This window comes from Quercus robur, chromosome 4 (assembly GCF_932294415.1).
Source record: "Quercus robur chromosome 4, dhQueRobu3.1, whole genome shotgun sequence".
Classification (NCBI taxonomy): Eukaryota; Viridiplantae; Streptophyta; class Magnoliopsida; order Fagales; family Fagaceae; genus Quercus; species Quercus robur.
In genome coordinates, this window is record NC_065537.1 from 1,430,160 (window position 1) to 1,502,248 (window position 72,089).

General features: G+C 35.9%; 6 protein-coding genes and 2 pseudogenes across 8 annotated transcripts; 2 read left to right on the forward strand and 6 right to left on the reverse strand.

The window, feature by feature from the left end:
• Positions 1-850: 850 nt before the first annotated feature.
• LOC126724584 (B3 domain-containing transcription factor VRN1-like) lies at positions 851-2,855 on the reverse strand. The gene is made up of 4 exons (XM_050429065.1): positions 2,754-2,855; positions 1,512-1,863; positions 1,287-1,414; positions 851-1,051 (listed from the first exon to the last, which is right to left on the reverse strand). The coding sequence occupies exons 1-4, from the start codon at positions 2,853-2,855 to the stop codon at positions 851-853; spliced, it is 783 nt and encodes a 260-aa protein (XP_050285022.1).
• Positions 2,856-4,892: 2,037 nt separating this feature from the next.
• LOC126724585 (uncharacterized) lies at positions 4,893-7,520 on the reverse strand. The gene has a single exon (XM_050429066.1). It carries the CDS (start codon positions 7,518-7,520, stop codon positions 4,893-4,895), a length of 2,628 nt encoding a protein of 875 aa, XP_050285023.1.
• Positions 7,521-12,271: 4,751 nt separating this feature from the next.
• Positions 12,272-19,588, reverse strand: LOC126724586 (serine/threonine-protein phosphatase 7 long form homolog). Its single transcript, XM_050429068.1, has 5 exons — positions 19,038-19,588; positions 18,778-18,865; positions 14,658-15,056; positions 12,826-13,510; positions 12,272-12,725 (listed from the first exon to the last, which is right to left on the reverse strand). The coding sequence occupies exons 1-5, from the start codon at positions 19,586-19,588 to the stop codon at positions 12,676-12,678; spliced, it is 1,773 nt and encodes a 590-aa protein (XP_050285025.1). The 3' UTR covers positions 12,272-12,675.
• Positions 17,551-17,661, reverse strand: LOC126724623 (U6 spliceosomal RNA; annotated as a pseudogene).
• Positions 19,589-26,960: 7,372 nt separating the features above from the next.
• Positions 26,961-50,815, reverse strand: LOC126720295 (phenylalanine--tRNA ligase, chloroplastic/mitochondrial). Of its 3 annotated transcripts, XR_007653333.1 has the most exons (12): positions 50,566-50,814; positions 49,603-49,793; positions 48,659-48,865; positions 48,442-48,559; positions 48,004-48,080; positions 47,661-47,840; positions 47,433-47,477; positions 46,717-46,821; positions 43,665-43,778; positions 43,478-43,560; positions 43,162-43,384; positions 26,961-27,175 (listed from the first exon to the last, which is right to left on the reverse strand). XR_007653333.1 is itself a non-coding variant. In XM_050422629.1 (11 exons), exons 1-10 carry the CDS (start codon positions 50,777-50,779, stop codon positions 43,510-43,512), a joined length of 1,302 nt encoding a protein of 433 aa, XP_050278586.1. In that variant the 5' UTR covers positions 50,780-50,814; the 3' UTR covers positions 42,841-43,384; positions 43,478-43,509. The 3 variants fall into 3 exon arrangements, 2 of the variants coding, with proteins under 2 accessions (XP_050278586.1, XP_050278587.1); XM_050422629.1 differs by lacking the exon at positions 26,961-27,175 and having other exon boundaries at positions 42,841-43,384; XM_050422630.1 differs by lacking the exons at positions 26,961-27,175; positions 43,162-43,384; positions 43,478-43,560 and having other exon boundaries at positions 43,698-46,612; positions 50,566-50,815.
• LOC126720298 (proline-rich protein 4-like) lies at positions 32,233-33,000 on the forward strand. Its single transcript, XM_050422633.1, has 2 exons — positions 32,233-32,346; positions 32,674-33,000. Exons 1-2 carry the CDS (start codon positions 32,265-32,267, stop codon positions 32,889-32,891), a joined length of 300 nt encoding a protein of 99 aa, XP_050278590.1. The 5' UTR covers positions 32,233-32,264; the 3' UTR covers positions 32,892-33,000.
• Positions 34,579-35,796, reverse strand: LOC126724587 (protein FAR-RED IMPAIRED RESPONSE 1-like). The gene has a single exon (XM_050429069.1). It carries the CDS (start codon positions 35,794-35,796, stop codon positions 34,579-34,581), a length of 1,218 nt encoding a protein of 405 aa, XP_050285026.1.
• A 7,471-nt stretch (positions 50,816-58,286) lies between the features above and the next one.
• On the forward strand, positions 58,287-64,726 carry LOC126724588 (mitogen-activated protein kinase kinase kinase 5-like; annotated as a pseudogene).
• Positions 64,727-72,089: the final 7,363 nt, after the last annotated feature.

Below are 72,089 nucleotides of genomic sequence, written 5' to 3' on the forward strand. Positions count from 1 at the left end.
GGCAAAGGAGCCGTGGAAAATTTGGCTGCAAATAGCGTATTGGTACATATTTCACCAGTATTTTGTGTTATTCATTTGTAAGATACAAAGATTTTTCAGGAAACAATGATATTTTTCTTTGAGCAACGATTCATCAAGTTCATTGAATAAAACAGTACATATTTTAGTCCTTGCAGTTTACAAGAAGTTCCAACTTCATCTATAACATTTGAAAAATTGCTACCAAGTGAAATTTTGAAAATTTAGCTATCAAGCTTTTCAATTTGCCACATTATATTGATTGACACAATTGATGGATTAACTTCTCACTTATTTTTTAAACATCTAAATTTGCAAACATCAAAAATAATGACTAAAAATTATTGCACATGGTGTTATTGTATTAAAGTGTTACAATATATACAAAACATACAACAATGTCATCTGAAAAGAACAAAATCCTATAGCAATAACAATGTTGACCCCCCTAAAATAAAATCCAAGAGTCGCCATTCAATGTAATATAATTGAATGACATGCAAAAAAGGCCAAAATCCAAACAAAAGCACAGAAAAAAAATACAGCATCACATTCATTTTAAAATACATATGAAAGTTCATCATAGTAATTAAAAATTTCCCAAGAGTGAAACTCTAAACATCACAAAAGTACCCAATCAATAAAGTTGCAAACTGGGATGAACAAAATAGGGATGAATAGTAAAGTTGCAAAGTAAACACACTCTAAACATCACATAATATTATCATCACTTTGCATCCACCCTAACCACTTAGTCTTGGCACTTGAAAATGTGGACGTTTAACACAACACCGTCCCTCATAATCAGCTCAAATACGCAAACATCTCCTACTTACAAACTATTTTCCCTCACAAACGCAGACCAACCAGCTGATACGACACATGATGAACCCCCACTTCGTTCATAAAGGTATAGCTTCACAGGCCATAATCGGTCCATAATCTGGAGCTTGACAGGGAGTATAAGTGCTTTGGTGTAGTCCTTGGTAAACCCGTCTCTTGGTAAGTAGTTGATAATGTGTTGGGGTAAACTCTATACAAGGAACAATAATAGATATTTAACAAATATATTCCAGCAACAAGTATCTAATTGATCTACATCTTTTCACCTAAAAACACAAATAAGAAAAAATCATTGCGAACAAAATGTCCAGCCACAAGTATCTAGTGTGACAATCTTTCTAATTGATCTATGAAAAATGATAGTTAATGGGAGTTGCATTTCTAAATTACAAAAATATTCCATTTTAGTGAAGCTAAAAGCTTACCGCACGATCCTTGCCATTAACGTAGGATGGACGCATGATAACAGTGAAAAGGGGATTTTCTGATTTAAAAGCATTGGCTATAACAAGATTTTTAGCTACACCACCGCCTTTCTTAGGATGGGCTGATCCTGAAAGAAGTTGAAAATACGAAGTCATGCACATAAAATTAATAGAGCAGAAGCTAAACAAATCAACCAGTTGCTTACAAAAGTGTAACATTCAAACCCGAACCCTCTCCCCTATAAAAGTGTTTGATGATTTCAACAGAGCTGTCATCACTCTCATCATCTTCGATCCTATGAACTTGGAGTTCGTCGTCTAAAGTATAGTCTATTTCTGTTGCAGTGGCATCAAATATGAGTACATGAAACTGTGAATTTCCTTCATATTTGAAAACCAGCAAGTGCCCCACGGCTACACCATGAGAGCTTGCAAATTCGGACCAACCATTTTGAAACCAAACCCCCCCAGCATTTTGTGTCAACTTGACTTTCCATTTTCTACCATTTGGAATAGTGAGAAAGGCCATATCTGACAGGTCCACTCCAAATTTCTGCACGAACTTATCTGGAATCCGCTGTAAAAAGAATCTCCATAACATAAATGCAGGCTAGGGAAATAAACACATGCAATCAATCCTTATACACAATGCTAGAAAATAAAAGTTTGAATGATGGTAGAATACTTCTTAGTTACAGCCCCCCACCCCCACACAAAAAAGAAAAGAAAATCAAACAAAATAAAATGTAATCCTGCAACATTGACGTTATATTTAATAGCTATGACAGTAACAAATCTTATGAATTTTGAAACCAAATTATACAACCTAATCTTATAACCAAAATAACCATCAACAGCTGTCAACATTTTACATTTCTCTGTTGTTGTTGAAATGTAAAAAATTTTGGGGAAATGTTGTATTTTGATAATGTGTCTGTGATTTGGTTTTGGGGTGTTGGGGAAACATTGAAGATGACCCACTTTTGTTTATGGGCAGGATTTGGATTTAGACGTAGTAATTTTTGCCACTTAGCCACTTCATAAGTTTGTGAACTCTAAAAAACAAATGATAAAAAGAGTGAACGATTTCTGTATCCTAGTTTGATCCCAGGACACAGTTTCACAGTTTAAATTGAGTTATACATCTGTGGTGACCCTATAAGCCCTATCACATTTTCAAAAAAATGCCATCTGCTCTTGCTCTATATTTATTTTTCCTCAATCTCTACCATGCGCCCCTGTTTCATTTTTTGTTCATATAAAAGTGTACGATGCAAAAGTACTCTGTTATGTGACTGTGTTCTTCTTAAAGTGTAACCTACGTATTGCAAAATGAAAGTTTTTCTAACTACATGTAACAAATGTACATTTTTTCAAGAATCACAAATAAAGAAGATGAAGTGTTCGAAGTGTATATTAGCATATGATTTTCAGAGGAATCTAGTTTATAAATTTGAGCATACTTACAAGCTTTCCTTCCTGAACAGCATTCGGCAGAATAATCTTGAAAAAGTGTGGGGACCGATCAGCAGGACCATCGTCGTTGTCTCTCCGCCATTGAGAAGCCATTGTTCTGGTTCTCCAAACTTTCGCTGAGAAGAAGTTGAACAGTTGTTGCTTTGTACGTTTGAGAACTAAATAGTGGGTTGGTCATACACATAACCCGATTATTACGAAATCGAGTTATGTGTACTGGGACTAAAAGGAGTCCATGCTGTGCGCAGTGTATCTCAGAGGAATCCATGTTGTGTGTGGTGGTTTGGAAGTCCATTTGAAGTAACTCGATATCCTGAACATCAGGTTAAAGTAGAATTACTCGATACTCAAGAAATCGAGTTACATGCGAATAACTCGCTTATAGAGAAATCGAGTTAAGATAATTGGACTGGGCCCGAGGCAGTCCAAGAGGAATCTAAGTGTAGACAATGGTGATCAACGTATCTCGATTCTATAGATATCGAGTTCCTTTCAACATAACTTGGTAACAACTAAATCGAGTTAAGTTGACTGGGCTTCCTGACCCAGCCCAGATAATTGGACTGGTCCAGAGGCAGTCCAAGAGGAATCTAAGTGTAGACAATGGTGATCAACGTATCTCGATTCTATAGCAATCGAGTTCCTTTCAACATAACTCGGTAACCACTAAATCGAGTTAAGTTTACTGGGCTTCCTGACCCAGCCCAGATAATTGGACTGGTCCAGAGGCAGTCCAAGAGGAATCTAAGTGTAGACAATGGTGATCAACGTATCTCGATTCTATAGAAATCGAGTTCCTTTCAACATAACTCGGTAACCACTAAATCGAGTTAAGTTTACTGGGCTTCCTGACCCAGCCCAGATAATTGGACTGGTCCAGAGGCAGTCCAAGAGGAATCTAAGTGTAGACAATGGTCTTCAACGTATCTCGATGCTAAAGATATCGAGTTTTTTCCAACATAACTCGGTAATAACTTAATCGAGTTAAGTTGACTGGCTTCCCGACCCAGCCCAGATATTTGGACTGGTCCAGAGGCAGTCCAAGAGGAATCTAAGTGTGCACAATGGTCTTCAACGTATCTCGATGCTAAAGATATCGAGTTTTTTCCAACATAACTCGGTAATAACTTAATCGAGTTAAGTTGACTGGCTTCCCGACCTAGCCCAGCTATTTGGAGTGGTCCAGATACAGTCCAAGAGGAATCTAGCTGTGTAGAGTGCTCTCCAACGTAACTCGGTACCCTATAAATCGAGATATGTTGAACGTAACTCGGATATAGAGAAATCGAGTAACCCAGATACTTGACAATTGAGAATGGATACAGTCGAAGGGGATTGAAAATGGACTGCAACGTAACTCGTTAGCTGGAAAATCGAGTTTCATTTAGTATAACCTTTCTACTTGTAGTTTTGCTTGCGACTTGCACTGTTCACACCCATTCAGTATGGTGCTTATTCATAGTAAAAGTGGACCTGCTGACAACCATGCTGTGAACAACAAGTCATCCATACAAATCATAACCAACCACATCCATCAGTAACATTCCCCCATTTGCATTACGCGAATAAAAAAATCATCCATATATACAAGCTTATTTGTAAGTAAAGAGCCTCTATGCATTTAAATCAGTTGATGTACAAAAATAAAAAGTTCCATTTATGCATTTTAAACATTCTTCACAATTGTAAGTTGAAACTTGGACAGCATCCGCCAACAATGGTTTTAGGCAAACATGGAGTCATAGCATTTGAGTGACACCTTCTATTTGTTCTTTTCAGAAGTTGCCTCCTTTCTGAGGAGTAGCCAACACAGAAATTAGTATACAACCCATGGTAATTAATAAATTGAATTGACAAATATAGAAGAGCATTCAAGCTTGCCTACTTAAATGAGGAGCATCTACAGTTACACCTTGGCAACAATTACAAATCTGCAGCAAAACATATACAGTTAGGGAAATAGAGACCTCATGAATACTAGAATATGTACACCACAAACAATAAGATTGAAAGAATACTACAAATTACTGCCCACATCTTAATTATAACTCATATAATGTAATATCTAAACATGTAAAGAAGAATAACTTATGATACCCCCTTGTTACTATGATTTGTAATTGTTACCTGCTACATAGCACCATGGCTTGTTGAAGCCACATTTCGAGTTGGACATGTACGACGGTTATGACCCTCTTGGCGACACAACCCACACTTCAACTTTGGTCCATTCTCAATCCACAATGAGGTTGGCAACTCCCTATCCTCGTCATCCATCTCATTGCGGATTCTCGTGGACTTGGGCCGACCTTTTTCACGGATCAACCGCTGGTTTGGCATCACGGTTCTCCTTTCTGCTGGCTCCGGCCATTCTAACCTATCTTTTAGTGGTTGGAATATAGGCTCATAGCTGTGATACTGTTCTTCAAGGCGGTAGAAATGATCCATATACTCAGTGGCATCATGGTTGTGTTTGGCACAAACTGCTATCAAGTGGGAACAAGGGATCTTGTTTGCTTCCCATTTGCCGCACGTGCATGTCATGTCTATGAGGGAAACCCTATGGGTGTGATCTCCCCCATCAGTGTTCAACAATGAAGACTGTGTCTCCACTGTATATAACCGTTGTTGCGCACTCATCCTTCTAACAATATGGAGCTTCGCCTTCTCTTGATTTTCCTCGAACTTGTCATAGGCATATTTGCACCACACTTGCCCCTCTTCCAACTTCTCTAGGGTTTTGTTTCGACGTTCGTCAAAGTATGAGTTCACCTTGTAAAATGTAAACTTCACCATTGCAGTTATGGGCAAGCTACGTGCGCCCTTAAGTACCCCATTGAAGCACTCTGACAGGTTGGTTGTCATTGCCCCATATCGGTGCCCATGGTCATGTACAAGTGTCCACTTTTCTTGATTTACCTCCTTAAGATAGTCGTACGCAGCCGGGTTGACATTCTTGATGCAATCCATGGTGTTCTCAAACTTCCTAACTTGATTCGCAGTTGCTGCGTTCCATACCAAGTTCTTCAACGGCACACTATTGAAGTTAGTGTTAACATTGCTTACTAAATGGCGGAGGCAATACCGGTGATGGGTTAAGGGCGGTTGCAAGTAGCCCCTAGTGGTGTCATCGAAGCATGATTGTATCCCACGATGCCTGTCGGATATTATACACAAATTGGTGCGGTCTGTAACATAGGTCAACAGGCATGCCAAGAACCATCCCCATGTCTCCGTGCTCTCGCTTTCGACAACGGCAAATGCGAGTGGATAAACCTCGTTGTTACCATCTGTTGCCATTGCTATCAACAGCTTTCCTTTGTACTTGCCATAAAGGTGCGTTGCATCTATGCTTATCACCGGCCTGCAATGCCTAAACCCTCTAATACACGGACCGAAAGCCCAAAACGCGGAGTTGAATATACAAGTCCCCGGGACATTGGGGTCACACTTTAATGTGGTCACAGTATCCGGATCTGCATCAGACAATGCAGCTAGAAATCGTGGCAATTCTGCGTACGACTCGTCAAAATCCCAGTAAATACGTGCAACTGCCTTCTGTTTGGCTTTCCAAACCTTGTACATAGTTACATCATGCCCATGCCTTGCATGCAACATACTACGCAAGTCCCTTACCTTTTGGGTTAGGTCTTCCCGTACATACTTCTCAAGTGCAATGGAGATGAACTTTGAATCCATCATCCGCCCATCAGTTGGTAGCTGGAGGGATGAGCAACTATGGGGACCCTTACATGTACTGATAACCCACATCCCGTGCTTCTTGCTGCAATTGGCCCGAATTGACCACAGACATGCCTCATTCTTACATCGCACTACCAGCCTATTGGTGTCAGACTTGATGACCTTGTATTGCTTATTATGCTCCACAGAGTAGAGGGTCAACACATATTGAACAGAGGCTTTATTCTTGAATAGCATCCCCCTTGCTGGGTGGTCATCTTTATGCCAACTTGTAAGATGTCCTGTACCCAATGCAGGTGATGGGTCATTAATATTGTCCCATGTGTTTGATGTGAACCATTCTGGGATAGGAACTGTTGTAAGGCAATCCTCCTCGTTATTTTCGATCAGTGGTACATTTAAGACCTCCGCGTCGTCCACTGGTCCATCAGTATCAATGAACTCTTCATACACATCTCGGCTGGCATCAATATCAATTCCCCCGTCCATATCAGCTTGGACATGCTCATATGTGTGAGTAGACCCTCCCACATCATGTGTATTGGTGGCGCCCACCACTTCGGTGTTGTCCAAATGATCAACCGCACTACATGGTTGAGTATTGTAGGGGAAAGGCGTGGCATAGGCAAAGGGAGGATGCACGTCAACCGACAATGAGTGTGGCTCTTCCACCCCACTGGCATGCTGTGAACTTGCACTACCATGGAACCCAACAGCCTCAACAGTTACATACAAGTCGGACGCTATGAACTGGGGGGTCCGCTTAATCACTGCCCACATCATGTCCACGTCAGCATCGCAACCCAACGGATTTGAGTTGTAGACAACCTGAGTACTCACAAGTATCTGGGGGGCACGGTACACAATGGATATCTTATGTGACTCCTTGTCCAACCGTAGAGCTTCCATTATCTTCCGGTGCATTTTTCTCAAGTGTGTTCCCCATTTCAACTCAATGAACTTCTGCTTCACTGACTCGCCTTTATAGGACAGCCCATGCAAGTCATGGAAATACTGTTCCCCATCATAGTAAACGTAGAAGCAGTGACGACCCATGCCAGACCTGGATAAGGACAATTAATTGTGGTTATCATGCAGAAGATAGGGGGTTATGTTAATGCAACAGTAATTAATCTTTTACAGATGCACTATGATGCTATCCTAATTATAGGTGTACACACTTGATTCGTTTGGACACAAACATTGGCCTTTTAGGGGAGACGTGCCACAACAAAGAATCAGGGTGTTTGTAATATCGCTTGGTAAGGATGCAATATGGAGTAGGAAAATGCAAACATGGTCAGCAAAACTTGTTCACCTCGTAGGCTTTCTTTTTCAGAACCCACACAGTAAAGACTTTCAGAACTGAAAGAGCCATACAATTTAAACCTCAGTATACAGTACACATCATTGTTAATATGTATGAATGATTGCATATGTCATCATATGAATTCACCGTACAATGTTTGTTTATATATATGTTTATTTAGAATGATTATATACATATTTCCCAAAAGAATTCTCAAAAATAATTATTATATACATTACTATATAAAACTCGAGATATTTAGGAACAATATGTATACAGTGTCACTATCACACACACACACACACACACATATAAGATTATTCTCACATAAGTCATAAGAGCACACAATAATTAATCGTTTCTTGGACAATTTTTTCCAGGATTTTCAATGCACTAACAGTTTTTGCAATTCCTAACAAAAATGTTTCAAAAAATTGGTGCCCTAAGCACATACATTATATGTAAACATACCTATACATGTGTGTGTGTATATATATATATATATATATACATGTGATCATATATGGGTAGGTAGCTTTGTTTATATTTACATATATTTGCATATACATACATACATACATGTATATATATATATATATATGTGTGTGTGTGTGTGTGTGTGTATGTGTGTGTATATATATATACATATATTTGGGAATGCCACATATACATCTTATGATATGGGTAAGTACGTTTGTCTATATATACATATATCTATACATACATACATTTATGTATATATATACACACACATAATGTCAGAATAAGACAGTTGTGTAAGTCAATCTATTTATAAGTAGTTATGTAAGTGAATATATACCTGTCAGGGAAGATGTGCCAGAACAAAGAAGAAGGGGACCACAGCAACAGCACGCCTGGTGAGGATGCAATAATGACAAGGAAAATGGCAGAAGAGTTAGCAAACTTTGTTCACCTCATAGGCTTTCTTTTTCAAAGACCAGACAGTGAAGGTTTTCAACACAGATAGAGCCAGACACGTGCATGGATTCTGAAATGTGGGGAGGGGGACAACATGACTCGATATTAAAGAAATCGATTTCATATAAAACTCGATACCACATAAATCGAGTTACTGTTGACAAGACGTATTGAAATGACGGCATTTCAGAAACTCGGTTAATTAGAAGTCGAGTTACATGTTACTCCGCATGCTATAACTCAATTTCTATAGATTCGAGTTTTAGCCCCATTTCCTCTACAAAAGCCCATTTCACACGTTAGAAGGTGCAACCACATTCTAGTGCAAAGAGTTCCCACCATTGCGTTTTTGTAGAGCAGGATGGGACGAACCTATGTTGTGTTTAACGGTCGTGTTCCAGGCATATACGACAGTTGGCTAGATGCGAGTAGACAAGTTCATAAATTCCCAAACGCCAATCACAAATCATATAAAGATCGAAGGGAAGCCGAAGCTGCATACATGGAGTATTTGCATGGTAATGGTATGGGCGTGCATGGTGGTGTGTCTACATCGTGGGAAACTCCAAACATATCAACCTCAACTCCACCTAGCACTTCTCAAAGCGAAGGAACCAACTATGGCAGTGGAGACATTAGGCACACTTTGTTAAGGTATCAGTTGGAAGTTGCCATTGAGGAGCGTGACCACACATGTTGAATGAAGTGGTGGCTCATGTTGTGGGGGATGATGAAGTTGATGCACCCACGAGACAACGTACGGATGCATGAATGCAAAAGTACGACTTCTTGTTGTGGTATTTAGTAAGATATGTATACTTCCAAGTACCATCTGTTGTCATGTGTGCTTTAAGTAGAAGTGTCATCGTTTTCCAATTGTTTCACTGGCAGATATGTATATATGGAAAAATAACCTTATTATTTTTGTTTTTGGACTACTTTGGTCTTATTCGGTCCATTATATCTACTTTGGTCTTATTCGGTCCACTGTGGTTTCTAGGAAAATCGGTGTACTACATTCTATTTACTCTATTTGATCCTATTCAGTCAGCTTTGGTCGTACCCCGTCTATTTGATTCACTACAGTCCATTATTGTGTAGTTACAAAATACTACATCAGCCTATACACAATGAGCCACGATTAACGAATGTACATGACGTAAAAAACAACAATGAATTGCATAACCTCTACATGAACGATTTGGAAATCCTCCTCGTTGGAGGATTCACTGCAATCCATACCAATCAAAGAAAATTCAAAGTTTAAAAAAGATAGGATTGGAATTATTCATACATGATAAATCGTCCAACATTAGAAAATTATCTAAATTCTTCAAGTCAATTCTGAAAATTTTAATAGCCACAATATAGAAAGTCCAGAACAAAATGACCATGAATAAAAATTGACACCAACCAACTAAAAAAACAAATAACACAGCTATATAAAGGTTCTTGAATCCCAAACACAGTAAATAAAACCCTAAAATTATGATGTACCTTGTAATATTATTCTGAATTAGAAAAAAAATGAACACTTAAAATTTAAAAGTTACGTAAAAAGTGAACATTACATGGAATACTACAGGTTTCAACAGATACATTACTATATCTTCCCTCTAGCTAGCTCCACTGGACAAAACAGGTTCATCTCTATGAGAGTGGTCTTGCCACTGCCAATTCTGCCAACAATACGTATTTTGTGCCCTTCCTCAAATGTGCAACTCGTAACTCTCAGAACAAGTGCATCAGCCTATATTTGATCTGTTTTATCAATGATATATAAAGCCATATTATAAAGCCAAGTTTGAAGCAAATAACACAACTCTCAATCATGTGAAGATAAATACAAAACCAGTCAGATTGGTAATGAATGCCAAAGCATTAGTCCGCTTAGATAAAGTCCGGAAGAGCAACTTCAAATCAAGAATCAATCTCACTTCCGTCAAAAGTGCAAGCATTCCTTTCCCACTAAATACTCCACAGGAGACAAAGAGGTATCATCATGTCTAAATTTTTTAGCAATCAAACCATGTAAAGCACTAAACATATGAGGATTACCCATGTCAACAGTTTGGTCAATTAATGCCAACTTATAGATCAGAAGTTTTATTAAATGCTTCTTCCACTTCTAACTTATAGGAAGCTCAAAGAAAATATGTTTGATGATCACCAAACAAACATGTAAGAAGAAAATTTTACAGCATCGTTAGTTTGCAAAATCTACAATTATTTTCATTCCCACATGATTTCAACACATTGCAGATAAGGATATATATATATATATATATATATAAAGCACAATGAAGGCAAATAAATGGAAAAAATACCTGTATGCCCAACAAAAGTATGTGTACATTTGCTTCCTCTCCAAAGTTTTAAAGTTGTATCACTTGAACCTAAAATCGTGGTAGCATAAAAATGAACCCCATAAGTTCATAGTGAAAGACATAGTTGGATCTATGCATTCCAATCTGATGTAACCAGTTCCAACTACCAACAAAATCTAAAACAATATCTAGCAGAACAGTCATCTACTGAATCATATTATACCGGTAACAAGCTCGCCTGAAGGCAGCTTTATGAGTGCTTGGATTGCTGCCTTATGAGCCTCCCAGGATTCTGAAGGTTGGCCACTTCTCCAACGTCTTAATGTGCTGTGGTGAAGGAGACATTAGATACTAACCGAAAATTATTGAGAAAAATGCATATACCTTTGTAAGCATAGATAATAATTCAAACCCAAAAAACGGCAATACACAAACAATAAAAGTAACATTCAAACAGTATGCAAAGTTTTCATTAATGCCTCCATCATTTCATTAAAGCAAATGATGGACAAGATTTGATTCATTGGCCAATGACACACACAACATATATATATATATATATATATATATATACTGAAAATCATAAAATAAGAAGGCTAATTGATGAAAAAATCAATAATCAATTAAATGTTTCTCATTGGGTTCCCAATTTGCTACCAAAATGAAAAGGTAATATATACAATGATAAATAACAATTACAAACCCCAAGAAGCGAAAGGAACAAAACATGCACACATAACTAAGATTTTTGCCGTTTTCAGCTTTGGGTAAGTTATATTGTGAGCTGCTCTAAAACAATGCTAGAAAAAAATATAAATTCTATTCTCCAAAGTTCCTACTAACGAACTTGTAATCAAATGTACACAGATCTAATCATTCTAGAGAGGAGGGGATTTAAAGGAGATTAAAAATAATAAAATGGGAAGGAGGATGTACCAATCTAGGAATTGTAGGGAAGGCGAATCAGAAAATTAGGAGAGAGACACATACCTAGCCAAGCATTGTAGAGACTCGGATAAATGATTTGCTACAAAGGAGTTGGTTCTGCCATTGATCTGCATAAACTTCGTCATCAAACTCTTTTACAGAAAGTATCAAATTACTTCTTCTTGCTTATCAACAATACCACACATTTGTTTCTCACAAAAATAACAAAAATAAAAAAACAAATTACTCTCTTACAACCCACTTTACTGTAGCTAACAACATACAAAAACACAAGAAAGTTTGGCTTCAAATGAATACCAATCCAGACATTTGTCAAATTGCAATCAAAACTCCAAGTGCAGAAAAACTTCCTAATACATCAATAAATACAATACGCCTTATGGGTTTTCTCCAAAATATCAATTTCTTGACAACAAACACATTGACAGCGAGTATTCTCCCCAAGCAATGATCCAGAAATAGATGCACAGCCACCAAGATTCTCCCCAATTAGTAGAACATTTTGCATGCTTATTCCAGTCACCTATACACATGAAGAATAAGCACACAAGGACAATCCAGCTCAATGGCCTTTTCGTGTCCACCATTGCAGTTAGGTCTAAAAAAAAAAAATACGACTTTAGAAGAAAAGTGAAACGTAACTATGCAGTCACCTATAGGCAGGAGGTATAAGCATACACTAAGGCATTTAATGATCTTTTCTTTTCCGCCCATATGCCCTGACAGGTCTAATCTTACCTGTTTCATCAGACACAACAGCATAATTAAATTAACATAATCAATCAAATGCACAGTACAAGTAGCTCAAGAAGATGGGAAGTGTAGACGAAGTACATACCATCACCGGTCCCGCAATCGGGAGCATGCGCACGCGGGCGTCGCGATCTCCGCAAAGCCTCCACCGGCTCAATGTCCTCAGCCGGTATCTGCTCAATCTGTACAGCCTCTCCGTGGGCGGTTTGAGATGGAGCTGACATGGTGGGGTCCACATGCACTAGAGGTGGGGTGGGCATGCCTGGTGTGGGGACAAATATGCATCCACCATCATGGGCAGATCCACTGAAAACTGGGGGCGACATACGAGGAGGGCCCTCAAAGTCCGTGCTAGCACCATGGGATGTAGTGTGGGCTGGAACAGTGCCCTGATGATCGACGCTATGGGATGGCCCAGCACCATCGCCAGGCGTGCATCGCGGTGTCTTGCCGTCGTCATCAGACAGTACCCAATCAGTGCCAAGCCATGCCTCTTCTACACCCTCCTCATTCCCTTCCTCGTAGATGGGAGCCGACTCGGTCGTACAGCTGCGACCAGCTTGACCACTTCCACGATGTCCACCCCTACGAGACCCACCACGTTGCCCGCCACGAACTGGGGCCTGTGTATCAATGTCAACTGCTTCTGCAAGCGCATTCGCCAATTTAAGTCGGCCTAGCTCCTCCACAAGCTCTAGTGTAAATGTAAGGTCAATGTGCATGTCAGAACCTTCATCGCACCTCGGTATAGACCTAATCATCATCCGAACCTACAAAACAAGGGCGTCATAAAAGCAAGAACGCAAGTATGATGCAAAACTTGGATAAATCTGTTCCAAAATCAAAAGAAAAAGTAGCAAACATAGCTAATGAAATCCTTATATTACTTATAATTATGAAGCATCTTTAAAAAGACAGTGTATAAAAATAGGGGTTGGCCCCCCCTGTGCAAAAATTTATAGTTCCAACCCAACACTCAGGAATTTTCAGTTTCCTGTTATGTTTATCGCTATGCAATCTAAACATTGCGATAATACTTCTAAAAAACACGTATAGTTGGTTGTACATAAGTTCAATCTTAGCATAAGTGAAAATATCAGAATTTCACTTCTGTATCTAGGCTTCACGAGATTTACAACTCCATTAATATCACATTGCAATCAGGACACATATTTTGAAGTTATTATTTCCTAACGTACACGCCCAAATCAAATGAATTGAAAATATCAAACGCAAGCTTCAAGTTTCAATTAAGGGAAGTACCAAAAACTTAGAACATATATCATACTTGAATCTAGTATAAATGCACATCTCCTTGCTGCATACTTGCAAGATTTTAAATGACCTTTAAGCTGTTGGGAATTGCATTCTACCAACAGTTTAGTAAGGGACTTCCCAATCCTAGAGGTAATATCTATCAAGGAATATGTAATACATTAATCAGTCCTGGAGGAAAGGCTATCTAAACTATCATGAAATGTGAATTTATCACTACTACACAGAGTTGCACCGTCCATTTTAAAGTACAAGCCAACCAAAAACAAAAAAAAAAATAAACAAAAAATAAAATAAAATACAATAAAACCCAACCCAACCTACCCTTTTTAAAAGTTGAATGTAATTATATGAACAAAGGTGTGGTCATCATTAGTCATTGCCCATTAACCATTCCTCATGCAAACAAATTGGATCAAGACAAATTCAGTTTGTTATGAACAACTTAAATCATGCAGTATTTTGACTTTAAAACATAATGACATGTCATGCAGTATTTTTTGACTTTAAAACAAAATGACAGAGAAACTTATAGAGATGTAACAACGATAATTATTGTGGACTTTTGCATGCATGATAAAGCTGCTGAGGATATTTAATCCAACAATGGTTTCATCCATAAAATAGGAATTGTTGCCTCACCATGAGTTCCCAATACGCAGACTCTGGTGTTATGTACCGCCTTGTGTGGCGATTGTACCACATCATGTACTCAACGAGATACGTATCATCATCGTCTAGGAGATCGGACCCGCGAACTACATTCACTCGGTTGGCCCATTGCCGAATAAAGGGATCATGTTCTACCTCCCAGTTCTTCTCCCATTTACCCTGAAGGGATATCTTGTGAAGGGTAGTCGACGTATCCACGACACTTGGAACTGGTTGCTTCATCCCAAACTGACGGAGGACTCGCTCAGGATGATGCCACTCCACTATCCAAAAGAATATCAACGGCACCTCGGCCCTCCAAATATGCTGCCCAGCAGTGCAATACGCAGGTAGGGAGCCTAGCGTATGCGTGTACGGCTCCCATACAATCTGCATAAGTAGATTATGTTTGTGATAGTGAGACATCATACTAATTTAACATTATGTTTGTGATATGTAATATGCAAAGCATGGAATTTCTAGCTTCTAGTCGTACACAAAATCTTCAGGGATTATTGGGCAGAAACTAAAAGAACAACAAAATTGACCTGCAAAAAATATTAAAAGATCTAGGTTGTTCATGTCCACCATTTTCAGCCCCATGTTCATATGCTGGACAGGGTTCAAAGCTAACTGACACCATCAAATACTAGGGTTTTCAATCTGAACCAAACTTAGAAGAGGGTACTAGAGCATCCTTATGGCTGTAAGATGAATCCAAGTTGATGATTTCGCAAAATCTTTTTATCGTAATAGAAATATTGTGCTACATTAATTGCATTAGTCATTAACAATGTTTCAATGAATGAGAACAAAATGACTATTATAAGGTCTACTGAAGACATTGCATTTCAAGTACCACTTTATATTGCAAGAAATGGAAGCTATGTAAATTATTACATGGTATAATCCTCATCAAATACTGTTATTATATTTCTATGTAAATATATATTTCTTATAAATTTTAGTGTTGGAAATTACGTAAGCCTTTTAGTTATCTCAAACTAATCATGTCAATGTCTAAAATTACATTCCTCTTGAAGAATATGGTGAGCAGCATATTTTGCACGCTTCTAAAATTATATGAATAAAGTACTCGTTAATAATCCATAGCTTTTAATAATTTTAGGACTATTAAGGCAGCTAAAGTGGGGACAACTTAAGGAGTTGCATGCTGCAATTAAATTGTGCTCTCCAACTTTGGTGCAAGGAGCACGAACTAACTTTTCATTTAGGTCAACAACAAGAGGTAATGTGTCAAGCGTCTTTATGTTTTCTCATATATCACTGATTAACAATTATTTGTTTCTTTAAACTTAGGCCATTGTTTTCCAAGAAGACAATCGAGGCTGTGCATATTCAAAATATACCACTTGAATACGTAAATCGAAGTCAAACAGTATTCTACTAGACTGTAAAAATATAACCTTCAATTCAGCAAAGGTAATTTATAACGTACAATGTAACAATGTTTTTTGCATCACAATAACAATGTTTGTAATCCTGGATACCCCTATGTTAGAAGAAGAAATACTAAATTGTCTACTTATTAGGCAGAGCAATAACTATGGTTTTAAGCTCATAACATTTTATTAATTAATTACAAGTGATTTCACAAGCTTAATTACAAACCGTACAAGCTTAAATTTTATTTGTTTAATCAAATTTGTAGCATATATTGAGACTATATGCAAAAACAACCGACTAAAGTAGAGCGTGATAGTAATCTGGTGCAATTGTACATATGAAACTTCTAGCCAAGAGAGTTCGATCGTACCTATGAAACTTATATCTATGCCCAAATGGAGCTCACACACTAAAACCACCTGCAGCACCAGTGACACCAATGAATTGTAAAGAGCTTAGATTCACATTGACTACCTATGAAAACACCATCAACTAGAACATCCCAAACGGATGTTTAGATAACATAAAAGTTTATATTAACCTTAGATGGTCACTTAATACTAAATATTGCTATGTTCTGTCACAGGGGTAGTGAAATGCATAAACTCCAAACATTAGTAAGTTTTTGAAGGCAAAGCAACAATTGAGACTATCTTCGGTGCTCACTCTGGCATCCTAAACAACCCCAAATCTCACAAAGGGTTTAACCTATACCCTGGACTCTCGAGTTCCTAGTGGGGGGGCACTAATGGCTTTGTATTTTGGAAATTTCACAGTGTGGACCCAAGCAATGACAACCATCCAGCATTGGACAAGGACAAGCTATGGCAATGGCTTAGCCTATGGTCACTCTATGACATTCAAGGCAGAGTAACTCCATCCTTTAGTTTGCTTAATTTCAAATTTCAATGAAAGCCAGAGAAGTGATCATGTGTTTTACGGGCCAATGATCAATAATGTCATCATTCCCTCTGTTTCTGTACTTAGGCCAAAAATGCAAATTGGGGTTATATTTTTGCTCTCATGTCATGATTACACAATAATTAGATAAAATTTTCGTAGTTTAACATTTGCAGCTTTCCCAACGTTCTAAATTTAAAGAATTTTATCATTTTATGAGATTTAACAGCCAACTATATTACAACAGTGAAGAGAAGCTCTAACTCAGCAAATTTAATTCAACGAAAATCTGGAATATAATTGTGGTAATATCTAAGTCAACCACCAAAACTATAGCGAATCCAAAAGGTGTGAAATATTAATAAGCTTCAACAGTTCTAAAAAAAATTTCTATTTTAAAGCTTTAATATTGAAGTATAACAACTATCAAAGATTCAAACTCTCTCTAAAAGAATTATGAGCACAAGTCTGGGCTAACCTGTTGAGCAAGACTCCAAAACGCATGTAAAGAAGCAGAAAGTGCAAAAACAACGAAGAAGACAGTGAAGCAGAATTCACGCAAGGATTAGGGAAAGAAAAAAATTTGGACCATTTCTCGATTTATGCGTGTCATCCTTGCGCAGGGGCCATGTGTTTTGAAAATATCATTTGTATTCTAATATGCCTTGATTCCCTTGTTCTGAAAAGACCCATATTTGTCAAGTTTATAGTAGGAAATTTGTTGTTTAGAATTTAATTGATATCTTCTGCGTTTACAATCATTCGCCTTATATAAAGTCTTAAGAAATATTGTTTTGAAATTTTTTAGTTCATTTTCATAGCAGGCTAAAAGTTCTATTTTCTCATGTTAAATAGGTTGAAACGGTGTATAATGACATAATCAGAAAATGAACACAAACTTTTGATTCAGTTAGTAGCTGGAAAGAATTTAAAGATGTCATCGTCAGTTTTGAAGATGCATCATTAAAATCAAATGAATTACTTGAGCACACAAATACAACCAAAGACAAATCTGATTATCTTTGGTATACTATTAGGTAAATTCATTTCTCATTGAATTATAACCAATTACATAATCCAATATGTGCGTCTTCTCTTCATTGCATCAGCTTAATGACATTTGTAACAATTGGTGGAGTTTTTGTTTTTGGTTGCAACACAAGTTTGAACTCACTGTCTTGCACTAAACCAAGACTTCATGCTCAATCTTTTGCGCATGTTGCACATGCTTCAAACATCTTGGAAACGGGACAATTTATTCTGTGTTTTTTTTTTTTTTCTCGGTGTAAATCACAAACGTTTCCGTACATAATGAAGAATATAGCCAAATTCTACTTTATATATATATGACTAAATTTATATATAACCCATTGATTTAACCCAACTTAACCTGAGTCATGTGAGTTGGGTTGCATTGGAAAAAACCCTTCAATCCAACCCAATTTGGAAAAAACCCTTTGATTTAACATTCAAGAATTTTTTACTTTTGTTTTACTTTATGTAAGGACGAGCAAGTATTCATGCAGGTGCTACAAATGGAAGTTCTAATGTGAAGTACTTCACGATGGACATTCCAATTGAGTTAAATGATGGGATGGAAATCCAAGTATCAAACAAAATGATTGGATGGTATTATGAAATCAACTCATTCCTACAACAATCCAAGAATTCAAAATAAAATAAAAATTGAGGGAAACGAAAATAAAAGCATGTGCGGTGCATTTGAGGGAAACGTGCTCGGCCCGTAGTCATAAGAATTGAGGGAAACGTGGTCATAAGAATTCAAACTAAATTAACCGAATACCTGCTTGGCCCGTACTGTAGCCAGTGACGCCCGGTACGTAGCAAGGACGTGTGTGGCATGCTCTGCGGTGCATTTTGGCCCGCTCCACCTACCAAACATGAGGTGTCGACAAATGCTCATTACTGAACCTTACATTTAACAAACTTTGCTTTTATATTTCACATCCATATACTAAGCATTGATAAGTTTCTTTCGTTTGTTAGTTTGGCATATTTTTAATTATATGAAAGAGACAAATAACGAGAACTCAATGAACGTACCTAATGGCAAGGGGCCCTGAGTGCACTGGCGGTAGAGGCGGCCTCACAACAGGGCATAATTGTGGGAACCTTGAATAGGCCCATAGCTGCACCAACAAGAGTGCTCCTCCAATCTGCATCGCATCCTTCTTCGATGCACCACAAAGTTGCCTATACAGCCAGGCCAATGCTGCACTACCCCAGCTATACCATCTCGCATTGCTGACTGGGTTGAGCAACTGCAGAGGCAGCAGTGAGACCCGGTCCGCAGACCTGTCCATGAACAAGAGGGCCCCCATCCGTACAAGTAGGTGGTAGCGGGCATGTTGCTGCACGACTTCGTCAGCAGCGTCCACAACTAAGGGATCGGCAAACTGTGCATCAAGCCAGGTGTATCTTATCCTCGCCCCAGCAAGGGTAGACTTGTTTGAGTTTGGTATCGGGGGTGGAGGTTTATGGCCCAACAACTGTTCGCACAGCTCACTCCATTTGTAGTCTGTCTTCCCAGTGACAGGCAACCCATCCACCGGAAGCCCCAGCATCACCTCCATATCTTGCAAGGTGATACCCATTTCTCTATGGGGTAAGTGGAATGTGTGCGTCTCCGGACGCCACCGCTCAACCAACGCCGTGATCAAGGCGTGGTCGACCTCCATATCAGGAACCTTGAATAAACCAGTCAACCCTGCTGCATCTATGTGTTGCATGATACGTGGATCTAACCCACCCTGTGGCAATACACATTTACGGCGTCGAACCTTTATCATGCCAGGCGCCTCCTGCACACGGACGAGTATTGTGTTAGGAGATTAAACACGAGGTAATTATAAAACAAACATGTATTAATAATACTACTACATACCTCGTCAGCGGCGCACCTCCAAAGTGGACTTGACCGATGATTCGGCTGCTGGGCCAACTGGGTATCCACATTGGGTCCAGGCCGCACTCTATCTAGTGCCTGCATATCTGACATGGCAGCAAATACATTGTTAGCAATTTTCTAACAAGTAAACCACATTTAATATAAAATAAAAGCATACATTCAGTAAGACATTATATTTTGAGCACAAGATTTTCAACATCACTTCTTAAATAAATAAGAACTTGCCATAAAAAAAATTATTTCAGAACTATTTAAATCACTTCTTAAAGCTTCGGATAATTATTAATTAACTATTTTTGAAAATATAAGTTATAACACCACTCGATTTGCCAAAACCCCTCATCAAAACCCCAAGCACATTTAAACTCATTAATGAGAAAATCATCATTGCAGCATATAAAAGACAACAAAATTCTCATCTTCATTAGTAAATTTACTACTTCCTTAAGTTTCAACAAAATAATCAAAATCCCACACAAAACGCAACCTAACATTAACCAACATCAGAAAATATTTCAGAGGGAGAGGACCGTACCTGTAATCAGCGGCGGCGGGAACCAACGACAATTGATGGAGACTCGAGGAAGAGTGGGGAAGCCTGATCGCAGAGCGAGAGAGACAGAGTGTGGAGAGAGAGTGATGGCAGAGAGCGAGGGAAAGAGAGTGTACAGGGAGAGCGAGTGACTGAATAGCGTTGTGAGACGTTAGGGTCCTATTGATTCAAACCGCTGAAAATAACTCGATTTCCAGTTTCCCGAGTTATGACCGTCTACACAAACATTTTTTTATTGGGAAAAATTCGAAGGGTCAGACTAACTCGACTATACAAATATCGAGTTATTCATTAAAACTCGATTTCTCTATTGTCGAGTTACAAAAGAGGGGCAATTCCCTATTTAGTTTCAGAAAGAGGGCAAACGAATGTTTAATTTCCCAAAAAAGGGTATTTTCCCATTTTCTCCAATCAAGTAATGATGAAGCTTCTGTGAACTTGTTATACACTTTCAAGGAAGTGTCTATAAAATTGTAGCGTGAAGGTACTTAACAATAATTCCTTATATCTTAGGCTTTTCAATTATTTTCAAACACATTATAAAATTGAATTTAATTGTCCTTAGAATGATAAAATTGTAGTATTTCATTGGCCTATAGACTCTATACAACTATGTCTGTCCTTTTTTCTTTTTCTTTTTCTTTTTCTTTTTTATAAAAGGGTTAATTTGTTTGTCTTAAACATGCAAAATTTGTAAATTTGAGCCAAATCCTAATAGTTTCATTTTAATCCATGCCTTGGGGGGTTGAATGTGGCAAAGTTTGTGGATTAATCTATGGGATAAATTGCAATTTACCCTAAAGAAAATGATCACTCTGTACCAATAGCACTATCACTATCAATGTTGCCTTCTTAATGAAAGGACTACCATAGTCCCAATAACTACCATTTATCTTCTATCATCTTCTTTGATTTCTACATTTTGCCAAGTTTTAAAACTATCACTTAATCTTGTTGTACCAACAAAGAATTTACCCTTTACTGCCACAATCTGAAACTCCCAATTCCATTTAAAAACACTAATGATACTTTTGGATAACAGGATTTAGGTATGTGAATTTGGATTTGAGTGATTAAAATCCAAATACCTTGATTGGATAGTTTTAAAAAATGTCAAGAATTTGGATTTGACAAATCTACAAAGGATTTTAAACATTAAAATTCTTGAATTTGAAATAACTTCTAAACCCATGGAATTTTAGAAATTCTTAAAGACATACTTGAATAGTTTTTAAATTTTATAATTTCAAATGATCATAGGTATAAAATGTATCCAAACAAGAAATTTAATAAATTATAGATTTGGAATCAAGGCATTTCAAGTCTTTTACTTTAAAATTCAAATCTAAATCCAAATTTAAGTATCCAACCACAATTTTCTAAGTTGACCTTGGCAATAAAAGTGTTTACCGCTTTTGTTTCGTTGATCAAATCTAATACTAGTTGTTGAGGACTTGTTGTCTATCCAATATAAGCTTACGCGCTGCCTTATACCTGTAAAGTAGAGTCTAATACTATTTTATTATTAAGAATATGATTACATCATGTCATCTAAAAACTTTAACCAGCGGGGGACCATTGCCTCGAAATATCCTTGAAAATGTGTTGATTATAATGTGCAAACATTATTGGATTTACCCGTACCTATAGAGAATTCAACTTCTGATCAAATCAATTGACGTGAAGGTTGAGACGCGGCCATTCAACAACAACAAACAATAATGGCTCAATCAAGAGAAGAACTGTAAAATACAACTTGTAACAATGTTCATGTACACAGCATCATGAAAGTGTATGATTTAAAATATATCCACTTTAAAAGTGTGGGGTTTAACTAGTCCCAAATATGAAACTATAATTTTTTTTTATTTGCTTTCTCCTCAATATTATCATTTTCCCATGAAATATCCTTGGTTTTAATTGTTTAGTAGAATTCTAACTGATGGGGGTACTTAGCATTCAAGCTAAGCCATTCAACACAGAGGTAAAGTACTTCTGGCATTTATTATTTTCAATTGAAGACAGCCATGACTAATGACTCATGAGTCAACAAATCATTTTTAATTGAAGCCCTGACCAAAGACTCGTGACACGTGAGTCAACAAAAAACTTCCATGAAATTGCAAAAGTTGTTTCAAGTCTGTACGGAAAGTTGTGTTTTCATTGATGATCCAGTCAAAAAGATAAAATGACTATACGGGAAGTTGTGTTTTCATTGATGTTTTAGTAAAAAAGCAATAAAGGTAATATGACTTTTGCAATGTGTCATCCCGATACGTTCTCAGTACAGGCATACCGCGTAAGAAAAGTTGATCAAATAGCTCAGTACCGCGTAAGAAAAGTTGATCAAATAGCTCAGTACAGGCATACCGCAGTGACTGATTGTCATTCTTTTTTATATATTAAATAAATCAAGAAGAAAGGGATCTAGACGGGATCAATCACTATTCTTTTTCTATGCTAGAAGTCATCAGTCTTACGAAATCAGCCCCATCAGACTTATAAAAAGTGGCTCATGACAAGAACGTGGAGTCTTTTGGGTTAATATTGTAAAATTTAAAGTTAATTTGTGTTATACGAACTGTTCAAAGATAATTGGAAAATTGAGGAGAGAGACTGAATTTCGGCAATGGCATTGTCGAAATTCAGCCAAAAAGCAGGAGAGAGAATAAGAAAAGAAGGAGAGAGAAAATTTTTGAATTTCGGCAATGGCATTGTCGAAATTCCACTGTCCTGAATCCTATGTGTCCGAGTGTGCCCGAGTGTGGAGTGCTCTTAAAATAAATAAAAAAAGGCAATGGCAGCAATGTCATTGCCGAAATAGGGGAATATTTTTTTTTTTTTTTAGCAATTGTGATATAATGGCATTGCCAAAAATGAGAAAAAAAAAGTGGTTTCGAAATCTCTAGAAGAGTAAAAAACAGGTTTCATGTCCACAATATTTTTACAATAAATCACATATAATTAGTTATTATTAGTTAAAAAAATTTGTGACAACTAATTGTGACAATGGCATTGCCGAAATAGGAAAAAAAAAATTGTGGCAATATCATTGCCAAAATAATGAGAAAAATAAAAGTGACAAACTACTTGAGACAATTGCATTGCTGAAATAGGGAGAAAAAAAATTGGAAATTTTTCCCTATTTTGGCAATAGCATTGCCGTAAATAAAAAAATAATAATAATAATAAAAAAAAAAAAAAAGAAGAAGATAGAAAACGGCAATGGGATTGCCGAAATAGGGGGGAAAATTCCCCCCCCCCTATTTCGGCAATCCCATTGCCGTTTTCTATCTTCTTCTTCTTTTTTTTTTTTTCTTTTTTTTTTTACGGCAATGCTATTGCCGAAATAGGAAAGCAATGGAATTTCCAGTTTTTTTTCTCCCTATTTCGGTAATGCAATTGTCTCAAGTAGTTTGTCACTTTTATTTTTCTCACTATTTCGGCAATGATATTGCCACAATTTTTTTTTTCCTATTTCGGCAATGCCATTGCCACAATTAGTTGTCACAAATTTTTTTAACTAATAATAACTAATTATATGTGATTTATTGTAAAAATATTATGGACATGAAACCTATTTTTTATTCTTCTAGAGATTTCGAAACCACTTTTTTTTTCCCATTTTCGGCAATGCCATTATCACAATTACTATAAAAAAAAAAAATTATTCCCCTATTTCGGCAATGACATTACTGCCATTGCCTTTTTTTTTATATTTATTTTAAGAGCACTCCACACTCGGGCACACTCGGACACACAGGATTCGGGTAGCAAAACTAGGCAGTGGAATTTCGGCAATGCCATTGCCGAAATTTAAAGATTTTCTCTCTCCTCCTTTTCTTATTCTCTCTCCTGCTTTTTGGCTGAATTTCGGCAATGCCATTACCGAAATTCAGTCTCTCTCCTCAATTTCCCAATTATCTTTGAACAGTTCGTATAACACAAATTAACTTTGAATTTTACAATACTAACCCAAAAGACTCCAAGAACGTGGGCAATGGGTTTTACATGAAAATCACAACACAAAAAAGCTTCAGCATGAGTTTTTTTATATCTTCTATACTGGGTTGCAGGGCCCAGTTGATAGCTGAGGAGTTCTTATGTGTTGCCGGACCTGGAAAAAAGTTTTACGCGAGAAAATTTTAGCTCAATGGGGAAAAATATCTAGCGAATTAAAAATTAAAAAAAAAAAAAAAATCAAACAAACGTTGAGTGCAACAGTAGTTCTAGTTAGCTTAACTCGTAAAGTTTCTTATGGCTGAATAAGAAATCTGAAGTTCTATTTCTGCCTGCACCAAAAACTGATTACTGTCTTGGTCTAATGATAAAAAACTATCATCAAAAGTAGACACTATAGATTAAAATTCTCTCTCAAAAAAATAAAAATTTGAGTGCAACAATATTCGTTCCATCCGCAGGAATTGACTGCCACAGGTTTGTAAATTTCCAATATTTAGTATTTTTTTTTTCAACGTGTAAATTGCAGTAGCACCCTTTGAACTTTCAAGTTGTTACATCAATGCCTCTTCTATCAATGCCTCGTGACCTCATCCATTTTCTACCAAACGGAACACATGGGTCTCACGTGAGCCTAAATGTTTTTTATCCAATAATGAGAAATGAAGGAAAATATAGGGAGAACGAAGGATGGAAGTAGGAATTTGTCTTCTGGGAACAACAACTTGAACTTGAACAATAAAATTTTGACCAACAAATATGCTAAAATTCAAATCTAGGTTAATATACAAAAAATAAAACTAGTATCTATTCTGTATTATTAAAAAAAAAAAAAAAATCTAAATAGAATAAAAAGACACAAATAACAGTTATGAATATATTTGAAATCATTTATGATATTTCAAAATGAATCTTGATCTTTTTTAAAGTATTGAAAATAATTTATATTAATTCTGTACTAAATTTTGCTACAATACTCTTTTATTGTTATCAAGTTGAAATGGACAAAAGCCAAAAAAACCTAGCCCTTTCTGTCTAGGGTTCTTACTAGGTAAAAACATTTCCATCAATCAATCTAAACAAAAAACGTGGTCAAAGCTTGAGTTCAATTGCTTCATTGCACTAGACCCATTGCGATAGTAACATATGGCCAAAAGTCGGCATGTGTCACAAGCACAACAGTTCTAGTGCAGTGAAGCACTGGACATCACATACCCTAGTCAAGTCCTTAGGATAAATGATCCTATTTCATGGTAAGATGCTTACTGGCAATATGAACAAGTTTGGTGTGGGTGCTATGCATGCATGATGTTTCACGCACCTTTATATATCCAATTGAAGCCATAATTCATAAGTCAAGAAATAGCTTTCACGAAGTTGTGGTTCTATTCCATACAAACTTGAAAATGACTTTTCCAAGTAGGGTCATCCCTATCTTTATTGCTTAGTCACTAAATATCAATAAAGATTAAACTTATTGTCCCAACCCGTTAAATTAAATAACTTAGTGGAAAGTTCAACACATTAAATAAAATTAAATATCTAACTCGAACATCAATGAAAAATTCAATTGGTCATAACGTGTAAGAAACGTTCAGCAATTCTTCGTTCTTCACCCATAGAAATATCAGGAAACTTGTTACTCAAATTATTGCATGCAGCGATTGCTTGTCACTTATTTTTCATTTTTTTTTTCTTCTTGGGATTAAATAAATCAAGAATATAGGAATAGTCGGGCCCAAGCACTCTACTCTTTCTGCGCTACAAGCCACCAGCCGAACAAAAAGAGCCCCATGACAAAATTGAGAGAAATGAAATTTTACACTCAAGGTACAAAAAGAAAATCCCAACCGCAAAAATTTTCAGCATGAGTTTTTTATCTTCTATAATGGGCTGTAAGGCCCAGTGGATGTCTGAAAAGTTCTTATGCGTAGACCAAACTGGAAAATAGCAAAAGACTTCTTGAACTAGTGGTGCCTGAGATTTCTTCTAAAGGAGTAAGTTAAGTTTAACTATTCACTCTTCTATGAGATCTGCACAATTACTTCTTCTAGTTAATTAATAAAGATTCAAACTAACAGAAGTTGAGTGCAAGAATATTCCAATATTTGTTTCATCCATGGGAGTTGATTGTAAAAGGATTCCAATATTTAGTAGTTTTTTTCAAAAAGGGTAAATAATTGCACTAGAATTCCTTGAACTTTCAAGTTGTTATTTTAAGGTTCCAACATTTAGTACAACTAAAATCTTGCCTTTCAGATGCTTTTTTGAATGCCGGTAAAACTGCATAAAATCACTTGTGTGCAACAAGTTTAATCCAATTAACGCTGTAGCGGGAAAAAAAAAATACATGTAACTCACTCCATATGAGAGGAAAGTAATATATATGTATGGGCTACACAGTATACCAGCTCCTATAAAGTAGGAGAAGCACAATAATGACCAAAATTTCCATCAATTATAATCACGTCAACCCCAATTATTAAATCAATTTCTTACAGTATCTCTTGTCCAAGGCATAATATCACAAGTGAAATCTTCATGGTAGCTAATAACTGGAATGTACGGATTCAAATGTATTAAGGCACATGGGACATAATGTAATCAGACCCAGTTTAATAACAAAATTCAGAAATCCATAACTCATACTATCAAGCCTAAAATCAGTCTCATCTGAGCTTTGGATTAGTAAACCCCATATCCAGTTAAAAGTTGGGAAATTACTACTACCGTGTTGGCTCATTAACACAAATTTGTAACCTTGCATTGAAGTTTATAGAGGTCATGCAAAATCTCCTGTGGTAAAATTTGGACTAGTGCTTTTTCTTGGAATTTGTGATTGCTATCAAACTCATCAAAGAGCATATAGAACCATAGAGATCAAAGATACATCATGTCATCTAAAAACTTTTAACCAGCGGGGGACCATTGCCTCGAAATATCCTTGAAAATGTGTTGATTATAATGTGCAAACATTATTGGATTTACCCGTACCTATAGAGAATTCAACTTTTGATCAAATCAATTGACATGAAATTTGAGATGCGGCCACTCAATAAACAGTGGTTCAAACAAGAGAAGAACTGTAAAATACAACTTGTAACAATGTTCATGTACTACACAGCATCATGAAAGTGTGTGATTTAAAATATATCCACTTTAAAAGTGTGGGGTTTAACATGTTCCAAATATGAAACTATAATTTTTTTTTTTTACTTGCTTTCTCCTTAATATTATCATTTTCCCTTGAAATATCCTTTATTTTAATTGTTGAGTAGAATTCCAACTGATGGGGGTAGTTAGCATTCAAGCTAAGAGCATTTGCAGCAGTGGAGCTAAAAAACTATAATGCTATTTTAGCTCCACCAATATACCAAAAAAGGCTTGCAGCAGTGGAGGCAAAGCTAAAATTTTTAGCTGATTTGCTACAGTGCACATCTATAGATAGATGTGCACTGTAGCAAACATCTAAAAAAACAAAAATTAATCAACTCCGATTAAAATAATAAAAGTCACTTTATTTTTTTTTCATTTTTTTATTCTATCTCCACTGTGCCATCATCACTCTCCAGAGCTCTCATCTCTCTCACTCATCAAGCTCTCCACGCCGTCGCCGTCCTAGCCCAGCCCACGCCGTCCGTCGCCATCCCAGCCCAACCCACGTCGTCACAAGCTCTCATCTCTCTCACTCATCAAGCTCTCATCTCTCTCACTCATCAAGCTCTTATCTCACTCATCAAGCTCTCCACGCCGTCGCCGTCCCAGTCCAGCCCACGCCGTCCGTCGCCGTCCCAACCCAGCCCACGCCATCACCATCCCAGCCAATCCACTTCAAGTCAGTGCTCTCTCTTTTCTTTTGTAGTGAATTTTTTCATCTAGTTGTTTGTTGTTTTGGCTTAATTTTTCTGGGCTTAGTGTTATTTTGTGGTGAAAAATGGTGTTGTTGCTATGTTATTTTAGGCAAATGGTGTTATTTTTTTGCTGTTTTTGCTGGAATGGAGGAATGTATTGGGAATTTTCTGTTTGCAGGAATTTGTTGTGTGGTTTCTGTGGTCTCTGTAATTTGTGCAGGGAAGTTTACATGTTTTGTTGTCACTGTAATTTGTTGTGTTGCACAAAACCACAGAGTTACGTTTGGGAATTTTCTGTGTGCAGGGAAGTTTACATTTGTTGTGTTGATATAAATGTCTCTATAAATGTGAGTTTGTTGTGTAATTTATCTCTGTAATTTGTAATATAAATGTCTCTATAATTTGTCTATAAATGTAATATAAATGTCTATAATTGTAATATAAATGTCTCTGTAATATAAATGTAAGTTTGTTGTGTAATTTTTCTCTGTAAATGTCTATAAATGTCTGTAATTTGTTGTGTTGATATAAATGTTAGTTTGGAAATTTCTGTGTGCAGGGAAGTTTATATATATATTTTCTAATTTTATGGAGTCAAGTAGGGACACAGAGTTATGTAGAGACCTAACATTTATCACGGGTATCATGAACGGGGATATAGAAATTGACTCACAATTTTTTGGAACGTCTCAAAATACTCCTGTGTCAGTTTCTGATTCTCCACCTCCACCTCCACCACAAGTTGAAAATGCCTCTTCTACAAAAGGAAAACGGGGCTCTAACTTTACTGTAGAGGAAGATAAACTCTTAGTGGCAGTTATGCGAGTGTGTGAATGTATGAGTTTTATTGTAATTTGGTTTGAGTTATGTATGTGAGCAAATCTATGGACTACATTGTTCTTGCTATAATATGTGTTCTATTTTATATGTTTTCTTATAAAGTTCCTTCATTTCATAGTTCACATTGTTCCAAGGTTGCTTCCGGACAATTGAGACGATAATAGGCTATCATGATAATTGAGAAGTTGTTTTAGTAAAAAAAAAAATGTATGAGTATAATTTGGGGTTAAAAAAGTCACTTGTTAATACTAGACGATTATTTGCTATCATGCGGCGGCGGCGGCGGTAAAAGAGTCGTCGGTGGCAACGGCGACGACAGTGGTGGAAAAAGAGTCGTCGGTGGTGGCGGTGGCGGTGGCGACGACGACGACGGCGGTGGAAAAAGAGTGGTGGCGGCGGTGGCGGTGGCAACGGCAATAGTGACGGCGGTGGCGGTGGCAGCGGCAACGGCGGTGGCGGTTGAAGGTGGTTGTGATTGTTGTTTATTGTATAGGATATATTATTTTATTGTAATGGATATATTATTTTATTATAATGGATATATTATTTTATTGTAATGTTTATATTATTTTATTATGTTAAAAGCTAAAATAGATCCACTGCTGCAGCATGTATGTAGGTAAAATAGATAAAGTAACTTTTGGTGGAGTTAAAAAGCTAAATTTTTAGCTCCACTGCTGTGGATGCTCTAAGCCATTCAACACAAAGGTAAAGTAATTCTGGCATTCATTTTCAATTGAAGCCAGCCATGACGGAAACTGATCCTCTCCATTTCCCTTTGAAATGGAGAGGCTCTAGTTCACGGTGGGGATTGAGTCCAAAATGATCCACGCTCAAAAATTGGACACATCATTTAAAATGTGTCCACCATACTTAACTGGAGTTCAGTTTACTTAACTGGGGTTTAACTCAATCGGACAAAAAAAACTCAAGTTAAACTCTTAACCCTCACCAGCCATTCAAACTCTCTCTCTCAAATTTCAAAGTTCAAACTCTCTCAACCTCCACTTCTAGCATACTCAACTCAAACCCATCAGCAAAAACAAAGAAAAATCCTTAGCTCACCAGAGATCCCGACACCCATACACGCATCCTTTTTAGACCCAGATCAGAGAGAGAGTAAGGGTTAGGGTTTGGAGAGAATCGGGTGTAGAGAGAGACATTGATGCTTTTCAAACCCAAATCAGAGAAGGTTAGGGTTTGGGTTTAGAGAAAATCGGGAAAGAGAGAAGTTGATGATCTTTCAGGTTTGATCTATGGAGGGAAATGAGATTGAGAGACAAAGAAAGAGATTTTGGTCGAAGGAGAGAAGAAGCCACCATTGGAGGTGGTGGTTGCGGTGAGCCAGCCTTGCCGATTTGGTTCAAACCCAAATCAGAGAAGGTTAGGGTTTGGGTTTGGGGAAAATCGGAAAAGAGAGAAGTTGATGCTCAATCTCCATGGCTATTGCTAGCAGCCACCGTGTTCCGCTCCACCAATTCCGGCCGTGGTTCTGGAAAAGTTACTCTATCTCCCTCTTTGATTTTTCCTTCTTTTAATTTTCTCAACAAAAAAAAGATTTTTTAATTTTTAGTATTGTATTAGGATTTCGTTTTCTTTTGATAAAGAAATTGAATTCCCTGTTGTACTTGGGAAAAAAATAATGTGGAATTTGTGTTATTGGATACAGATTGTTCTTGGCCGAGCTTCATCTTGCAACCACACTACTGCCGGCGGCGGTGCATATAGATGGTGTTTACACCATTGGTGGCCGCTGGTACCCTTCTTTTTCATAAAACAATGGAGGTTTTTGGGTACAGCCAAATGTGCTGTGATTGAAGGGAAAGTGGTCGGCTTGTAGTTGTTGTGTGTTGTTGTCTTTGACATCAGTAAAGTAATTGTGTTGCTTGGTATATGCTAAAAAAATCATTATGAAATTTCTCTTTTTGTCCTAATTTTTCTTAGGCACCTTTATTTTCCTAACTTGCATATGGGTATTTTGTGTGTTGTAGTTCATTTTAAAGGTATAAACTGTGGCTCTTGATAGGCTAACTTAAGGGGAAAATTTTTGCTTGCTTGAATTGTTACCAATCATACTTAACAAGTTTAGCCCAAATTTTAAGTAGTCAATTTAGATTTTTATATGTTAAGGCCTCCCTCAAATATTCTGGGTTTTTGGTTCAAAAGAATGTTTGAAAATTTGGTGATGTGTTTTTTCTTTTAATAAATCTTCAAATATTTCTAGATGAACTTTAATTCTTGGGCATTTCAATGTTATACAGATATGTTACTGATTTATGAACTCTAATTCTAATTGGGCATTTCTAAGTTATACAAATATGGTACTGATCTATACAATAAAGCAGAAATTGCATTTAAATTTAGGCACAATTGAGCTTATGAACAAGAGTTTGTTTTATGAATTTTCCCCATTTATTGTGGCCAAAGCTTAGATGGATTAATAGCTATATGTCTCTTGTTTTCTTGTTAACAGGATAAAATGTTTGGAAGCATTCCATGATCTAAGACACATTTAGAAAAGAGCATAGCAGCTAAGACACATTACATGGCAGTGCTACATAAAGAAAAGCTTGACATAAAAATTGCTAAGAATATGAAGTGTTGGTATTGTATTTGGATTTTGTTTTCTTTTGATAAAGAAATTGAATTCCCTGCTGTACCTGGGAAAAAAATAATGTGGAATTTGTGTTATTGGATACAAATTGTGTTCAAGTGAAAAGACAACAAAAATAACAGAATCTGTATGTATAAATGGTGGTTTACCTACTTGTTTTCCTTTTAAATAAACAAGCATATATCTTTTGTCATTTTTCACCATGAGAGGACTAAATCCCAAACTTTTGCGAAGTTTTGCTTTGCTGATTTAAAGTTGTTATATATTCATCATAATCTTTAAGTTGATGAATGCGTTTTACCATTGTCAAACTAATTCATGAATTTTTCTAATTCATGTTCCATGTTTTTCTTGATTAGCTATAAACCGAAAATTACTTCAAATAATGATTTTTTTAATTGCTTAATAGTGAGCGAGTATTTGCTCTAGCAGACCTTTGAAATGAATTCCTCAAAAGTTAGGATTTTTTTTTTTTTTTTGTCCAAATTGGAGTATTTCTTGATCTGTTTTTTTTTTTTTTTTTTTTTTTCATGTGTATGACAGTATGATGAGTTTAAGTGTTTATAGTCTAGCTGCTTGTGCAGACTGTGAGAAGAGTAACATTAAGACTAAACATGCCTTTACAGGTATGGTTTTCTTTTTTGGAACTGTCATAAATACTAAATTGTTCAGGGTTGATGCATTGTTTCTTTTTTATTCTACTCGTGATGGGTGCATTGTTCTTTTAAATGTCAATGTCAAGTTTGCCTTGTAAAAGTGCAATGTTGGCATGCTTTGACTTGAAATGCTACTATTTGCTAATCTTGGTCCCATATTCTGTTTAGGGTAAAAATTATGGACAATATGGACAAAGTGATGGGTGCATTGTTCTTTTTTCTTGCATATGATTAATGATGCCATATACAAACAATATTGAAAAACAAGTAACAATAATTTTGTGTATCATGGTGCAGGGCTTCGAGTAACAATTGATTGCAAGCCAGAAAATGGACACTTAAAGACAAGAGGGGTAGGGAAACTCGATGAAGAAGGAAAGTTCAAAGTGTCTATTCATCGTAAGATTGTAGAAGATGGCAAACTGAATGAAGAATGCTATGCACAGCTTCACAGTGCATCAGCTGCACCATGCCCTACACATAATGGCCTAGAGTCTTCAAAAGTAGCATTGTGACAGTTGTTATTGTAAGAATTGAATTTTGATTGTAAGGATTGTGACAGTTGTTATTGTAAGGATTGAATTTTGATTGTAAGGATTGTGACAGGTGGAATGTGGATATTTATAGATATTTGTAAATAAAGATTGTGACAGTTGTGGGCTATTGATATTTGTAGATATTTTTAAGTAGGTGTAAGGGTGTGCTGCACAGGTGGTGCGAGTAAAGCTGCTGTGTGTGTAAGGGTGTGTAGGGGACTCTGCATGTGGGTGTGCACAGGTGGTGCGGGTATAGCTGCTGGGGTGTGCGTGTGTGCCTGCATATGGGTGCGTGGGAGTGTACAGTCTAGATAAATTGTACTGCTATTGTGGGTTGTTAGTTGGTTGGGACAAGGTGTGTAGTTAGTTGGTTATGTGGAGTGCTTATAAGGAGAGGAAAAGGATAGTAAAACTCATGTAGATAAGGATTGTAAAACTCATGCAAAAGAAAAATTGACACCAATTAACATGCATACAACTCAAAACTTGGCTTATTTATATAAATTTTTTCTCCTAACAGCAACACTTATATATAAAAACAACTCTTGCCTAGCATAACAATTATGTAGAAAAACATATTTATGCTGTGCAATACCAGACCTATGCAGTAACATTAATTATGCAGTAACAGTAACAATAATTATGCGGTAACTTTAACAGTAATTATGCAATAACAGTAACATTAATTATGCAGTAACTTTAACAGTAATTATGCAGTAAAAGTAACAGTAATTATGCAGTAACTTAACAATTATGTAGAAAAACATATTTATTCTGTGCAATACCAGACCTATGCAGTAACATTAATTATGCAGTAACAGTAACATTAATTATGCAGTAACTTTAACAGTAATTATGCAGTAACAGTAACATTAATTATACAGTAACTTTAATAGTAATTATACAGTAAAAGTAACAGTAATTATGCAGTAAAAGTAACAGTAATTATGCAGTAATTATGCAGAAATAGTAACAATTTTTGCAACAACAAATAATTATGCAGAAATTAACACCTTGCAGAGATACATCAGACATGCAAATTAAGTATTCTTTCCAAATAATAAAAAATCTAAACATTTGAATATGACTAAGTTTTGGACCATCAAAACTCCAATCCTAAACTAGGAAAATTACAAAACAAGAGCACTTAATCTCAACATGTGTCATAGATTATAAAACATGATCCTAATCATGTGCATATATTTCCTGTAAAAATTGTACTAGTTTAGCAACAATAATAGTATACTATATTAATGTGTAAAAATAAAATAGAATGGTGAAAATAAGGATAATTGAAGATTACCTCTTGCACTTTTCTTTTCTTTGTTTGCTTCTTTGATGTGCCTTCCTTTGGTTTCCTTATCTTTTCTATCCATGATTTCGTCCTACGCTTTTTATTACGATAAACCTCTCTTTTCTTTATCCCTTTTAGTACAATCGTAATCGAAGCACATAATTGATCTTCTTTGTTTGCAAAATCGGTGGAAGGACTAATGATGTCTTCTTCTACATTAGCTTTGCAATTCCTAAGGTCACAAAGTTTTTTTTTTTTCAAATCTGCAATTGCTAAGCTTAGAATATTATGGCCTTCTTTAGTTTCACATGCCTCATTCACCAATTGAATATATTTTGGACATAAATCTCAATACCGATCTACATATTCCAGTCAAGTATCCGGCTTAATGTTATGTGTTGTGCAATTTTTTCCGCTTCCATCTTTTACATCTCTTCTCCACCTCTTCATAATATATCTATTAGGAATCAACTTGATATCCAATACATCAAGAACTTTCAAACCATGCCTACATAAAATACCAAATGACTCAAACTTTCTGCAACTACAAGATAGAGTCTCATCTAATGGATTCCACATGACCTCATATTTTCCATTTTGATTGAAAACTCCAACCACATAACTATGTGTTTGACTCACATTGCGTTCAAGGATGGATAGTGCCATTACCTCTTCAACTTCTGTCTGAAATAAATCAAACAACTTAGGCATGTACACTGTTGCTACTTGGTTAAGCATAGGAGAGCTTTTGAGCTTTAATCTTGGAAATTTCTGTCTAGAGTTGTATTCTGCTTCTAACTCCTTATCCCGCTTTTGATTGACAATTGTTTCAAAATGAGTGAAAAACTCTACTATATTGAGATCAGTATGCAAGCAATCCTTCAAGTCAGCATTGAAACTCTCACTAAGCTGGGTTGTCTTCATTCCTGTAGTGAAAGTTCTCTTAACATATGCTTGGGCCCATTTTTCCTTCAATTTAAATAGATCAATTAGCCATTTATTTTCACGAACATTGTACTTATCTAGCATTTCATTCCAAGCTGTAAGAAACTCATCTTCACCGTCATACTCATAGATACATGCTAAGAAATCAGCGTTAAATTGAGGCTCAGTTTTTAGTAAATGACCCAAGTGTTTCTCAACATTTTGCCACATATGCCAACTACACAATGTATGATATGTCTCAGGCATGACTACTTTTATTGCAGCTGACATTGCTACATCTTGATCTATGAAAATAGTGATTGGCTTCTTTTTTGACATTGCTTCTAAGAAGGTCTCAAATAACCATACAAAAGATTCAATCGTTTCATCATATAAAAGTGCACCTCCAAATACAACAGTTTCTCTATGGTGATTGAGACCCAAAAATACTCCAAGTGGCCTTGCATCTCTATTTGTGCTATACGTTGTATCAAATGTTATTACATCACCGAAGTGGCTATAGTCAATGATCATTCTTGCATCGGCCCAAAAGATATTAGTAATCAACTCTTCACAGTCCAATTGAGTAGCAAAATAATATGAAGGATTTTCCTTAAGTTGACGACTGAAATATCTTCCCAAGCTAGCAGCTGCCCCATGCTCCATGTCTCTCTGTCACTTACTATGTAAGTAGTTTTTAAGATCTTGCTTGGTAAAACCAAGATTATCATATCCACCAACTTGCTTACTAAGAAGCTCATAAGATTGCTTTAATCTTAATCCCGATTCATGTGCCAAATCAATTTCAATAGCATGAGTTGCAACCACTTTCTGTTGTGATGGCATCATGTGCACAGTTGATGGAAGGTGGAGATAGTGGTTATGCTCAGCAATAAATTCACTCACCACATATTTTTTACTATCTCGATTAAGTACAATAACCAAACGTGCTTTACAACCACATCTTGTTTCTGCTCGTGGATTCTTTACATTCTGATCTCTCTTGTCTTTGCCTCGAACTCCCTCCTTCGCACACACAAATCTCCTTGAAGTAACCACTCCAGTCTTTTTACATTTATTTACATACTCTTTTCTAATACTAAAACCAGCCTTTCTACCATATTCATTATAAAAACTATATGCAATCTCATCCACTTCAAACTCCATCCCTTTAAATGGGGTAGATTCCATGGGCACATTAGAAGGAACATGTATTCCCATCATTATCCCTAGAAAAAATTGAACATAAATTTATTATAACTTTCACCTATCATTTATTTTCAAAACAGAGATGATGTAAAAAAAAAAAAATGAGGATGTAATGAATGATCAACATACTAATGAGGATGTAGCTCATATGAGAGAAATGTTATATATCTTTGTTACTAAACATAAAAATTCAAGATGACCAAGCATGATTTCAACTCAACTCACTCAAAGGGCAGTCAATTTAAACATGACAGTAATAAACATGTTCTTTAAAATCTTGCATCCATAAAATGCCATCAAGAATCATTATAAAGGAATCTTCTTATTATGATTAAAGAACTTATTTATTATGAGATTTTTTTTTTCAAAAGAGAAATTTATTAATTGAAATATCTAAACCTTGTGATCAACACCACAACAGTATCTTTTTGATCACCTCTCTATATATGTCCATAATCCACATTAAGCGTACAAGTAATCATTTTTTAATTTCACATAAACTCATCATTGATACTATTTTCTTATGAACCGATTATAATAGACTATATTAACAACTGTGGAAATATATATTTTTTTAAATTGTGCCACTAAACTTATTGATTACACTATGAATTAGGATCATGTGTGTAAGGATTTTAGTGTTGATCCATTCCATAACATTTTATGGTAATAAATTCAAATTTATTGATGTAATTTTATCCGTTTGAAAATCTAGTTAGTTTTTTAGTTTATATTTAGAGCTACTCAAAGAAATGCTTACTAAAGAGGTTTGCTTGAGCGAAGGTCAAGATCGATTAAGTGCGATGTGAGGTGTGCTCGAGCAAGATGGTAAACTTGCTTAAGTGGAACATTAAAGGTCCGAGATTTTGCATGTCTCTCGCTTGAGTGAGGTCGTAAAAATATACTTTCCTAATCTACTTTCCGAAGTGGTTTCTCCATTAAAGATATTCTTCTTTGATTTTCCACTTCATCACCAAATTTTATGTCATGCTTAATGTGCTTTTTATATTACTTATTGATTTGTTAATTGCTTAACTATAGTGAAAAATTAATTGTCTAAGTGGATCACTTCACCAATATAATTTGATAATTTTGCTCATTAATTCACATTGGGGTCTAAACAGAAATTTCAATGTTCAATCTTATTTAATTATATGAAATTTTTAAGAAAGACTCTAACTTGCATCCAGCCATCAAAACAACAATATAAACTCACCAAGAAGTTTTATTGATAACTCCTTTGAGTATCCTACTTGAGTATGGTGAGATTTATCACAAAGTATTTGACAAGATACTTACCTTTTTGAGTGACAAATTTACTTTGATAAAGTTCCCTTATTAGCAAATCTCTACAATTAGTCATTTAAATATCAAAGTTGCATGTGTTAATGGCAGGTGTTTTTTTTTTTTTTTCAAAAAAGCTACTAAAAAAGGCATATTCATTGGTCATAAGGGCCATGACTAGAGTACACTTGCTATACCATCCTTTTGTTTTTAGGGAAAACGTTCAAAAATTAACTCGTTTTCTTATGTTCGGTAATCAGGGGCAACTGCACATACATTTTAGGGGTTCATATTAGGGGGTTCAAATGAACCCCCTGACTTGAAAAAATTTATTTGAACAACAGCTACAATGAAGGTCTTTGATCAAACCGTTAGGGACCTGTAAGTCTTAACTGTGATTCTTATTATGTAGTTTCTTATCATGGTGATCTCATTGCTATTTGAGTGTTCTGTTTTCTTGATTCATCGTTGGCAATATTGGTGAGAAAAGATTATTCTTTGGATAGTTTCTCTTGAATTACATGGTCAGTTTTCAGAGTTTAGTCTTGTTTATTCATTCATTATATCTTGTTTCTCTATTATTATATGACAACAATTGCCTAAGACGTTAACTTTTTTATTGCTTTTCTTACAGTAAAAGAGAGGTGAATAAGAAAGTGCTTAAAGTCCCTGGAATTGAGCAGAAGGTAAAAAGATTTCCTTTAATTTTTTTTGCCTATTTGGGTTTTCAAAACTTTGATTGATTTGTCCCCGTCAATATCTGGGGGCAATGGTGGTGAGATTGAACAATAATTGCCCATGTGTTGTCCCTATGTTTATTATTGAAAGATCTTTGTCTGGTGATTATCACTCCTGTATTAGGTTATTGCTCCTTGACAACAATATAAATGTAGAAAAATGATCAAACATCAAATAAGATAAGCATAAATAAGTTTACGGATATACCTCTGTTTTGGCAAGATAGAAACAGAGATGCTCTGAAGCTGAACTTGTTCTCTGAACCTTCTGTGAAGCTTTTTTTTTTTTTTTTTGGTTAAAATCTGTGAAGCTTTGAACGTGGGATGGCAAGATAGAAACAGAGATGTCTTCTCTGAACCTTCTATGAAGCTTTTTTTTTTTTGGGTTAAAATCTGTGAAGCATTGAACGTGGGATATATCTTTGAACCTTCTGTGAAGCTTTTCCCTCCTATAAGGTTTTCTTTGTTTTCCAGTGCACAGATATACCTCTAACTCTATTTCACTTTTCCCTCCAAAAAGTTTTTTTTTGTCCAATTGAGTTAAACAAATCCTTCAATTTAAGTATTTAATTGGGGTTAAGTGTGGTGTTTTCATTTTAAATGATGTGGCACGTTTTTAACCCTTGATAATTTTGGACTCAATCCCCACCATGAGCTGGAGCCTCTCCATTTCAAAGAGGATTTGGATCCAACCATGACTAATGACTCATGAGTCAACAAATCATTTTTAATTGAAGCCATGTCTAAAGACTCGTGAGTCAACAAGTTCCATGACACTAATTGCAAAAGATGTTTCCAAGACGGTACGGAAAGTTGTGTTTTCATCATTGATGTTTTAGTCAAAAAAACAATAAAGGTAAAATGACTTTTGCAATGTGTCATCCCAATACGTTCAATTAAATAGCTCAGTACAGGCATACCGCGTGAGAAAAGTTGCTCAAATTCTTCATTCGTCAACCACGCTAGCTAATATTAATGCAGTGACTGATTGTCATTCTTTTTTATATATTAAATAAATCAAGAAGAAAGGGATCTAGATGGGCTCAATCACCATTCTTTTTCTATGCTAAAAGTCATCAGTCTTACAAAATCAGCCCCATCAGACTTATAAAAAGTAGCTCATGACAAGAACGTGAGCAATGGGTTTTACATTCTGAAAGTGCAAAAAGAAAATCACAACACAAAATAGCTTCCGGTTAATGTGTGTTCTAATCACCTATCTTTTTTTAAATATTTTTTCAGGAATTAAAAATGTTATCAATATTTTTTTAATTCTCAAAAAAAAATTTCTTTTAAAAATGGTTAATTATTGTGAATCTTATGGCGCACGTTAACAAAATCCAAGTTTTATTATATCTTCTATAATGGATTGCAGGCCCAGTTGATATCTGAGGAGTTCTTATGTGTAGCCGGACCTGGAAAAAAGTTTTACGCGTGAGAAAATTTTAGCCCAATGGGAAAAGATATCTAGCGAATTAAAAATTAAAAAAAAAAAAAAAAAAAAATCAAACAAACAATAGAAGTTGTGTGCAGTAGTAGTTCCAGTTAACTCAACTAATAAAGTCTTTAATGGTTGAATAAGAAATCTGAAGTTCTATCTCCACCTGCACTAGAAACATATTAGTGTTTTGGTTTGATGATAAAAAGCTATCATTAAGAGCAGACACCATAAATTGAATCTCTATCTCAAAAAAAAAAATTTGTATGCAACAATATTTGTTCCATCCACAGGAATTGACTGCAACAGGTTTCTAAATTTCCAATATTAGTATTTTTTTTTTTTTCAACGTGTAAATTGCAGTAGCACCCTTTGAACTTTCAAGTTGTTACATCAATGCCTCTTCTATCAATGCCTCGTCCATTTTCTACCAAACGGAACACATGGGTCTCACGTGAGCCTAAATGTTTTGTATCCAATAATGAGAAATGAAGGAAAATATAGAGAGAACCAAGGATGGAAGTAGGAATTTGTCTTCTGGGAACAACAACTTGAACAATAAAATTTTGACCAACAAATATGCTAAAATTCAAATCTAAGTTAATATACAAAAAATAAAACTAGTATCTATTCTGTATTATTAAAAAAAAAAAAAAAAATCTAAACAGAATAAAAAGACACAAATAACAGTTTTGAATATATTTGAAATCATTTATGATATTTCAAAATGAATCTTGATCTTTTTTAAAGTATTGAAAATAATTTATATTAATTCTATAATAAATTTTGCTACAATACTCTTTTATTGTTATCAAGTTGAAATGGACAAAGAGCTGGTGTTATGGATGGTAGAGAAAGGAAAATCATTGGAGCTGTTTGAATATACGGCCTATACTATTTGGAATTAGAGAAACAAGGTTAGGCTCAATCTTCAAGCTAATCCGCTGCACCGAGTTGCTGCACAGTCAGTTGCAATGTTGGCGCACTTCAGATCAAGCACAGAAGCTTCAGGTATGCAGATCAGAAGCAACAAGCCAAGAGGTAACAGATGGCAAGTTCCACAAGCGGGTTTTGTGAAAGTGAACTTTGATGGTGCGGTCTTTGGTGAGTTAAATAAGTTAGGTGTTAGAGTTGTGATAAGGAACAACAACGGGGCTGTTCTAGCTTCATGTTCAGAGAAGTTATCGTAGGCATATAAGGCAGAGGAGACAGAAACATTGGCTACCTGGAAAGCCTTGATGTTCGCCCATGAGTTGGGGTTCCAAAGGATAATACTAGAAGGGGATGCTCTTGGTTTAATTCAAGCTTTGAAGTCACAAGAGCAGAACCTAAGTCCATTGGGTTTGCTGGTGGGAGATGTGAAACTTTATTCAAATCATTTTCAAAGAGTGTTGTATTCTCATGTAAAGAGAAACGGTAATAGTGTAGCTCATAATTTGGCAAAACATGCTATATGCATACTAGATTTCCAAGTTTGAATGGAAGATATTCCACCTCATATTGTTTCGTTTTTGTATTCAGATGTAACTCATTTACATTAATAAAAGTACTTGATTTCTTTCTCAAAAAAAAAAAAAAAAAAAAAAAAAAAAAAAAAAAAAAAAAAAGTAGAAATGGACAAAAGCCAAAAAAACCTAGCCCTTTCTGTCTAAGATTTTTACTAGGTAAGAGCATTTCCATCAATCAATCTAAATGAAAAAATTGGTCAAAGCTTGAGTCCAATTGCTTCATTGCACTAGACCCATTGAGATAGTAACATATGGCCAAAAGTCGGCATGTGTCACAAGCACAACGGTTCTAGTGCAGTGAAGCATTGGACATCACAGACCCTAGTCAAGTCCTTAGGGTAAACGACCCTATTTCATGGTAAGATGCTCACTAGCAATATGGACAAGTTTGGTGTGGGTGCTATGCATGCATGATGTTCCACGCACCTTCATATATCCAATTGAAGCCATGACTTATAAGTCAAGAAATAGCTTTCACAAAGCTGTGGTTCCATTCCATACAAACTTGAAATGACTTTTCCAAGTAGGATCAGCCCTATCTTTATTGCTTAGTCACTAAAATATCAATAAAGATTAAACTTGTTGTCCTAACCCGTTAAATTAAATAGCTCAATGGAAAGTTTAACACATTAAGTAAAATTAAATATCTAACCTGAACATCAATGAAAAATTCAATTGGTCATAACGTGTACGAAACATTCAGCAATTCTTCATTCTTCAACCATAGGAATATCAGAAAACTTGTAGCTCAAATTATTGCATGTAGTGATTGCTTGTCACTTATTTTTCTTTTTTTTCTTCTTGGGATTAAATAAATCAAGAATATAGGAATAGTCGGGCCCAAGCACTCTAATCTTTCTGCGCTACAAGCCACCAGCCGCACAAAAAGAGCCCCATGACAAAATTGAGAGATGAAATTTTACACTCAAGGTACAAAAAGAAAATCCCAACAGCAAAAATTTTCAGCATGAGTTTTTTATCTTCTATAATGGGCTGTAAGGCCCAGTTGATGTCTGAAAAGTTCTTATGCGTAGACCAAACTGAAAAATAGCAAAAGACTTCTTGAACTAGTGGCGCCTGAGACTTCTTCTAAAGGAGTAAGTTAAGTTTAACTATTCAATCTTCTATGGGTGCTGCTTGAGTACTTCTAGTTAATTAATAAAGATTCAAACTAACAGAAGTTGAGTGCAAGAATATTCCGATATTTGTTTCATCCACGGGAGTTGATTGTAACAGGATTCCAATATTTAGTAGTTTTTTTCAAAAAGGGTAAATAATTGCACTAGAATTCCTTGAACTTTCAAGTTGTTATAATCAGGTTCCAACATTTAGTACAACTAAAATCTTGCCTTTCAGATACTTTTTTGAATGCCGGTAAAACTGCATAAAATCACTTGTGTGCAACAAGTTTAATCCAATCAAGGCTGTAGCGGGAAAAAAAATACATGTAACTCACTCCATATGAGAGGAAAGTAATATATATGTATGGGTTACACGGTATACCAGCTCCTATAAAGTAGGAGAAGCACAATAATGACCAAAATTTCCATCTATTATTATCACGTCAACCCCAATTATTAAATCAATTTCTTACAGTATCTCTTGTCCAAGGCATAATATCACAAGTGAAATCTTCATGGTAGCTAATAACTGGAATGTACGGATTCAAATGTATTAAGGCACATGGGACATAATTTAATCAGACCCAGTTTAATAACAAAATTCAGAAATCCATAACTCATACTATCAAGCCTAAAATCAGTCTCATCTGAGCTTTGGATTAGTAAACCCCACATCCAGTTAAAAGTTAGGAAATTACTACTACCGTGTTAGCTCATTAACACAAATTTGTAACCTTGCATTGAAGTTTATAGAGGTCATGCAAAATCTCCTGTGGTAAAATTTGGACTAGTGCTTTTTCTTGAATATGTGATTGCTATCAAACTCATCAAAGAGCATATAGAACCATAGAGATCAAAGATACTACAGGACACAACTGTTTGATCAACTTATCGTTCAGAAATTTTATCTGTCCCCTTCAATCTTGGGGGTGCTTTTCTGTCTTTACTGGCTTTGAACTGTGTATCCAAAAAAAAAAAAACTAAAAAACTAAAAAACACAGCAAACAAAATAAAAACTGTAAATTAACAATATAGTATGGAGAACTTTACATGATATAAGTAGCAGACTGCACCACAAACCCTCATCGAAGAACAACGTTCAGCTTGCTCTGCACCTGCTCTCTTACATTCCACTGCATACCACAATTAAAGAAACAAATTTGAATTGAATAATTATCTTCACCAAAAACATACTCAACAAAATGAAAAGTCAGCAAAATCTTATTAAATGAAATACCTGCAACTCATTAATTTCGTCATCTGTGAGTGAACGTTCCATCGATCGATATGCAATCCTATAACAATGACTGGTCATTCCCTTCTTGTTGGTGAAATTGTCTATCAGTAACACCTAAGAGTCACAAAGTTCAATTTTAGACTAGCGTCATTGGCAAAATTCAGTTTTGGGTGAGAAGACATATTGGTGAGATATAGGATTGCCTCCTTAAGAGACCAAACTCAAGCCAGGTTCTGTAGTAACATTTGATAACAACGTTGAAAGTCTAATGAAATCATGATATTTACCAATCTCAAAAAGTAGGACATAGAAAACCATACACAAAATAAATCTTAACTTGCCCACGATCCTGCTGACACTTTCATGGTCAACCATTCAACATGGATGAGCTCAAAGAACCTTAGCAAGACTTTTAAGGTATTTGCAGTTGTTATTTGGGGGCTTGTAGAACTAACATGGCTCGCCTCCAATAATGAAAATTCAGAATTGAGAATTACCCATTCTTGTTATAGAAGGTGATGACACTAAAAGTGCAGCTATGAATATGTATAGCTGTAACATGCTTGAGAAGAAAGTCTAGATCCCAATTTAAGGCTATCTATATTAGGTTGTCTAATAACATATCACCATTGATCATAAAAACAATCTTTTTTGTAATGACTCACTAAATATAGTCCAAAAAAAAAAAGTAAACAAAAACATCCACAGTATGTACATGTGCTTGCGAACATGTTAAATAACGCATGAAGTTCTTTTCAAATATCTCCACATTGAAAGGGAACTGCACTTGACATGTAAATATTCAGCTCTAATTATTCTACAATGCGACCCTTTGCTTTAACTCAAAATGAGAGATAACAGAAAGACGCTATATACTTTCAGAAAGATTTTGGGACAGAATGAAAAATGGCATAGGACATTGCTTCTAGGATGATGGGAGTATCCTTTTAGTCAAATATGAAGGGACTATGCTTTTACTCTGCTGATCATTGTTAGGTCTTTAAATCCTACAATTTTATGATCCTATGGATCAACTTCAATAATAAAAATCCCAACAGAATTATAGTTTAGATTCTTGGATCTGGATCCCTCTTACAGACTTACCAATCCAAAAAATGCTACTTCCATGCCTACTAAAAAACAATTTTTCATACACCACAATAAACCCACCACCCACTCTGGCATTACCCAATAAATCCCAAAATGAAGATAAACAATCAAAGCAACTGCAATAAGATCCCCAATACACTCCCTGTATTCAGCCCCTACCACCATTCTGCAAAGAAGATCCCTCTTCATAGCATTTTTTTTTCCATAACCATTTTCAATAAAGCTGTTAAAAACACCAAGCTTTCCTAAATGGGGAACAAACAGTCTCCCAATTTACAAAAAGGTACTTTATTTCCTAAGCCCCCTTAAAATTTCTCTTTGTAATTTCTCAAGCCTTCTAGTAACACTTACAAGCATGGGAAATATTGACATAATAGGTTGGTAGACAGGAAAGAGTACTCATAATTTCCTTTAGAAACGTACAATTTTCTTTCCATCCCATCAACCTTCTTTCTGTCTTTCTCCAATAACACATCTCATGGAAATTTACTCATAACACAGACCAAGAGGCAGAGCCTAAGAAGAAAATGTAAAGCAATAAATTTACTGACCTTACAACCAACTACATGTGTTAGCTCTACCACAGCCTGCACTTCCTCAACTGGAACCAGTTCACTCTTAGCAAAATTCAAATTTAAGCCCGAAATTGTTTCGAAACATAGTAAGGTTCATCTGAGAGAAATGTCCTTCTCTTACTTATCCCTATGAAGTATCATCAGCAAATTGTCCAAGTTAAATCCCAATAATAGTCTATAAAATCTTACAATCCTTCAATTCAATCCTATATGATTTGTTTTGACCTAAATACTTTCTCACCAATTTTAGGTAGGTTACCTATTTTACCCACGCTGGAGCCCATAGATCAAATATTCCCCCTCAAATTAAGTATTAGATAAATTTCTTAAAGTGCCTTTAGATGAACCATATCAGGTCCTAAAGTCTTCATTGGTAAGAAAGACAAACCTCACATAGGTAACCATGAAAGATATTCTCTAATCTATTTCAAGCAATCACTCTCAAATCCTTCACATGCATAAAATGATTTATTAAGTAGCAATAATGATAAAGCGACTTGTAATGCACTGACAACATACCTTGCTGAACTTCTCACCATCTACCAAACAAACATTTGCCAGTGTTAGTGACTAATTTAATACCCTAAACAAAGCTGCTAGAGATTTATTCAACCACTCCATGCTGCCAAAAGTTGAGTATTGAAGCCTACTGACCCAAGGAAGGACTTTATAGAACTGCCTAAAGGTATGAGAAAGGTGAATCATTTCTTGGAAGTTAAAAAAGTGCAAAATGAGACCTCCAGCCCCCATAAATATACAGCGATGACCACAGTCAGAACTCAGTTCATATGCCCTGGAGTGTCTCAGTAAATTCTACCAAGCAAACGACAACAACAACAAGAAGCTTACAACAACGATGACGATGAAGACAAGATAGACATACAACCAGAAAAGTTCAGAACCAAGCTTCAGATCACATCAAGCATGATCATTACCTCAGTCTTCAAAATCACTTAATGACCCTTTCTACTAGTTGACATAGTCTAAGCATGATTAGATGCACATATTTTTATTTTGTCGTTCATCACATAATAGTGCACAAATCTGTTGCTTATAAGGGAGCAATAAGGTAAAAACAATATAAAATTGATTGTAAACAATGATATCAATACATAAAATCAAAAGCAGTTTATTTCTGCAACATAACTTATATATAAAGATCAGAAAAAGAAACACTTAATTAAATGTATTCATTTCCACTGAATGTCCAGGGCCTCCAGGCACACCCTCCCCTCAAGCAGCAAATCACAATGCATAAAGTTACTATATATAACAGAATACAGGAATAAATAGGTCAATCTAGTGAATGATTAAACAAGTTAACTGTTCGACAAAGCATCTGTTAGGAATAACATTTAAAAACATACCTCCTCAGCAAGATCTCCAGCAATTCCTCTCACAACTTCACATAAGTTGTTTTCAGTGAATGATTCATTGATCCAAAAACTTATATCTTTGTAACAAGGAGGATACTGCAACACAATACCATAATTTCAAATTTCAAACAAACATTTACAACTTACAAGTAGCAGTTGGATGCCTAGAACCTTTAATAGGTGTGTAGGTGTGTGTGTGTGTGCATGTGTGTGTGAGATAGGGTAAAACTTGTTGCACATCAGTGCGTGCGGACACACAGGTGTGCAACAACTGAAGTTGTGAGATGAAGACACTATTTCAAACTTGAAATTGTGGCTTCAACTCACGTTTTCAATTGTTTGCACACCTGTGTATAGACACATAGGTGTGAAACAAACTCTGCCCTATATGATAAATAAAATTTTAATATGTATAATAAGAAGGCTGAGAAGCTCATTATGCGAAGATAATCATAAAAAAAGGGGGCACATACCAATCCTTAAAAGATAAAAACAAAACAAAACAAAACCTTGTAACAAAGGGTTTTCTTTTTGGTTCTTTTGTCATGTAAATAAGTTAAATTTATTCAAAGAAAGAGTTTCATGAACAAAATGTACAAGGCATAACAACATAAAAATACATAGTGCAACATCATTCCTTTACAACAATGAAATTTCTATGGAAAAATTTTAATTATATTTTAGAGGGAAGAAAATGTTAGTAATACCTTTGAAAATGGCTTGAATTTGACTCCCAGCTGACCCTTGGAAAACTGTTATACAAAACACTGAAGATCAGATATTCAGGTCCTCCAGATTATGTGATGAAACCAAGGATGTAAATTTTGGCATAACACTAATTCAAATTCTAAAGAAGACTTAATTTCACACACAAATAGTCCAGCAGAGGAGAAGAAAATAATAAAGAATTATCATTTGATAAACTCAGGAATGACCTGTGAGGTGAATCGCTCATCGTTTGACCAGAAAAGCCGAATATCTGGTATGTCAAAAAGAACCATTGCTAACCGCTCTAATCCAAGACCAAATGCCCAGGCAACATTATTCGTTTTGCCACTTCTCTTTAATATTTCTTGCTCTGTCACACCACAACCCAGAACCTCCAACCATTTCTCCTGACATCATATTGGGCATTGAAATAATGAATTACATGCAGCTTCAAATGAAAAAAAGGAAAGGAGCAGAGTTTTTCATAGAGGGCAGTATAAGGCTGAAGAAAGGTATCATGTATACATGCAACGCTACATATATATATATATAGCAAGATCAATGGCCTACCTGAAAATATATCTCAAGTTCAAATGATGGATTGGTGAATGGAAAATAAGTATCAATCCAGCGCATTTCCACAGCACCTAATAATTTTAGCAAATTTAAACTCAAACCATTCATATATATATATTCGACAAAGTAAGCAGAAAAAAAGCCTAAGAACAAGACCATGAAAAAATAATAGAATTTTAATAAATTAATACTTCTAAAACCAAATTAGGTGATCTGTATACTATTCTTTTGGGAGTGCAAAATAGTCCCCACCTTTCAGTTTCCCTGTATCATCTTAATTTAGCTCCCAAAAGTAAATTAATGCTGGGTTTTTTTTCCCCACCTAAAATTTACAGCTTTTTCCTGACAAATTCATTCAATGTTTCCACAACTCAGAATATTTTCTGGTTACTAGAGTGCATTTGCTCAGCAAGGTTTTGGTTCTAAGTTTACCAAATAGGTGATTTGCCAAGCCCTCAAGACATTTCTTCAAGTCCTCAGCTGCATAAGATGTGGCATCTACACCAGATGCCTCCCAATCATCTGGTGAAAACACACGTACACCTTCCATCTAAATATTAATGAAACAGATTCACCAAACAAAATGAAAAAAGAAACTTCAAGAACGTAATCAAAATATAATTTTGTTTGTTAGAATCAAAGGAGAAACCTGATGAAACACAGGGTAATGAGTCGAGTCAATGGAATCCCTGCGGTATACATCTCCTGTAACAAGAAAATGAGTGTGTCCTCTTCTCAATAACTCTGCCTGATGAGCACTTGTATGACACCTCAAAACAGATTGAGCATCAATATAGTATGTATCATTATAACTCCTGCTTACATGATCAGCAGGAACCAAGACATCATCAAAATTCTGCAAGAAGTACACTTACACTTACAATTTGTTTTATTATAAGTACTTACAATTACGAAAATAGACAAAACAAAGGGGAAAGTGCAAAACAATTCAAAATACTCACAATAAACATGTATCTGTAATCATAGTCTCAATAAAGATATAAACTGAGAGAGAGAGAGAGGCAAAGCATAAAACATGCAAAGAAGATGCAATCATGATAACAAACAAAATAATTATATACAAAAAAATAAAAACATGAAATCAGAATTTAGAAATTTCAAATCCTAGAATTTGAATGGCTTCCACTCAAAATTTAAGTTATGGTGATTCTACCAAATACCAAGGTAGAAAACAGATGGCTGTGAAATTATGTGGTCAAAATTAGTAAAATAATCTTAGATGATTTCTTTGGTTAATAAAACTTTTTTTGAGAAACTTTGGTTAATAAACTTAATATCAAAGACTTTAAATTTGACTGTGAGATCAAGAGCTTCACTTTGAAAGTTACGGTAATGCTTTTGGAAACCATAAATCCAACCTTAAGGGCTATCAGAAGTTTAGAAAATAATTCCATCCTTGTCCAACACAAGTGGCATACAAACTATATAATTTATCATGACGATAAATAGTTGCATGTGCAACAAATGCATCTAGCCATCATATGAGCAAAACTAGTTAAGGAGAGAGAAAGGCATCATAAGGACATGAACATGCAATTTGTCAAGAATAATGATACAAACTTGCACCAATACCTGTTTCACGGTTACAATTGGACAGAGATCATCGAATTTATCAAACTTGTTAGGATAACTGGTGTCAAAGTACTCATATATAGCATTCTTCAGAATCCCAATCGGGTGCTGATCCCTCCTATGAAGTTGCATTCCAAGTTTTGAGAAAATTGTATCCGGGACATTGTTTGTAGGGTCATCCCTCATCACATCTACAAATCCATTATCCCAATATATGAAACTATGTTGTATATATGCATAGGTAACCAAAACAGTATACTGACGTGAAAATCTAATAGGTTTGAACTTGTTTGCACTCAGAAATTGGTTGTCAGGACATTAAATATGCCCCACAATCCTAAAAACGAAAGCCCAGCACAGTATAACAGCTAAAATGATTTAAAATTGAAGTCTAATTTTTGAAGAACGTGCATTTCCAATAGTGTTAACCAGGCAAGCAATCCGCAGAAATCCAGTCTCTCAAAAACTCAAACTAACGCAACAGTTATAGAATTTCGTATTCGAAATTTTTATGGGTACAATGTTCTCGAGTGTCTTTACAAACCCCAAAATGCAAATACTAAACAGGAAAGCAAATAAAGAAACTCAGCAAACCCAGTAAATGACTCCTAAATTCATGGATATTGACAACTGTAAGGAACAACAAAACGAGAAAAATTCAATGCCCCAGACTGCAATGGCCAATGTCAATCCCATAACATTATAACAAGATGAAAATAAAACCAACCCAGGTAGTAAAATTGCTCACCAAGTACATAAATAACAAAAATACAGCATAATGAGAAAGTACAACAGAACCCAGAAACCAGACCAACCAGTACAGAAATTGCAAATGTAAAAATTACCCATCAAAAATCAGTGACACAGCAATTCAAAACACTATTACAATTAAACAGAAAAAAAGGGGACCAACCCAGATGATAAAATTAAGAAAAAAAAATTGCAATTGGGTATCCAAGTTACCTTCTCGACCAATCTTGACTCCGCCAAGTTCGAGCACAGAGGCCACCGGTGACCTCCATTTGTTGCGGTGAAGCTTATCAGAAGGAAGAGAAGAAGAAGCAGCAGAAGAAGAAGAAGTAGAGAAAGGAATGCAAAAGGCGAGGCTTCTGCTATTTCTAGAGAGAAAGAGTGAGGTTCTGGAGAGGAGAGTAGTGTGAGCGATTGAGATGGCCATTTTTTTTTTTTTTTTTTTTTTTTTTTTTACAGAAAAGAAAAGAAAGGCTCTGTTTTGCGTTGAGAATGATCTTCTTATCTCCGCTTAAACCCCCACCATTTTGTCTCCGGTTTTTTATTTCGATAAATGACACCTGGCAAGAAAAATGATCCAACGGTTAAAAACGAAAGCAAGTCAACAAGCTAGCAAGTCACAGAGGCCCTTTTGTATTGAATTTTATTTTGAAAGTAATGGGTATTTCCGTTACAGCCTTATGGTTACCAATTCTTCTTCTTCTCACTCTCACTCTCAGTGTGTGCAATGAGATTTAAAATTCGTGGTTTATGGCATTGGTGACCTTAAGGAGGACACAAATTGAATCAGTCTATTCGTGAGGTATGTGCATACTTTGTGATGGATAGACTTTTTTCATGCTCTGGCGGTGGTAGTGTTGTGAGAACTTAGAGGAGGACTTGGCTTTGTTTGTTTGTTTTTGTTTTTGGTTTTTTTTTTTTTAACCATTGGGCTTCTCTCGTATTGCCGGTGATGTTGCGGGAAAAACAGAGAAGGAAAGAGGCAAAGAAGATGAGATTTATTTTTAACCGTTGGATCCTTAAGCTTGCCAGGTGTCATTTATCATTAAAAAAAAAAATAAGGGTGTAATTCATATTCTTTTTGCATTTCTACGTGCACCATCTGTCTAATAATGGTTTCAAATGTTGATATGCAAAGTCTAATAATTAAGCTTTTAAATTCAAATTTAATTTGACATTTTTATTAGGAAGGTTTTAATGAGTGATTGAATCTTTTCTTAAATACTAATTTTTTTTTAAAGAGTTCTAGATGGTTTGTAGTTAGAGATTGCTGCTATTTATATTTGAAATGAATAAATTTTGTAACAAATTAAAATTTACATTTAATGATGATAATGTACTAGATCCAAACTAGGGAAACAAGAGTAATGCTAAAGTTACAAACTTTTTTTACAAAAAGTTTCATAAACTGCTGATATGATGAGTGGTTATTGGTAAATATAAAAAGTAATGTTAATGATGAGTTTAGATAAAAACTAATAAGAAGATGGATACATTAATAATTTGTAAAAATGTTATAAAATAGTTTGTTGCTATGGTATTAATCGGAAAAACAAATACCACTAAATGTCAACTTATGACAAAATGATTGTGCTTAGATGATTGATTAGCTAATAATCATCATGATGACTAATTTATTACATTCACTTTGAATGATCCATAAAATTATTAATTTAACTTTTTTTAGAACACTATATTGGGAATATAAGTATATAACATCAGATATACCAAATATACCCCTAAAAAATGATTTTTTTTTTTTAAAAAAAATTTAGAAAGCTTAAAAAATGAAATTTATACATCATATATCACTGCTTCACATTATTATTTCTCTCTAAAAAAATATAAATATAATAAAATGTTAAACTGGTAGTACTAATGATTAGACACATTCTATTGTGAGTGGGAACAATGCTTGGGTTAGAAGTTTGAGAACTGAGATTAAATTGCTGCAAGACCATGAATCAAGTATGTGGTGTCAGAGTTAAGGGTGTTGTGATTGAGTAAATGTGACAATAATACAGCTTTCTTTCACAGCAAAGCTACAAAGAGATTTAGGAGGAATCTGATTAGAGGAATAAGAGATGGTAATGGAGCTTGGCTGACCGAACAAAAAGAAATTGGGCATGTGATGGAGAATTATTACAAAGACCTTTTCTCCACCTCCAACCCGAATCCGGATGTTGCTTCTCTTGAGAAAATTCCATACATGGTGACCGATGAGAAGAATTTTGATTTGGTGAGGGAATTTACAGAATTGGAAGTAAAGGAAGCCTTAAATCAGATGGCACCTTTAAAAGTGTCGAGTCCTGATGGTATGCCACCGTTGTTCTATCAACATTTTTGGTCAATAATGTAGCATGAATTTTATTCCATTGAAGTTTGGAGTTGTTTGGATTTTAGACCCTAACATTTCAAAATTTAGGTTTTATTTCCTAAAGTTTGGACGTATTTGGATTTTATACTTTAAAATTATGAAATGTCATAGTGTAAACTCCTAACACTCTCAAACTTTAGGGTGTAAAATCTCAACCCTCCTAAAATTTAAGGATAAAATCTAAATTCTAAAATGTGTAAAATTCATTTACTTTTAAAAGTTAAGAGGTAAAATTTAAATCCTAAAACGTTACCGTGTAAAATTTAATCAACCCAAAAGTTCATAAATAAAATTTAAATTATAAATTTGTAGGGTGTAAAATCTGAAATCTAAAATCGGTTATTTAAAAAATGACTATTTGTAAGAGACGCTTCTGTCCCGTCGTAGAAGGCCTAACCACTCGTTGAGTTCAAAGTTCAAAGTTCAGACTTCTGAGTCTTGACTCTTTTACTTAAGCAGCTCTTGTGTTGTGTTTCAACTTTCAACTTCCAATAATGAAGTCTTTAACAGTGTTTCTTCATTACATCAAATAAAGATAATTTTTTTTATTTCCAAAACTCATTCTCTCCCTCCGTATGTGACTCTATCTCGCTCTGGGTGTGAACTTCAGCATCAAGATTCCGTGAAGTTTCAGCTCCGATCTAAGTGTGAAATTTTGGGTCGATCAGGGTATTTGAAATTTTGAATTTGTGAATTTTTCTGCTCTGGAGAGAGAATAATTTATAATTAAATGGAATAGTGGTAGATTGTTGACTTGAGTAGTAGTTGTAAATTGTAGATTAGCAAAAATTGAAAAAGTGGAATTTTTTATATATACCAGAATTGACTAGAGGAGTTTATATATGTTAATGTATATTATGTTATGGGCTTTAGGCCCAATTAGGTTACTTGTATAGCACACTTGTACTTGTACTACATTCTACTTGTACTGCACACATATGCCTCCTATATAAAGGCAGTGATGTATATTCTTTTATTTATGAAATACAATACAATCTTCCAGTATTTCTAACATGGTATCAGAGCCACTGCTCTGACCTTTTCTTAGCAGTCTTGTCTTCATTAGTGTGGCTTCCTTTTAACAACGCTTCCGCCATCACACTGCCGCCGCAGCCTCTCTCCGTTGAACTTCCGACGTCATCCAGACGTCGTCCTTGGGTTCCGGACCTGCAGCCGCCGTCGTTAAGGAGTTTCACACTGCACAGACCACTGCTCCGCTGCAATTATTGCTCCGATTACGATTTTGAAGGTACCACTGAGATCGTCCAGCGCCGATCTACACATTCGTGGAAGCCTCGTCGCCATCGGAGACTGCACGCGCCCCCACGCGCCGTTCAAAGTTGCTGTTCCGCCGATCACGCGCCACACGCGCCACCACGCGCCACAGCTTCTTTTCACGCGCCTCCATGCGCCGTCACGCGCCTCCACGCGCCTCAACAGCCTCGCTGACGTCATCGCTAACGTCAGCCCTAACAGCTTGCTGGCGTCACTGCTTGCGTCATCCGCTGACGTCACCTTCTGAATCTGAATTTGACCGTTGACTTCAGGTTGACCGTTGACTTTGACTGGCCGTTGGCCGTTGACCGTTGATCGTTGACTTTTCCAGGGTTGACTTTTTCAGTCCAGGTTCTCCTTACCCAGTTTTTCGCGTAGATTTCATTTTTGCGCTCCATTTTTGCATATTTTGCTTCAAAATGAAGAATAAGGACAAGTCTTCTACCTCTTGCAACAATCGTTGCCGACAATCCAACAAACGTTTTTGCAATTTTTGCAAACGTTTTGGCCATAATATTGAGACTTGCTATCAACGCAACAAATCAGCTGTTTCCATTTCTGCTGCTACTGTTGCTAACACTGAGAGTGTCCAACCTATGGCTCCCGTCTCTGCAAAGTCTCAGTCTTCTGGATCCACTTTCACCATTTCCAGAGATGACCTTATAAATATCATCGCCAATGTCATTCGTACGGTTGGTAATGCATCTTATTCCTCTTCTCTCTCAGTTTTATCTGGTATGTCTCCTACCTCTTGGCTTATGGATTCTGCTTGTTGCAATCACATGACACCTCACTCGTCCTTATTTTCTGAGCTTAAACCTGCACCGCATCCTCTTAATATTCGCACAGCAAATGGTTCCACAATGTCTGGTCATAATATAGGTTCCGTTATGACCTCCAATCTCTCGGTTCCTGGAGTCTTTAATATTCCTGACCTTTCTTATAATTTATTTTCTGTTGGACAATTAGCTGAGTTGGGTTATCGCATTATCTTTGATTATTCTGGGTGTATTGTGCAGGATCCGAGGACGGGACAGGAGCTTGGGACTGGTCCCAGAGTTGGGCGTATGTTTCCCATGGACAACCTTCGTCTTGCACTTGTTGCTCCTGTTTCTGTTGCTGCAGCTGCTACAGCTTCTTCAATTCCTTCCCTTGCACTTTGGCATGCTCGACTTGGTCATGCATCCTCCTCTCGGGTACAACAATTAGCTTCTAGAGGTTTGTTATGTTCAGTGTCTACAAAAAATTTTGATTGTGTTTCGTGCCAATTAGGAAAACAACCAGCTTTGCCCTTCAATACTAGTGAATCAATATCCACTGATATCTTTGACCTTATTCATTCTGATGTTTGGGGCCCTTCTTCTGTCTCTAGTATTGGTGAGTCTCGATATTTTGTTGTCTTTGTTGATGATTACTCTCGCTATAGCTGGATTTTTAATATGAAACATCGTTCTGAATTATTGCAAGTATATTCTAATTTTGTAAAAATGGTTGAAACTCAATTTTCCAAACGCATCAAAATTTTTCGATCTGATAATGCTCTTGAATATACTCAATATGCTTTCCAAGCTGTTTTGCATTCCTATGGCACTGTTCATCAACTAACTTGTCCAGGTACCTCTCAACAAAATGGTAGAGCCGAACAGAAACTTCGTCATATTCTTGACACTGTTCGTGCTCTTCTTCTCTCTGCCAAAGTTCCTGCTCCTTTTTGGGGCGAAGCTGCTCTTCATGCTGTTCATACTATTAATCGCATTCCGAGTCCGGTTATCCAAAATCAAACTCCATATGAGCGCCTTTTTGGGTCATCTCCAGACTATCACCACCTTCGCTCCTTTGGTTCTGCTTGTTTCGTTCTTCTTCAGCCACATGAGCATAACAAACTTGAGCCTCGGTCAAGGCTTTGTTGTTTTCTTGGCTATGGCGAAACTCAAAAGGGGTATCGGTGTTATGACCCTGTCTCTCATCGTCTTCGTGTTTCCCGCAATGTTGTCTTTTGGGAACATCGCCTCTTTGTCGAGCTCTCTCACTTTCGTGCCTCCCTATCTTCCTCCTCTGTTTTAGATCTTTTTCCAGATGAGGCACATATTCCTTCTGTAGCTGCTCCTGATCCTCCTGTAGTTACTCCTGATTCTCTTGTTGACTTCTCTGTCCAACCACCAGATATCACTGATCCCTTTCCTAGTTCACCCTTTAATGAACAGGTGGAAGATGAACAGGTTGAAGACGAGCTACCCAACCCCAACCCTGAGCTTAGGTCCCCTGCTCCTGCTCCGCCTGAAGATCTTGCACAAGACATTCCACCTCGTCACTCAACTCGAGTAAGATCTATTCCTACACATTTACTTGACTATCATTGTTACACTGCTCTTGCTACATTACATGAGCCTCACACCTATCGTGAGGCTTCCACTGACCCTTTATGGCAGATTGCAATGAAAGAGGAACTTAATGCATTATCTAAAAACCATACTTGGGATTTGGTGACACTCCCTCCCGGGAAATCTGTGGTTGGTTGTAAGTGGATCTACAAGATTAAGACTCGCTCTGATGGGTCCATTGAGCGCTACAAAGCTCGTCTTGTTGCAAAAGGTTTTACACAGGAGTATGGGATTGATTATGAAGAGATCTTTGCTCCGGTTGCTCGTATCTCATATGTCCGTGCCCTCTTAGCTGTTGCTGCTGCCCGTAAATGGGATCTTTTTCAGATGGATGTCAAAAATGCATTCCTTAATGGGGATTTACATGAAGAAGTTTATATGCAACCTCCTCCTGGTCTCTCTGTTGACTCAAATAAGGTTTGTTACCTTCGACGTGCACTTTATGGCCTTAAACAAGCTCCACGAGCTTGGTTTGCCAAATTCAGCTCTACCATCTCTCATTTGGGTTACATGGCCAGTCATTATGATTCTGCCTTATTTCTTCGTCGCACTGACAAAGACACTATTTTACTTCTCCTGTATGTGGATGATATGATCATAACTGGTGATGACCTCAGTGGCATTCAAGAACTCAAGAATTTTCTCAGTCAGCAATTTGAGATGAAAGATCTTAGACATCTCAGCTACTTCTTGGGTCTTGAAATCACTCATTCTACTGATGGACTTTATCTTACTCAAGCTAAATATGCTTCTGAACTCTTGTCTCGAGCTGGACTCACTGATAGTAAGACTGTTGACACTCCAGTTGAGCTTAATGCGCATCTGACTCCCTCAGGGGGGAAACCATTGTCTAATCCCTCTCTTTACAGACAATTGGTTGGCAGCCTAGTTTATCTCACAGTTACTCGTCCAGACATCTCCTATGCTGTTCATCAGGTGAGCCAGTATCTGTCTGCTCCACAATCAACTCACTATGCTGCTGTTCTGCGCATTCTTCGATACTTGAAGGGCACCCTCTTTCATGGCCTTTTCTACTCAGCTCAGTCTCCTCTTGTACTCCGTGCATTCTCTGATGCTGATTGGGCAGGAGATCCTACTGATCGCAGGTCTACTACAGGTTACTGTTTTCTCCTTGGTTCTTCTTTGATTTCTTGGCGAAGTAAGAAACAAACTTTTGTGGCCCGCTCCAGTATTGAAGCAGAGTATCGTGCTCTTGCTGATACCACATCTGAGCTCCTTTGGTTACGATGACTTCTTAAGGATTTGGGTGTGTCCACCTCCTCTGCTACTCCCCTCTATTGTGACAACCAGAGTGCCATTCATATTGCTCATAATGATGTCTTTCATGAACGGACTAAACACATCGAGATTGATTGTCATTTTATCCGTTATCATCTTGTCCATGGTGCTCTTAAGCTTTTCTCCGTCTCCTCCAAAGATCAACTTGCAGATATCTTCACCAAGTCACTTCCTAAGGGACGCACTCGTGATTTGGTTGACAACCTCAAGTTGGTCTCACATCCACCTTGAGTTTGAGGGGGGCTGTTAATGTATATTATGTTATGGGCTTTAGGCCCAATTAGGTTACTTGTATAGCACACTTGTACTTGTACTACATTCTACTTGTACTGCACACATATGCCTCCTATATAAAGGCAGTGATGTATATTCTTTTATTTATGAAATACAATACAATCTTCCAGTATTTCTAACAATATAAATGCTAAGAAGAATTCGATGTTTGTAGGAGTTCATTTCACTGCTAGTTCATTTCATCTTAAAAAGAAAAACGAAAAAAATTCAATTCATTTTTGGCATATTTTTATTATTATTTATTATTTATACAAGACAGAAACTCTACGCAAGCTTAATCTAAACATATATTGGATACAGAACAATTTATGGCAGCAGCATATGTTGGAGGGGCTGCTCTTGAGGCAACATTTTTAGAGGTTTTTGCAGTGTTGCATGACACAGTTAAGAATGTGGGAAGCAAAGCCCATATGTTCAAACCCATTCTTAAACACCTCGAATCCACGCTAGATCGTTTATTGCCTATGATCAATGATATAAAACTACTAAGCCAACAACTTGATTGCCCAGAAGAGGAAACATTGGGCTTGATCGAAGAAATGAAAAAGGGTGAGAAACTGGTTCGCAAGTGCTCGAAAATCCTGTGGTGGAACTACTGTTTCAAGGTCCATTACGCCATTAAACTTTGCAAGTTGGATGAGGACATTGCAAGCAGGGCCGGCTCAAGGCCTAGGCAAGTTAGGCCTAGGCCTAAGGCCCCACCAAAAAAAAAAAATTTTTCCTTAGGATAAAAAGGCCCCACTTTTCATAGTTAAAGGCCCAAATTTTTATACAATCATATATATTTTCTAAATGTTGTACATTTTTTTTATTAGTGATATACAAATTTTACTATTGGCTTACAAATTGCCATATTATTAATAACAAAAAACGTGATATAAACATTTATTAGTTAAATTGATGAAGTTTATCAATGAGAGACAATATCACATTATATTTTGAACATTTTATAGTGCTTTTAATTAGCGCATTTTTCTTTTTCATTTCTATTAAGACTCTCAAAGTACGAGACCAATAGAACCTTAACTCAACTGAAACCCTAAAATATTTCAAAAAGATGTTGCAAATGTGTTAAATCATCAATTATAGATTAATCTCCCCTAAGAGTTTGAGACTTTGATTTTTGTAAATTAATATCCTACAAAACCATAAACCAAATAATATCTATATCTCTCTCTCTTAAAATCAAAATATAAAATTAAAAATTAGATTACAACTTTATTTAACTATGCATCGTCTTATATCCAAAATAAAGTATCTTTTTCAATCATAATATATTTTTATTTCTTTTTATTAATATTTATAATTCAACTATGATATTCAATTCTCTATATGAAATTAACATTAGTCTAATTGGTATTATTTATGTATTTAATGTATCAAATTAACCTTAATTTGATTAATATTAAATAATTTTGTTTAATTAATATTTACATATTAAAGGCCCCGTATAAATTTTTCGCCTTAGGCCCCAAATTATGTTGGGCCGCCCCTGATTGCAAGGTTTGGTCAGGTTGATTTGCAAATGCGGAAGACTTCATTGGTGCAAATGCTTTGTCCTGATGACAAAATTGAAGGTACTTTCATCTCTCTGTTCTTTTGTGTGTGTGTGTAATTTTACTTTTTAATTGGCTAGGTTTTTTTAGGAAGTATTGTTTGCATATTAGTGGAAGTTATTTAAAGTGCTAGAGAATCCTTTTCATAATAAAAGTAAACTGTTTCCAGGGGCTCAATAAATTTTCAATGAGATGTTTCTTAATATTTAAATATTGATTAAATAATTTTTATTTAATTTTCTATCTTATAATTTTTTCTCTTTTGTTCAAAAACCATTTTCTTGCTTTTTGAGATGTAAAATTATTATTTAAATTTTTGTATTCAGGTTTTATTAACATCTCTTTTACAATTAATAATAGTGAATGCACTTAATGAACACACTCATAACAATTTTCTTTTGGTTAAACAATTAAAGTGTTTCAATTGAGTTGGATTTCTATTGACCCAATATTTTGGAGGTGGTAGAGAGAATGGAAAATCCACTTATATCTTTTTATTTAAATAAATAACTTATCACTCTAAATAATCCCTTGAAACCTCAACAGTGCAAAATGAAAGTAATTTTCCTGTACAAGTCCATCCATTACCTCTTTCTCCTAGAGCAGCCACGCCTTCACCGTCTGCTCCCACTCCCCAACCTATAGCTGAATCAGAGTCATTATGGATGAATAGCCAATGGCAAAAAGGAAGACTTATTGGGCGCGGTTCATTTGGAAGTGTTTATTTGGCCACCAACAGGTATATATGTTTGATGTAATTCTTATGCTAGTTTATTTACCTGCAGCAATGTCTTTAGTACAGTTACTCTTTTCTTACAAAGAAACTGGAGCTTTATGTGCAATGAAGGAAATTGAATTATTTCCTGATGACCCAAAATCTGCAGAGTGTATAAAGCAGTTACAGCAGGTCATTCTCCAGAATTTATTGCACTACTAGTTTGCTCTATAATTATATATTGAAATCAAACATGTCAAGCTTTTGCCCTAATTTATTATTACTACGACATATGTTTTCAAATGTTCAGCTTTAAAACTTTCCCAAATAAATATATTATTATTATTAGTATTTGGTAAATTGTCTTTATAATTATTTGTTTGGTTTTCTTGCCTCATGCCTCTATTATTCCAATTATTTGTTTCAGGAAATCAAAGTTCTCAGCCAGCTGAAGCATCCAAATATTGTGCATTATTATGGTGGCGAAATAGTGAGTATTCTCCCAGTTGCATGTTTAGAAATTCTCATTGTTGTTTACAGTAGTGTCCTTGATGCAATGTATGAATATTGTTGTGCATATGGAGGTCGATGACCAGTTTTTTATATATCTAGAGTATGTTCATCCTAGTTCCATTAACAGATATGTTCATGAATATTTTGGAACCATAACAGAGTCTGTTGTTCGCAATTTTACTCGCCATATTCTCTCTGGGTTGGCATACTTGCATATCACAAAGACAATTCACAGGTACAATTCACGTTTGATTTGATTTGTTAAAACAATCTACTTAGTGCTGCAACTCGCAAATTAGAATTTAACACTTACGCATGTGAAATTTCTATGCATCACTTTAACGTGGTAGTAGTCTTGGGGCTAATTTGCTTAATACGACATTAGGAAAGTTTTTCTTTTCTTGTCTCAATAGGGACATCAGAGGGGCTAATTTGCTTGTTGATTCATCTGGAGTTGTCAAGCTTGCTGATTTTGGGATGGCTAAACATGTGAGATTGTTGTCTTCTTCTTTGTCTTCTTTATTGTATCATCTTGTGTTTTGATTTTTATCTTGCATAATGATTTTCTTTGGATGCAGTCATTCTTCCTTTTGACATGTAGTAGATGGTATTTCTTCCGTCTTCTTCTTCTTCCTGTATATAGAGTCAAAGACTCTCCTTAACAGTCCCTTGTCTTCTTGAACTTTTGGTGAAAAAATATCTTTACTTCACCTACTTGTTCCTTATTTTCTCATTAAACAAGATTATCAATACTTGTGGATAATTTTCTTTAAAAAAGAAGATAAATTGATGTTTGTATGCTCAAATGCTCAATTGTGATTGAGTCTATGGTTGTGACAACAGCATGGCCCCTATTACGAGAAAGCAGAATCAGTGAAGTGTAATCCTTGGTATGAAGAATGCTCTTGTAAAATATTACAATTGGTATTATTGCATTTCTCTCTGTGTTCTATTCAATTCCATACGTCAAGCATGTAGGTGGATGTTGAGGTGCCTGCTTTTAAACTTGTGAATCCTTTGGTAGGAGTTTGTTGTTATTGCTAGAATCTAATTTCCCCCTGGCCACAGTAATAAGCTGAAGATAATTCAGAGAAATATCGGTGAATACCTTTGTTTAGCAGTGATACCTAATTCTATAAGTTGGTGTATCATCATGTTCAATTTGGGACTTCTTGTTGCACAGCTTACTGAACAAGCAGCTGATCTCTCTTTAAAGGGAAGTCCATGCTGGATGGCTCCAGAGGCATTTTCTTGCTGCTACATCAATTTGTCATAGGTCTTTATCTTCCCCTACTGAGATCATTATCTTTCTGCAGCTCATGCAAGCTGTCTTGCAGAGAGATTCCAGCTCTGATGTTGCTCTTGTTGTAGATATTTGGAGTTTGGGTTGTACTAATATTGAAATGCTCACTGGAAAAGCTCCTTGGGGTGAGTATGAAAAGGTAAGCACCTAATGTTCCTTTATATTCTTTGTTAATCGGGAACTTTCAACCTGCAGTATTACAATAAATTGATGTTTTCTTTTTGCATATTTCTTATTAAATTTTGATTAAAAAAAAATCGTGCACCAAGACCTCATCATTTTCAGATTTTGAAGTTTATATGGTTGGATTGTTGCTTTGCATTAGCTGTTGTGGTTCATGTCTATCCCATCTAAATTGCTGACAACTGAATAAGGCTAAGATCAAGCTACATTGTGATGTGGGAGCACAACCAGAATTTTTGTTCTTTTATTTTTCTATTGATATTGTCCTACAACAACATGGTATGAGAGCAAATTCCAATCCATTTGAGCATCACCGATGGTCAACTAGATTAAAAAAAAATAATAATAAAAAAAAAAAACCTCACCACCATCGTTTTTCACACCAGATACCCAAGTCAAACCCAAAATCCCACCACTGCACAACCAAACCACCATATTCCATCCACTGGAAAATCTAAACTAAATAAAAATCCTTTGCCATGTTTCTCATCCCATCAGCCACATAACCCAAGTCAAACAGCAAACCCTCCCATCTGAAAACCATCTGTGAAAACCCAACCACAGTGCCCAGCTACCCTGCCACCATTGCCAAAAAATAACCATAAAAAAGGGCCATCGCCAAAGTCCTCTGCACCATCGAAGAGTCCCACCACCCAAGAGGTCACCAAACGCTGATCCATTGAAAAAAAAAACCTAACTTTCACCCAACCTGATTCATATTAAAATCTTACAAACTGTCACAACCCAACCCATATAAGAAGCCGAAGAACCCTTTACCCAACCACAATAAAACCCCAACACAGCCATTAAAAACTTAAACCAACTAAGTCAAACCTAAAACAAACCCACAAAACAAATTATTGGAAGCCCACACCACAGCCCGCAAAGCCCAATAAGAATCTTTGAGCTTTCAGCTGTGCCAACCCACCAACCCCATAATGATTGGTTTAGACTTAAGAGCACATCAACCAGCCAGCCAACATTTTCAAGTTCTGGTTCTTGTTCCCTTATTTTTTGAGACTTATTATTTTAGATTATCATGGTAATCTCCCAACCACCTATTTTTTATGGTCATAAAGATCAAGACCCATGGATTTTCAACAATTGGCAAATTATTCTGTTGTATTGGCAGTGTGCTTGTCGGTCACCAACTAGTGGCTGGTTTTGTTGTGGTAAAGTGAAGTTAATAGCAGCATGTATGTAATGAAACTTGTAGTCCAATTTGTTGTTGACTACAATTCAAGTGTTGCAATAAATTTAAGTGAGGTGCGCTGAATTTATATGTGTGGATCTTACCGGTCTTTCTGTTACAATCAGTGACTTAGAAAATTATATATTTAATTCTTCGATTTGATACTCGATCCCTTTTCAATATTTAGATTTTTGTCTTTTCTGTATAAATCAAGTTACGTGACACCGTAATTCAAGTAAATCAATAAAAATTATACTTCATACATAACGCGTCCGTGCTATCTGATGTGGATGAAACACAGTGAGTGTGATTATTTATATGTTTTATTTATATGTTTTGCAATAATTATATTGTTTGTGTTTAGATCTTCCCAGTCTTGTTTAAGTTGCATTGATCATATTTGATGCAGGTTGCAGCCATTTTCAATGTATTGCATAACACCCCTCCTATACCTGAAACATTGTCATCTGAGGGCACGGACTTTTTGCGGTACGTGCTGCTTTCAGAGACTTCCTGAGGAGAGGCCATCTGCTGCAATGTTACTAGAACATCCCTTCGTGAAGAAGTTGGAGCAGCTGGATGGACCATCTTGCAACTGAGCATTTAACGGGAAGAACTTGATGGTAAATATAAATGTCATGCCACTTATTGTTGCTTCTGAAAATAAACTGATCATCCCAGCCCTTCTGCAGAAAGGGAAAAACTGCTACTGGCTTTTTCTCATGGGTTCTGCTGATATGCAGCTGTGGAAATTGTATTATATACTTCACAGATGCTATAGTAGGTGACTTGCAGCCATAGGGTGTTGTGATAGTAGGTTCTTTGCCTCTATTTTTTCATCAACAGCTCTCAAAGTTATAAAAGCTTCTTCCTTCTAGAAGTTTATTCTGCCTGGGAATTTAGAAGTAGTTTTTGCATGCTACTCATTTAGAGCTTCAGATATCACGGTTACTTAACCATACTTCACAACTATGATTCCGACCAAGCTTGGCCTCTGATCCTTGACAGTTTTGTTGAATGGTTGAGAGAAAAGCGAAAGTAATTTCAGCACCGTTGGCCATCAGAAATCAATTCAGATAAATGGACTTTACAAACTTTGAAGTAGGGATCATATGTAACAAACTATTTAGACTGACAACATTGCTGAAGTTCGTTTCTCAGTCAAAGCTGCAATTTTGTAACATCAATATTTTTACTTTGGTTTCCCCTTGCCCCCGTTGACTGGTCAATAATAATTTTTTTAATTAGACATGAGTTATAAATGAATGCAGCATTTATTAAAAAAAAAAAAAAAAAGTTTAAAGAAATTTCAATTAGAATTTGAAATTATGTGGAGACCACACTATAAATAATTATCCATTTAAGTTTATGTCATATGTTCACTTAAGTTTTTTAATTTTTGTGTCAAGTGAGTTAATGAATGTAAAATACTAAAAATCTAATATTAATGAACTATAAAATTAAAAAATTAAAAAAAAAAAAAAACTAATCACATATACTCAATAAAAATAACCACATAGCAAAGATCACTACATATTCTATCTTATTAAAAATAAAAAAAATAAAAAAATAGTCATAAGTAGTATTAAATTTAGGCAAGAATTTTAATATGTGACTAATTACATTTACTTAAAAAAAATAATTTGACTAATTATTTATATTTTTATGATAAAAATTGTTTTTAATTTAAATGTATCTATATGAATGCATGTGTTACGATGCTATTTTTTTTTTAATAATTTGACTAATTATATATTTTTTTTAAAATAAAAATTGCATTTAATTTTAAATATATCTATGTGTTTGCATGAGTTACATACTAGTACTTTTATAATTGAAATCAATAAATAATTTGTAGATATTAGATGTTAAAAATTATTGATCTATCTTATCCTCTCATTTTAACCATGGATATGATGTGACTGTTTACATAAATACATTTCTTCCAGTGGAGGAGATAAAGCTTCTCTTGAATGAAGATATTGGAGGGTAGGATTAATTGTTGTAGCGAAAGTCATTGTTCTCTCATAAGAGAAGAGAGGAAAAACTTAGGTGTTCTAGGAGCAATGCTCCCTCCTCTGACATGAGGAGTGGGCTTCACATGTGGGTCCCACCATGGAGCCCACCTCTCATGTGAGAGGAGGGAGTATTGCTTCCGGACCATGTAAGAATTACCCCATAAGAGAAGTTAGTTCAGCATTTTTTTTTTGGGTCCAGAATAGTTACTTGGGCAAAATCATTTTTTAAATCATGTGGGAAAGTGAGTTGGTTTTCCTCATTTTGGAGGCTGTTCAATTGTCGTTGCTGACTCAATAATTTGGTCTGGCCCTTTATTATATTTGCTATAAAAGGCCCTTGGGATCTAATCCTTTATAATTATCATTGAATGGGTCTTTTCTTCCTTTTTAGCTGAGCATTTCAATGGGGTATGCCTCATTGAAACAACCTTAACGCCGTTGTTGTTACAACATTATAAGTAAAGCTCAATGTACCTAAGAAGATCAGAAACAATTCCAGCTTAACTATAGGAATTTGGTTTTTGGCTTCTTGGAGGCTTTACTCCACTGTCCTTTCTCATTCAATAATTTGGTCTAGCCCTCATTTTTTGTAAAGTGAAGATGTAGGGATCGAACCCAGAAGTATACCAATGGGTGCTAAGACACCAAAAGCTATCAAAATTTTCTTAAAATGGTTTATTAACAAATATCCTAAGGATATCTGTTAACAGAACTCATAATAATAATGCTGATTTTATTAATAATCTATACTTTTAGTTATTTACATTGTTTTTAATAATATATAATGTTTTTGTATGTTTTTGTTTATTTCATCGTTTAATATATATATATATATATATATATATATATATATATATATCTCAAGAATACACACGAATCCAACAAAAAAAAAAAAGTCACAAAATATATTATTTTACAAATAAGAAACACCATCATAAAAGTTTAGAGAGTTAAGAAAACTTACTATGCTTGTGCTACAAAGTGAAGGATTCTAACAGGGGTGGTTATACAAATAGATAGAAGTTAGGGTGACTTGCCAACAAAAAAATATATTTGCAAAAAAAAACTATCCTCTCTCTCTCTCTCTCTCTCTCTCTATATATATATATATATATATATATAAATGACTTGAAAATCTTGAGAATTTCGGTTTAACAGAAATAAAAGTAATGCTAAGGACACAACAATTTTATATTTCTAAATTAGTATGCCAACTCACACATGAGCTCACCACGGTCTCTAATTTAATTTTTTTGATATGTTAGTTTAGATATGTTGTAAAATTGTAGTGACATTTTTTTGTCGCCCTAGCACTACACAAAAATAAGTAAGTAACCATGCTCACCAAACATAATCCTTAACCCTTTAAACAAAAAATTAAAAGCCCAAATAATAACAATAAAAATTGGGCCAAAAGATAGCAAACATAACCTAAACAATAACTAAATTAGGCTAAATAACAACAAATGAACAAAATATTCAACAAAAAATATCATTAAAAAATAAAAAATAAGAACCCCCTAATAATTGAGATTCATAAATTGTTTGACCCATTCTATAAAAAATCATTTTTAATTTCATTTTCCTAAAAAAATGGTACCAAAAGAGATATCGTGGCCATGTGTTTTCATCGGTGGTGTCAACAACTCTACTCTCTTTGGTTTTGTAGCTGTAATAGTTTTGCTCTTCTTAACAGCTCAATTCTTAGTCTTAGAATGTATCCCTCATTGCTCTTCTCACCCCCCCCCCCCCCCCCCCCCCCTTCTCTCTATATTTTCCTTTTGTTTATTATTATTTCAGACTTTCTCTCACTTTATTAATTTCATTTCAGTATTTTTAATTCTCACTTTATATCTCACCAATCCCTTTTTACCTTTTAATTTTGTTAGTAGAAGCAAATTGTAAAACTTTTTATATTTGCATTTTTTTTACGTTAATATATTTATGTTTTCTTAGTATTATATTTTGTATAATTTAAGTTTTTTTTTTTTTTTTAATAATAGAAAAAAAAAAAATCTTAGAAAGACACTAGATTCAAAGAACTGTGAAGTTTTTGTCACTCGTTCTTTACTTTAATTCCAAGCAATAGTTTGCCCTAAAAAGCTCCTAATTTGAAAGATTCAAATACATTAAAAAAGAAAAAGAAAAAGAAGGATAAAACCGGGAAGAAATTATTAGGCCACCAAACTTTGAAAACCATGCTTCTATCCAATCTGTTAATTATCAGACTTGGTCAAATACTCGGTCAAATGGTGGTCTAGTCAAATAATGATCATAGTCTCAACGGTCTAGTGCACCGCCCCCATTATTTTTTAAGAGAAGCTCTCTATAAGGACTATTTTTTTTTTTTTTTTGGCTGAACTAGAAGGACCAATTCAATCGTTCCAAGTTCAAGGTTCAGACTTTAGAGTCTTGATTGAGGGCATTTCCAGTAGCTTATTTATATTTTTATACTGTTTGAACAATGAACAGTGATATTTATCTTTTACTTACTTATTTTTTCAAATACATCTTCCAACAGATTCTTTATCATTTCTCTATCTCATTTAAATATTATTTCTCTGTTAATTATTTATTCATTTTCTAACACATGTATCCCCATACCCCCATCCCCACTCCTTTCTTTGCTAATTTTTTATTATGTTTTATTTTTTTTACTAATAAATAGTAGCACATCAGGTTTAGAGAATGACAGTTCATTAACAAAAAAAAAAAAAAAAATTTAAAACGCTATTGGAGCTCCTTTTTCTTCCTTTTTTCTAGTTTTATTCTCTATATTTTGGCTTTACCGACTCTATTTGCTCTAAATAGCTCTTTGAGTATTTCAATGATGAAGTCGTTCTGTAAACAGTGTGTCATCGTTACATCAAAATCAAATAGAGATCATTTAAGCTTGGCCTCAGAGCTCAGACAATACGATTTCCCCTTTGAATGTAATTGTTGTAATGAGTATTTGACTTAGTGAGTGGTTGAGGAAGAGGCTATTAGGGGTGGAAGTTTCTCTTAGGTTCAAAGGTTGAAGTTAGAGATTTCAAAGCTTTTGGGTAAGGAAGAGCAAATGTGGAAACAACGATCTCGAGCTCTATGGTTGCAAGAGGGTGATAACAATACAAAGTTTTTCCATAGTAGAGCGTCTCATCAGTTTAGAAGGAATTGTATTGACACTCTTGAAGATCCGAGTGGGGAGGTGTGCACGGATGAGGATGGGATTTCTCAGATTTTGGTCAATTACTACCAACTCCTTTTCAACTCTTCAAATCCGTCTAGGATGGAGGAAGTTGTGGCGGGTGTGCCTTGCTCTGTAACGGAGGAGATGAATGAAGTGCTAAATGGGGAGTATACTAAGGAAGAGGTGGTCACGGCTCTTAATCAAATGGAACCTTTGAAGGCCCCGGGTTCGGATGGTCTTCCTCCTCTTTTCTTCCAGCACTATTGGCCGTCAGTGGGCGCAGATGTGACTGAAGCGGTGTTGAGTTGTCTTGCTTCGGGTATCATCCCTCCATCCATAAACCAGACATTCATCACTCTCATTCCTAAGGTAAAGAGTCCCACAAAAGTCTCTGAATATCGCCCTATTTCTTTATGTAATATGATTTATAAGCTTGTATCAAAGGTGATTGCAAACAGGCTTAAAGGGATACTACCCTTGATTATTTCAGAATCTCAAAGTGCTTTCCAATCAGACTAAGCAATTTCCGATAACATCCTTGTAGCTTTCGAGACTTTGCACCATATGAAGAACCAAAAAAAAAAAAAAAAGGGGGTTTTATGGAGTAAGGCTTACAATAGGGTGGAGTGGAGTTTCTTGGAGGTCACTATGTTGAAGATGGGTTTTGATGCGTGATGGGTGGCCTTGATATTGAGTTGTATAAATTCAGCTTCTTATTCAATCCTTGTGAATGGAGTTCCTAAGGGTGACATCCGCCCATTGATGGGTATTAGGCAAGGGGATCCCCTTTCTCCATATCTATTCTTAATTTGTTATGAAGCCCTAAATTGTCAACTGCAACAGGCAGCCAAGTCCGAAGCTATTAGGGGTTTCTCTCTTTGCAAAAATGGCCCAAAAATTTCCCATTTGTTTTTTGCAGATGACACCCCCCTCTTTTGTTGAGCTACTAAGAGGGATTTGGATGTTACCCAAAGTATTTTGGTGTTGTATGAGAAAGCCTCCAGTCAAAAGCTAAACAAAGAAAAAACTTCTGTGTTCTTTAGCAAGGCTACTCCGGCTGAGAGGAAGATTGAGTTAATTAATGAGTTGGGGGTAAGTGAAGTGCGGGAGTATGAGAAGTACCTTGGTCTTCCGGCGGTGGTGGGAAGGAATAAAAAGGCGAGCTTAAATTTCATTAAGGAGAGAGTTTGGAATAAGCTTCAAGGTTGGAAGTAAAAGCTTCTCTCACAAGTGGGAAGGGAGGTGCTCCTAAAGGCGGTAGTCCAAGCTATACCCGCCTTTGCGATGGGTTGCTTCAAGCTCCCATCCGGACTACTACATGACATAGAAATGATGGTAAGGAAGTTTTGGTGGGGCCAACGGGGTGATCAATGTAAGGTTCGTTGGAAGAATTGGGAAACTATGTGTAAGCCTAAGGCGTTAGGGGGTATGGGTTTTAAAGACTTGGAGAAATTTAATGAGGCTATGCTTGCTAAGCAAGTATGGAGACTACTAGTGGACAAATTATCTCTCTTTTACCGGGTCTTTAGTGTGAAGTATTTCCCAAGTGGGTTAGTCTTTGATGCTAAGGTAGCATTAGGATCGTTTGCATGGAAGAGCATAGTAAAGGTTTCAAAGTTGGTTCAGTCGGGTTTACTTTGGAGAGTAGGGAATGGCTCTAAGATAAGATAAGTATGGACTGAGATGAACTCCCTTCCTTCCAGCTCAGATTCAGAGGTGTTTAAACGTTTCTGGAAGGATATTTGGCGGTTGAAAGTGCCAAATAAGGTGAAGGTATTTCTATGGCGAGCTTGCTCAAGAGCTCTCCCAACGAAGGTTAATCTCCAAAAAAGAAGGGTGGTGGATAACTCGATGTGTGACCAATGTGGATGCATGACTGAAGTTGAGTTTCACGCTTTATGGGACTGTAAGATGGTTCGTGAGGCATGGGCGCCAGCTTTTGGGGAGGTGAGGAGAAAGGGCCAGAGTCTTAAAGTCATGAGCGAACTTGTGAGTGTTACCAAGGTAGAAGGTTTAAGTCTGGAGTTGTTTGCGATGACGGCGTGGTTGATTTGGATGCGGAGAAACAAGTTGAGAGCAGACGATAATCCTCAACCATGCCCTAGAGCCGCCTACTCTGCTTCAGCTCTGTTGGATGAATTTCAGCAAGGAAAACAGAGCATGGCGAGAGGAAACAGAACCAGCTCGGTGGTGTGGCAGCCTCCGTCTGGATGTTCAGTCAAAGTTAACTTCGACGAGGCGGTGTTCAATGAGGATCAGGAAGCTGGTATTGGAGTGGTCATTCGCAATAATGAAGGGCAGGTGCTGGTGGCGCTATCGGAGAAGGTGCGGATGCCAGTTACAGTGGAAGTTCTTGAGATGTTGGTGGCTAGGAAAGCTGCTATTTTTGCCAGGGACCTCGGTTTCAGCCAGGTATGTTTTGAAGGCGACGCTGAACTAGTGGTAAAGTGCTTACAGTCGGGTACGGTTTCAAATGCACTGGTTGGCCATTTGGTAAAAGACTTCATGTCTATAAGGAGGCACTTTCAGTCCTCTAATGTCATCCATGTCAGGCGGTAAGGCAACAATGTTGCCCATGCTTTAGCTAGGGATGCTAAATTTTCTTTTCCTTTAAGGGTTTGGATAGAGGAAGTTCCTCCAAATATTTCTTGTTTTGTTGTAAGAGATTTGCCTTAGTTTATTAAATTCTCTCTCCCCGAGTTGGGGGGTTCCTAAAAAAAAAAAAAAAAAAAAGTATTTGACTCAGTGGGATTTGAATTTGAAATCCACTTTTGGTAATTGGTATTGAGTATTGACATTTATGACTTGTCTTTGGTATAGAAAAATAAAATAATAAGGCTTTATGATCGTTTTTCATCATTCTGTATGACATTTTGTTAAGAAAAGCATTTTCCTTTTTCTAAATGGAAAGTAGCTGATCCCTACGTAAAGATAATGGGAAATGGTGGAAAAAGAATATCACATTTTTTTTTTTTTTTTTTAATCTTGAACATGTCATTTCCAAATGCCCCAAAGATTCAGCTCAGAATCAAGTCATTTCTAAACGCTTTTTAAGATTCAAACCTGAGTTCTGTACAATCACATGATCAATTAATGTATCATATAAAAAATTTATTAAGAAAAAGACTTGAAATTGTTCCTTGTTTGACTTGGACCAAATTGGGATTCTTCTAGCACTTAAAAGGTTGGTGTTTTTGCATTATGGTTTAGGAAAACTTGGCCTTTGGGTTCAATTGATAGTATTCCTGTATTATACTTTGCATCACGGCCTAATCTTTTCAATTCAAGGCCACTCAAAAACTTTTTGAGTTCTAAACAAGCTGTTGGAGCTCCTCTCTTTTTTTTTTTTTTTTTTGGCTTTACCTGCTCTATTTGCTCTAAGTAGCTCTTTGAGTATTTCAATGATGAAGTCATTCTGTAAACAGTGTGTCTTCATTACATCAAAATCAAATAGAGATCATT

Excerpts from the sequence above, each read along its gene's own strand:
- LOC126724584 (XM_050429065.1), bottom strand. The coding sequence starts at position 2,855 with ATGGCTTCTCAATGGCGGAGAGACAACGACGATGGTCCTGCTGATCGG. Across the intron at positions 1,864-2,753 it reads CTGTTCAGGAAGGAAAGCTT|CGGATTCCAGATAAGTTCGT; the intron begins GTAAGTATGCTC and ends TTCTTTTTACAG. Across the intron at positions 1,415-1,511 it reads TTATAGGGGAGAGGGTTCGG|GATCAGCCCATCCTAAGAAA; the intron begins GTTTGAATGTTA and ends AACTTCTTTCAG.
- LOC126724585 (XM_050429066.1), bottom strand. The coding sequence starts at position 7,520 with ATGGGTCGTCACTGCTTCTACGTTTACTATGATGGGGAACAGTATTTC.
- LOC126724586 (XM_050429068.1), bottom strand. The coding sequence starts at position 19,588 with ATGGGTATCACCTTGCAAGATATGGAGGTGATGCTGGGGCTTCCGGTG. Across the intron at positions 15,057-18,777 it reads CTACAGTACGGGCCAAGCAG|ATTGTATGGGAGCCGTACAC; the intron begins GTATTCGGTTAA and ends CTACTTATGCAG. Across the intron at positions 12,726-12,825 it reads CGATTGCGGGACCGGTGATG|GTAAGATTAGACCTGTCAGG; the intron begins GTATGTACTTCG and ends CTGATGAAACAG.
- LOC126720298 (XM_050422633.1), top strand. The coding sequence starts at position 32,265 with ATGATGAGTTTAAGTGTTTATAGTCTAGCTGCTTGTGCAGACTGTGAG. Across the intron at positions 32,347-32,673 it reads GACTAAACATGCCTTTACAG|GGCTTCGAGTAACAATTGAT; the intron begins GTATGGTTTTCT and ends ATCATGGTGCAG.
- LOC126724587 (XM_050429069.1), bottom strand. The coding sequence starts at position 35,796 with ATGGAGCATGGGGCAGCTGCTAGCTTGGGAAGATATTTCAGTCGTCAA.
- LOC126720295 (XM_050422629.1), bottom strand. The coding sequence starts at position 50,779 with ATGGCCATCTCAATCGCTCACACTACTCTCCTCTCCAGAACCTCACTC. Across the intron at positions 47,841-48,003 it reads AACTTGAGATATATTTTCAG|GAGAAATGGTTGGAGGTTCT; the intron begins GTAGGCCATTGA and ends ATATGATGTCAG. Across the intron at positions 43,779-46,716 it reads CTGGAGATCTTGCTGAGGAG|GTGTTACTGATAGACAATTT; the intron begins GTATGTTTTTAA and ends TGTGACTCTTAG.